General features: G+C 37.1%; 1 non-coding gene across 1 annotated transcript; it reads right to left on the reverse strand.

Moving 5' to 3' along the window:
- Nucleotides 1-44,100: 44,100 nt before the first annotated feature.
- LOC138173653 (U6 spliceosomal RNA) lies at nucleotides 44,101-44,203 on the reverse strand. Its single transcript, XR_011171477.1, has one exon. It is a non-coding gene; the product is annotated as a U6 spliceosomal RNA (small nuclear RNA).
- Between the last annotated feature and the right edge of the window lie 27,886 nt (nucleotides 44,204-72,089).

The raw sequence follows: 72,089 nt of genomic DNA on the forward strand, positions 1-72,089 counted from the left end.
CTAATCCTCAAATGAGACCTTTATTACAGAAACTTACTGTAAATATTTTTCCTACTTTATTTTCTTTAATATTAGCTGCATTGATTTTGTTTCTGCAGAAACTTTTCAACTTTATGTAATACAAATGAACATTTTACCTCCTGTGAATTTTCCTCTCTATTGCAAGGTCATGAACTCTTCAGCTAGCCATTGATTTGAAAGGTAATTTCTTCCTTGCTCCATTAATTTGCTTATGGTGTCACCTTTTATGTCTATATCATGTGCTCATTTGGAGTTTATTTTGGCATATGTCATAAGCTGTTGGTCTGTGCCTAATTTGTGCCAGTCCACTTTCTAGTTTTCTCAGCATTTTTTTTCCTCAAATAGTAAGTGCTTGCCTCAATAGCTTGGATCTTTGGACTTACCAAACATGAGGTTACTGTGTTCATTTGTTTCTGTATACTGTAAACCTAAACTGTTCTACTTATCAATCATTCTGTTTATTATCCAGTACCAAAACATTTTAATGATTATAGTTCTATAGTATAAATTGAGATCTGACACTTCTAGTCCCTCTTCATTCCACTTTTTTTCATTTATTCTCTTGATATTCTCGAACTTTTGTTCCTCCAAGTGGATTTTGTTGCTATTTTTCTTAGCCCTATAAAGTAATTCATTGGTAGTTTGATTAATATGACCCTGAATAAGTAAATTAATTTAGGTAGCATAGTAATTTTTATTATATTACCCCAGTCTACCCATGAGTAATTAATATTTCTCTATTTAGATCTATCTTTATATGTATGAAGCATATCATAATTCCTGTGTGTGATTGGCAGGTAGGTTCCCTAGTATTTTGTACTGTATGTATTATCTTAAATGGAATTTCTCCTTCTATCTCTTCCTGCTTTGTTTTATTGTTAATATATGAAGGTGTTAATAGTTTATGTGGGATTGTTTTATGTTCTACCACTTTGATAGAGTTGTTAATTGTTTCAACTAGTCTTTTAGTTGATTCTTTAGGGTTCTAGAAGTAAACAAAATCATGTCATCTGCAAAAATTGAGTTTTCTTTCCTCACTGGCTTTGTTTATTCCTACAATTTCTTTTTCTTGTATTATAGTTATAGCTAGCATTTCTAGTACAATATTGAATAATGATGATGATAGTGGACATCCTTGCTTCACATCTGGTATATCCCCATTTAAGATACTGCTTGCTCTTGGTTTAGGTAAATACAAAATGTCATTTCAATAAAAGCTCCGTTTATTCCTATGCTTTCTAGTGTTTTTGAAAGGGATGGGTGCTGTATTCTATCAAAAGCTTTTTCTGCATCTATGGAAATAATCGCAAGATTTTTGTCTTTTTGTTCTTGGTGATGTCTATAATGTTTATAGTTTTCCTAATACTGAATCAAGCCTGTATTTGTGGTGTGAATTCCATTTTATCATAAAGTGTGATCTTTGTGATACAGTGCTATAGTCTCCTTCCTAGCATTTTATTTTAAATTTTTCCATCAATATTCACTCCAGAGATTCATCTACAATTTTCTTTCTCTATTTGACTCTCTCTGGTTTAGATATCAAGCGCATTTTGAAAGGAATTTTATAGTGTTTTTTAACCTATTTTTAAAAAGCAGTTTATATAGTATGAAAATTAAATGTTCTTTAAATGTCTGATAGAATAAATTTGCAAATTCATCTGATCTGGGTTTGTTTGTTTTCCTTTGGGAAGTCATTTATGACTTGTTCAATTTCTTCTCTTAAGATAGAATTAAGTAAGTATTGTATTTTCTGTTCTGGTGATCTGAATAAGTTATATTTTGTAAATATTCATTGATTTTTGTCAGGTTTATTGGAATATGATTGAGTGAAATAGAGATTAACAATTGCCTTTATTTCACCCTCATTGGTTGTGAATTCACTTTTTGATATTTTTGATACGGATAATTTTTTTTAAATCAAATTTGTCAATGGTTCATCTATTAAATTGTTCTTTTAAATAGTTCTTAGTTTTATTTATCAGTTGATTTTTAAATTTTTATTAATTGCTCCTTTAATTTTCAGAAGTTTTGTTTTGGTGTTTAATGGATGGAGTGTTAGTATTTTCTGTTTTTTTTAAGTTGTATTCCAATTTAGTTGCATGTTAATTTCCTTTTCCTCTCTTTTATTAATATGAGCATTTAGAAATATAGGTTTTCCCCTAATTACTGCTTTGGCTCTATACCACAAAATATATTATGTTATCACATTGTTATCATTATCTTTGATGATATTATCAATTGCTTCTATGATTTGTTCTTTGACCTATTCATTCTTGAGGATTAATTTATTTAGCTCTTAATTAATTTTTAATATACACTTCAAAGTCTTTTTATTGAATTTAATATTTCATTTCATTATGGTCATAAAAATGAATTTAATATTTCTGCCATTTTGTAATAGTTCTAAAGGTTTTTATAAATTGATAGACCACCAATCTTTTGAAGGTGCTTTGCACAGTTGAAAAATATGTATACTCTTTTCTATTCTCTTTTAATATTCTCCAGAAGTCTAGCAGATCTAACTTTTCTAAAATTCTGTTATTCTTACTGTCTTCTTGTTTCTTTTATGTTTACATTTATCTAGGTCTGAGAGAAGTAAAAGGAGAGATATTATATTCCTAGCATAATTTCATTATTTTACATATTTAATATAAATATATTGAGTTAAATTTGTTATTAAGTCACTATATTAAATATGCATATATTTAAATGTAAAATATAGTTTAACTCTTTCCTCCTGAAATTAATTTAAACTTTCCTTTAAGAATTTAAGTGATATGCTTTTTGGTACACATATATTCAGTATTGATATTATTTAATTCTCCATATTGTCTTTTGGCAAAATTCAGTTTCTTTGTTCAGTTTCTTTTTAAAAAATATTGTCTCTTTTAATTAGAATTATTTTGACTTTTGCTTTGTCTGAGATTGTTGATGTTACCCCCCCATCTTTTTTACTTCAGCTAAAACAATAGATTTTGTTCCTGGCCCTTCTTTTAACTCTATGTGTATATTTCCATCTTGGGTGTGTCTTATAAACAACATATTGTTGGATTCTGGTTTCCAAACCATTTTCTTATCATCTTCTGTGTTAGGAGTGAATTCATCCATTTACAATTACAGTTATCAAATATATATTTCTCTCTATCCTATTCTCTTTATTTATCTTCTTTTTTTTCACCATGTCCCCTCCTCATGAGACTGTTTTGTTTCTGATCATTACATTTCTTAATCTACTCTTTTTCTTATCTCCTTCCCCCTTTTTCTTAACTCCTTTCCCTCCTGCTTTCCTTATGAGTAAGATGAAATTCTGTTTTCGTGTTTATAACTATTTTCCTCCCTTGAACCAATTCATATGAGTGAGGTACAATTGTTGCTCACTCTTTCCTTCTGTCCTCCTCTTCATAATGTAAATACCTTGACTATATCATTTATGTGAAATAATTTTCCCCATTCCTCCTCTTTTTCCCTCCTTTCACTACATTCCTCTTTCTTGCTCTTTCATTCTTCTTTTGAGATCATTCTAACATAATAGGATTATATTCATGTCCTCCAAATTGACTTCCTCTAGCAGCCTTAATGATAATAAAATTTTGAGTGGTTATAAACCCCATCTTCCCATATAGGGATATAAACAATTTAAGCTTGTTAAGTCCCTTATGATTTCTCACTCATTTTCACCTTTTTCTGCCTGAAGCTTGTGTTTGAATGTCAAATTTTCCATTAAACTCTGGTCTTTTCATCAGGAATGCTGGAAAGTTTCTCTGTTTCATTAAATGCCCATTCTTCCCCAGTAGGATTATACTTAGTTTTACTGGGTAGGTTATTCTTGGATGTAATCCTAGCTCTTTTGCCTTACAGAATATCTTTTTCTAAACCCTCCATTTCTTTCAAGTGGTAGCTGTTAAGCCTTGTGTGGTCCTGACCATGGCTCCATGGTATCTTAATCTTCCTTTCTGGCCACTTGCAGCATTTTCTCCTTAACATGATAGTTAAAGACTTTGTTAATAATATTCCTCAGTATTTTCCTTTTGGAATTTCTTTCAGAAAGTGACCAGTGGATTCCTTCAAATTCCACTTCATCTTATGGTTTTAAAATATCTGAGCAACTTTTCCTTATAATTTCTTAATATATTATGTCTAAGATTTTTTTTTCTTACTTATGGTTTTCAGGGAGCCCAGTGATGGTTAAATTATCTCTCCTAAATCCATTTTCCAGGTCATTTTTTTTCACATAGCTATGAAATATTTCACTTTTTTCCTATTCTTAAAGTCTTTTCACTTTGTTATATTGTTTCTTGATATCTCATGAACTCATTCATTTTCACTTTGTCAATTCTATTTTTTTAAGCAGAAATTGATTGAAAATCCATTTATGGTGGGTTTTTTTTTCTTTTTCAGAGAAATGTATAGAATACTTAACATTCAGGCAGTAGAGCACTTAAAAGTGCTTTATGGGAGACACTTAGCATAGTACTTGGCACGTAGTAGGCACTTAATAAATGTTGATTGATTGTTTCTATTGCTTGGTTGATTTCTATTACTGATTGATTTCATAGCTCTCTCTGGGAATCTGTAAGTTTTGAGGTCTTCAAAAGTGATGAGATCTGAGGAAAAATCTATTCATTGCCCTCCTGGTATGCAAATTCCTGACCCCCTTATCTGTTGTCTTGGTGTTTGGTTCAGTTCCCTTAAACTACTGCTGGACTCAGTCACACTTAGCCAAGTAGGAGGTTCTGTAGGTTCAGAACAACAGAACTTCTAGTATGCCCTTGGTTTTGGTTTCCTGCCCTTGTTAATTCTAACCAGGCTTATGTGTGAGTTCTCCCTCTGTTCTTAGGTTCAGAGACACATAGCTAGGATTTTGGAACCTGTACCTTGCTCTTTATGCATATAAGGTATCTCCTTCCTCATTACCTCACTCACTCCTCTCCTCCCTGAAACTGGGACCTAGAAATGGGTAATAGAACTGCTATATGTCACTGATTTCTGCCTTCATTAATAGTACAGGGTTCCTCCATAACTTTTTCCTGCTATGATATTTACTCCCTCTACCATCTCTGAGCACTGGACTGTGCTTTGTGGTTGCTGCCATCACCACAGCCCACCACCACTTCAGCCTTTTTTGACCTCAATCCTGCTACTTTCCTGGCTAGCCCCCACTCCAATGTCCAAATATTGCTTTTTCTATCTTGCTAAGCTGACTTGGGCTGGAAAAAGGACTCATTGTGATTTTTTTCTCGGCTTCCCAATCAGAATTCTGTCTGGAGCTCTATCAACCATTATAAGGGAGAAGGTAAAGGTAAAATAGCTAACTCTTACTCTCATCTTGACTTTACCTCAACTAATTATCTATCTATCTATTTAACTATCTATCCACTATTACATATAATTAAATATTATGTATAATTATACTGTACATATAATTATATATTATAAATACATGCAAATATATGTATTTGCTCAAAAGAGAGCTTTTTCTTCCCTTTTTATGGGCAGTGGGGAGAGGCAGGGAGTGTTACTTTGGAGATATAGGAGGTAATGATAGTGATCACCACAACCCCTAAAAAAGCATGTCAATGAAAACTTTAAAAATATACACCACATAGAGCAGATGGAGGGAAAAAGTAAATAAATAATTATTAAGTGCCTACTATGTGACAGGACTGTGTACTTTATAATGTCATGTCATTTGATCCCCATAACAATCTCAGGAAGAAGATTCTACTATTATCCCCATTTTATAGTTGAGAAAACTGAGGTAGACAGACGTCAAGTGACTAGTTTAGGGTTACACAATCAGCAAATGAGATCCGATATGAATTCTGGCCTTTTCAACTCCAAGCCCAGTCTTCTATCTCTTAGGCACTTCCTTTAAGTAAAAGAGAGTTCAGGAGGGTCACAGAAAAGCAGATCAATATAAGTATTACTATGTTAAATTCATCATACTGGTGAATCATTGCATTCCTCTAATAGTCTCTGATAGTTCCCTTTATTTCTTTAGTATTCATTATTATTTCCCCCCTCTTAATTTTTTACTTAGGCTAAAGGTTTCCTTTCTTTTCTTCCTGGTTCAATTAGCTAATGGTTTAGCATTTCTATCAGTGTTTTCAGATGCATAGTTCTTTATTTCTTGATTCTTTTTTCTTGCAATTTTGATAATCTCTCATTGTAATTTAGTGATTTCTTTTGCTCTTCAAGTATATTAATATGCTGATTTTTAAATTTTTTAACTGCAAAATCAACTCATTAATTTTCTTTGTCTGTTTTGTTAATATAAGAATTCATGGATATAAATTTACCTCAGAAATCTGCTTAACTTAATCCCATTGATTACATATTATATCATTATTATATAATCTTTAATAAAGTTCTTAGTGTTTTCATAAGTTTATCTTTCACTCAAAAATTATATTAATTTTTAATCTCTGTGCCTATATCATTGGCCATAATTATCTTATCAATTACTATTTAAATGATATTTTCTTCATATGTTTATGAGTTTTTTTTATGTTCAAGAGCTGAGGTTTTATTTGTTTTTTTGGTGTAATGACCTCTTCAGCAGTATGTTGAAACCTCAAAAAGATGTATTTAAGTGCATAAAATAAAATACATAACATTCCAAAAGAAGTCGATAATATAACAAAGTTATCAAAAACACTAAAAGAAGAAATTCACAAACTTAAGTTTAACAACTTTTTCTCTAGAGGGTAAAACTTCTAAATATATTTCATAACAATTGAATAATTAGTATACTTCCAATTTCTCTTTCTGTTTTCTCTGTTCTTGAACATATAATTGAATATATCAAGGGATCTATGATTACACTGATTCCTTCTGTCAGTGAAGATATACAGGTTTTCTCTTTCTGTGTGGATCTTGCCCACATTTCCATATGTATTATCATCTGCAAAGGATTTCCCCCATTCTTCCTGATATTGTCATATGGATGTAGCGCTCAGTTTATCTTTTTTCCTCAGTCCTGCCACATGACTAGTCTGCCTCCTTTTATAATCACACGCTCTATGAGTGATCTCTTTTTCCACTTCTTGTGAGAAAGTCAAGTTTGGAAACAAGCTGCTGCTTTCTAATTTGGAGAATTAATCACTGTTGATTTTTTAGAGATTGTGATATTCTAAGATTTGCAACCACACAACATTAATGAGAGAATACTGGTGTTAAAACTATGAGTCTTGGAGCAGAGCCAAGATGGTGGAGAAAATGCAGGGACTTTCTTGAACTCTCCCCCACACCCCTCCAAAAGCCTGTAAAAAAATGAGTGTAAACAAATTCTAGAACAGAACTCACAAAAAAATAGCATGAAAGAAATTTCAGTCCAAGACAACCTGAAAAATCAACAGGAAAGATCTATTACCCCAGGGTGGGAGAAAAGCACAATCCTATATGGGTTGCATCAGCACAGATCTGGCCCCAGCAATCCTGGAGCAGGCTTCAAAGGACCATATCACTGGGAGTTGTGCATGCTTCCAAACTCCTCAACCCACAAATGCCATAGACAACTTAGAAGGTCAGTAGAAAAGACCTTTCAGACATGGATGAGAGAGGAGCATGGTCTGGTCCCAGTCTCAGGGTAATGACAACATAGCAGTGGCAGCAGCAGCTGCTTCTGGAGCTCTCACTCCAGGTCTTGACTAGGGGGGTGGGGGGCACAGGTCCAGTGGCTGATCAGAGGGGGACATTAGGGATCTCTTTGCTGGCACTGGCACTGAGGCAAGATTCTCTTGCTTTGTCTGTGCTTAGACATGGGTTGAAGTCCTGGGGCAAGGAAGAGTACTGTCATGGCAGAGCTTGTGGCAATGGCATAGAGGGAAACCTCCTCACAATTCCAAGGCAGAAAAGAGTGCTTGTGGTCACTCACAGACCAAAGAATGGAACAGGACAGGAGCAAACACTTCTCCTTTAATCATATCACCTTGGAAGAACTAAAATTTTACAGGTCCCTAGAAATACTTCTGAAAACAGCTGCCAAAACACCCTGAAACTTAGGATATTGCACCCTCCACAATGGAAGCAGAAGCTAACCTTAACAAAGGGTTTAAAAGTCAAGTAATTGGTTGGGAAAATGAGCAAACAGTGGAAAAACACTCAGACGATAGAATCTTACTTTGGTGACAAAGAAAATCAAAACATACAACCAGAAGACAGCAAAGTCAAAGCTCCTGCATCAAAATCCTCCAAGAAAAATATGAATTGGTCACAGGCCATTGAAGAACCCAAAAAGGATTTTGAAAATCAAGTAAGAGAAGTAGAAGAAAAATTGAGAAAAGAAATGAGAGTGATGAAAGAAAATCATGGGAAAAAATAAGTCAATAGCTTGGTAAAGGAGACCTCCCAAAAATATTGAAGAAAATTACACCTTAAAAAATAGACTAACCCAAATGACAAAAGAGGTCCAAAAAATCAATGAGGAGAAGAATACCTTAAAAAGCAGATTCAGTCAAACAGAAAAGGAGTTCCAAAAACTCACTGAAGAAAATAATTCCTTAAAAAGTAGAATGGAGCAAATAGAAGCTAATGACTTTGTGATGAATCAAGAAATTATAAAACAAAACAAAAAGAATGAAAAAATAGAGGACGAAGTGAAATATCTCATTGGAAAAACAACTGTCCTAGAAACTAGACCTAGGAGAGATATTTAAAATTATTCAACTGCCTAAAAGCCATGATCACAAATAAAGTCCAGACATCACCTTCCAAGAAATTATGGTGGAAAATTGTCCTTATATTCTAGAACCAGAGGATAAAATAGAAATTTAAAAAAATCCACTGATCACCTCCTACAAGAGATCCCAAAAGGAAAACTCCTAGGAATATTGTAGTAAAATTCCAGAGTTCCCTGGTCAAGGAGAAAATATTGCAATCAGCCAGAAAGAAACAATTCAGGTATCGTGGAAACATAGTCAGGATAGCACAAAATTTAGCATTTTCTACATTAAGGAATTAGTGGGATTGGAATATGATATTCCAGAAGTCAAAGGAGCTAGGATTAAAACCAAGAATCACCTACCCAGCAAAACTGACTATAATCCTTCAGGGGGGAAATGTATATGCAATGAAATAAAAAACCAGATGAAAAGATCAGAGCTGAATAGAAATTTTGACTTTCAAACAGAAGCATGAAAAGGTAAACAGAAAGATAAATCATAAGACACTTATTAAAGCTGTTTACATTCCTACATGGAAAGATGATATTTGTAACATGAGATCTTTCTCAATATTAGGGTATTTTGAGGGAATATGCATACATAGTTGAATATGAAGGGATGTTACCTTAAAAAATAAAATTGAGGGGTGAGAGAAGAATGTATTAAGAGAAGGAGAAAGGGAGAGGTGGAATGGGGTAAATTTTCTCACATAAAAGAGACAAGCAAAAGCTTTTACAAAGGAGGGGAAGAGGGACGAGGTGAGAGGGAATGAGTGAACCATACTTTCATCAGATTTGGTTTAAGGAGGGAATAACATACACATTCAGTTGGGTATGGAAATCTATCTTACCCTACAGGAAAGTAGGGGAGAAGGGGATAAAAGGAAGGGGATGATAGAAAAGAGGGTAAATGGGGGGGGGGTAATCAGAAGCAAACATTTTTGAAGAAGGACAGGTTCAAAGGACGTAATGGAATAAATGGGGTGGGATAGAATGAAGGGAAATATAGTTAGTCTTCCACAACATGACATTATGGAAATATTTTGCATGACTACACATGTATAACCTATTGAGTAGCTTGCCTTCTCAATAGGTGTAGGGAGGGAGGGAGGGAGGAAGAGAATGTAGAACTTAGAGTTTTAAAAATGAAAGTAAAAATTGTTTTTGCATGCAACTGGGAAGTAAGATATATAGACAGTGGGGTATAGAAATCTATCTTGCCCTACAGGAAAATAGAAGGGAAAGAGATAATAGAAGGGTGGAGGGTGATAAAACGAAGGGCAGATTGGGGTAAGGGGTAATCAGAATGCACACCTTGGGTGGGGGGAGGGTAGAGCTGGGGAGAAAATTTGGTTCTCAAAATCTTATGAAAATCAATATTGAAAACTAAAAATATATTAATTGATAATCATAAAAAATCATTTTAAAAAGTCTTTACAATGGAGTACAATTTGACATCATCTTTTTCAAATACTGGAGGGTTAACCAAATGCTATCCAACTTACTCTTTATTCTGTTCTGAGCAGATATCCATCTGTAATATCTATTTCTAGTATATGTACTAATGTATGAACTCAGTGGTCTAGACAGCTAGCCTCATGTCCTAGCCAGTTAGTCAATAAGCCTTTATCAAGGACTTGCTATGTGTCAAACTATGTGCTAAGCACTGGAAATATGAAGAAAGGCAAACATCAGTCCCTATTCTCAAGAAGTTCATAGTCAAATGAGGAAGACAATATAAAAACAACATGTACAAACAAGATATATATGGGATAAAATAGAAATAATCAATGGAAGGAAGGCAATATTATTATGTTGGATAGGGAAAGGCTTCTCCTAAGAGGTAGGAATTTAACTGGGAACTGAAAGAAGCCCAGGAAACCAGGAAGCAGAAATAAGGACAGAGAGTATGATACTTTTCAATCGTACAAATTTTCCTGTATGAATTGTTAGGTCATCCTCTTTTGAGCAATAATAGATTTAATTGAAGAGGTCTTATAATGTTCTAGGATTCACATAATCAACATGGCCTCTGCGAGCAAGAGCATCTGGAAGACCTCACCATCTTCAAGGAATCTCTCTTCCACTTGGACCCTGTGCAAGACAATCTGCATAATCATAGTGAACACCAAAGGTGAACAGGTAGCTCCATTTTACATTTCCTTGATGATCTGCAATAATCAGAGAATCACTGAAAAGAGTTAAATCTGTGCATACATTTACCAGGGAGACTTATGTGATTTTAGCATATGCAGGAAGACTTCCTGTTTGAGGAGAATAAGAATCATTTTGTTCCACTGAGTCAAATGCTTTTTCATCTACAATAGTAAATAGTAGGATCTTGGATTTTCTGCACCTTGGTGTATTTTACTCTTGGAAAATATAATTTTGAAAAGTCTACCTTTTCCCTTCATACATCTTCAACAAGGATAACCTTGATATGAATTCTTAATCTCATAAAGAACTTTAATAAAGAGGAGGAAGTAGGGGTGACCAGGTAGTACAAAGAGTAAGAGCACTGGCTCCAGTGTCAGGATGACCTGGGGATCAAATCCAGGCTCAGACACTTAGCACTCACCCAGAAACACCTGGCCGTGTAACCTTGAGCAAGTTACTTAACCCCAATTGCTTAGGGGCAGCCAGGTGGCTCAGCGAGTAAGAGCACCGTCTCCAGTGTCAGGATGACCTGGGGATCAAATCCAGGCTCAGATACTTAGCACCACACCCAGAAATAATTGGCCATGTAACCTTGAGCAAGTTACTTAACCCCCTATTGCTTTCAAAAAGAAAAAGAGGAGGAAGTAGGTATTTGTATTGTTATTACTGCTGGACTCACAGATGCCATCTGGGAATAGTTATATTAGGGTTTTTTTCCATTCTTTTTGGTGTCTTCTCCTCTGTGAGATAATACATTAACTCATCACTCTATGCTTTTTAGACCTTATCTCATTTAGCACAGATTTTTTTTTCTGTTCATACTTAATTTTCTCTAGTCATTCTACTCAGCTTTGTCTTATGTCAGTTGGTCTACATACATCACACATAAATAACTGAGATGCTAGAGTTGAAATATGTTGCTTCCATAGATGCTGGTGATAGAAATAGATTGTTGCTGAGACAATAATGAAATTTATATTTTCCATGCCCCATTCTTACCTTTCTCCCAGTTTCATCTATGAATTGTCTTGAAATTAAATGTTGGATCTCATGTCAACGTTTTTGCACATTTGTTTAAGTTTTTGCTGTCTTCCATCATTTTATGAGGCAATCTTGTTCATAATCTTTTTTAAAGTTTTTTTAATTTCTTTTGTTTCTTACATCATCATCATCATTATCCCAACTATTTCTAACTCTCCACCTCCCAGAAAGTCATTCCATGTAACAAATAGCATTTTTAGAGTAGAATAAAATCAGTACAACTAACTGAGACTTTGAAAAGTCCAAAACCATATGGAACGTGTAATATCTATGGATCTCTCACCTCCAGGAAGGAGTGGGTTGAGGATGTCCCCTCATATCTCTTCTTTTGAGTTATGCTTCCTTTTATAAATTTGTTATATTCATTTTTTATTATGCAGTTCTCTCTGTTTACACTGTTGAAGTTCTTATGTATATTATTTTTGTTTTTTGGTTCTGCTTACTTCACACTGTATCAGTTCATATAGATCTTTACACATTTCTCTATATTTATCACATACATAATTTCTTACAGCACAGTAAAATTCTACTAAATTTATGTACTACAGTTTGTTTAACCATTCCCCAGTCGATGGGCATCTGCTTTGTTTCAAATTCTTTGCTATCACAAAAAGTGCTGCTATGTATATATTGGTGTCTATGACAACTTTCTGCTTATTGATAGCTTCCTTGGGAAATAAGCCCAGAAATGGAGTCTCTGGTTCAAATAGTGTAGACATTTAAGTTACTTTATTTTGCCAATACCAGTTCTGCTCTTGTTTTGCTAACACTACTCTGACACTTCAGCAGGGTGTAGAAATAACTGTATTCTCAAAGACTATGTCAGTGGAGCACAAGTTTTGGTGTATGGTATGGTCCAGTAAAAGAGACTGTGTGTCTGCCATTGAAGGGTCATTCTAATTAGGTTTGGAGAGACTCATCACCAGGATGGGTGCAGAGCAATGATCTTTTCAGATATAGTAATTCTTAAACTCCATCTGCTATGTCAGTTACAGGGAAGTTATGACCTTCATTAGGGAAGGGAGAAGCCAGAATTGGTCAAATTACAGACCTTTGAAGTATTGGAGGAAGTATAAAATTTACATTGAATCTCTGAATAATTTTAAAGTTTGTCCAGACTTTATTTCTGTTGACTGTTCATAGGTGATTTGCATATCAAAAGTCTTTGGCCAGGCCTGGTTTTCTATACCTTGAAGTTCTGCTTGTGGGTTGATTTACATATCAAAGTTTGCTTTCTTCTGCAGAAATTATTAAAAGAGATACTGAGTTTAAAATGTACATTTTCTACCTTTAAATGTCATGCTTAGTTTAGCTGAGTAGTAGATCTTGGAATGCAGCCCAATTTCCCTTGTTTTTCCATACATTTCATTCTGGTATTTCCTATTTATTTCTCATTTCAAATGAATAATTCTGAGGTATTTGAATTGATGTCCTTTGATAAATGGTGTTTTTCTTCTCAACTGCTTTTAAAATCATCTTTTTCTTGGCAGAGCCCTGAAGTTTAATGACAATATGTCTGGAGGAGTTGAATCTGACATTCATTCCTATTGTCATGTAGTAGATTGGATTAATCAGTAGTTTGTTCCTTAATCGCCACAATTCTGGGAAATATTGTTGAAATACAATATGCAGACACTTTCTTTCTTCACATTTCTCAAGAAATCTGGTGACTCAAATAATCTCCTTGTACTCTGTCCTCTCCTTCCATCACCTGTAGTTGTAAAATTATCAACTTTCTTCCAGTTCAATTAACCTTTGATCTTGTTTTACTGATTTTTCTTCAACTTCCCCCATTTTACCTTTTAATAAAACAACTCTACTTATTATTATTTGTATTTTTTGTTTAAATTTTCCACAGTTATCTCCATGATGTTTGTTTTCATTATCATTTTATCTTGTTATTAGTAAAAAAAAAAACTAAGGTAAGAATTACATTTATCAATGTCAAATCATGTTTTGCCAATACCAGTTCCTCTTTTATTTATTTCCCCTAGGGTATTCATTATATAATTTTATGTTTTGATCAATTATAATTTAAATTAATGATTTGATTCTGCTTATGAAAATTGCTAATTCATTTTGGCAGTTATTGTTACACTACTTTTCTGTCTGGTCTTTTCTTTTCAAATCCTTTTAGTCTGTAAGATATAACTATGATATTAGAATGTGTTTCACCCCATTTGTTCTTTTAGCAGAAAGTTTTTGGGAAGATCTCTGGTTTTTCAAAGTGGAATACTTTCCACAGAGCACTTAACTTCTTATTGAGAGACGCAAACACTGCTGGAATGACAGTGCAATTACTGATTTGTGCCCAGTCCTGATGGAGGTTGGGTGGAGAGGGAGGAGTATTGTTGATAACTGGCATGGGGGAATAGCTACCCATTCTGTAGCCCATCTTAAGAGTAAAAATGAACAGTTCTATGTCTTTTAGAACCCTCTCCCACTGGTTATACTTTTCCTCTCTACCCCCAAAGTAAATGGCAGGTAAAGACATATGGTAGCAGAAACATGTGTTTGTCTGGGTGAACTTGAGTCCCTAGATGTTTTCTTCTATTTTCTCTGAAAATGTGTCACTGGTTCTTTATTCTGAGAAATGGTATTTCCAGCCTCAGAAGCTACCCTCTGAATTGGTGTGTTTTTGAACTAGGTGCTACTTATTTAGCAGGTGATGATTTCTATAATAGCACTACTTTGCAGAGAACAACACCATTATAAGTATTACACAACCAAAAGACTAAAGACAACACCATGTCTAATTGGCTAAAGATCTTGAATATCACAAATATAAAATGTTAGTGAAATATCTATACTGCAGTCTCACAAAGTTTTCTGTGTCTTCCTGAGAAGAATATTGAGAGTGTAATGGGCTATTTGAGATGTCTCGTGCATTCTATATTGATTAATGCATGCCAGTGAGTCATTTGCTTCTTAAGCATTTTCTGTGGTGGAAGAAATAAATAATTGTCCTGTATCTGATACCCATATTAAACGCTGAGCACCTTCTTAAGAAGATACTTTATTAGACACATTTTGAGGATATATTAGACATTTGTTAGGTGTTTCCCAGGAGTTTGACTCTGGAGTAAGGCAATGGGCCAGAATGAGAGAGAAACCTGAATCCAGAGATACATATGCTATAGAGTCAGGTCTTCCCCAAATGAATCAGGGTCTGTATGAGCCCAGAGTCAGAATTTCTAGGATAAGTTTTCCATTCCTTTTTTTCTTTTGAGAAACTCTTCGGGTTTCTAGTTTATTTCTCTTCTCTTCATATACATTTTTTTTTCTTTGGGGGGTAATTTTTCCTTCCATTCTCATAAAGAATCTGGAAAATCAGACTTTCTTATGACTTCTCACTCTGTAGTCTTGCCAGAAATCCTAACTCTTCTTTCTCATCTTCCTATATAATAATTGCCTCTATCATGTACAATTAAAGTACAATTATCTCACCTACTATATTTTTAAAAATTCAAATAAATTTTGAATTCAAACAAAACTAAAATTGCAAGAAATGTTTAATTTCTGCTTATTCCTACAATGTTCCAAATGATGTTTTAATGCATATGTGTGAATATTAATTATTTTTCATTTTTTTCTCACACTCCAAATCTCTCATGCACACACACACACACCTGAGGGGAATTTTGAGTAGATATTTTCATGGAAGAGAACATATCTAACAAAAGTTGGAAAGAATAAAGTGCTTAGATTTAACATGCCACAGTCAAGCATTGATCTTGTCATTTGCTCATTGTGTTGTTAAAGTCAGATAGTTTAGTTCAATTCAATAAACATTAATCACCTAATAGAAGCAAAGCACTGTGCTAGGTGCTGAGAATAAGGCAAAAATGAAACAGTTCCTGTTTCAAGCAGCTTAACACTCCAATAGGGGAATATAACATATGCATAAGTAAATTCACGTAAAGTGTACTGTGTAACAAAAAAAAAATTCAAAAGGGAGAGACTGCAAATAACTGGGGAAAGTAGAGGTTAGGAAAGGCTCCAAAAAGAAAGTGAATTCTGAGCTGGACTTTGAAGGAAGCTATGAACTCTATAAGAAAGAAGTGAGGATGGCATATAATCTAGACATAAAGAACCACTTTTGCCAAATACCAGAGATGGAAAATATATGTGGGAAACATATGCCAATTTGACTATAACAGTATATAAGTGAAATTATGTTCTGTTATTGTGATGGCTAAGACTGTCACCAAAAAAACATGAGAACTTCCTAAAAGAGGTGGAGAGGTCATCGTGGGAATGGAATATTGCATATAATGGCAGACTCAGCTGATATGTTGGTTGGTTTTGCTGAATTACTTCCTTTCTTCCCTTTTTCTTTTTTTTCTTGTTATGAGGGATAACTCTGGGAGAAGGAATGGAAAGGAATCTATAGAGAAATGAAGCTTATATAAAAACCAATGTGGGATGGAACCAAGATGGCAGAGTAAAGGCAGGGAATCTTACCTGAAACCCACCCCCCCAATTCTCCTCTAAAGAATATTAAAATAATACTTAAAAATGAATTCTGGAGTGGCAAAACCAACAAAAGAACAGGGTAAAACAATGTTCTGGCCCAAAACAACTTAGAAGGTCAGCAGGAAAGATTTCTCTCAGTGCAATGACAGTAGAACATATTCTAGACCAGGTTAATCCAAGAAAGCTAAGAGCAAGGCCCTAAACTGTAGCTCAAGCCAGGAGTTAATCCAGAACCCTTGTACAGTCAAGCAGTTAAGCCATGAGAGCCTCAGGGCAAGCCAGTAGTGGGTTCCTGGGCCATTGCACCAGGCACTCAGTTGGGAGTCATGCTTGGTGCAAGTCAGTAGCAGACCTTGGGGGTAACTGAATCTGTAACAGTGGCTTTTGGAGCTCTTAGTATACAGACAATAAGGGGGTCAGATAACTGATCAGAAGGAAATTACAGGAAACCCTTTGCTGACACTGGGTGGAGGATGCTCTTACATTGCCCATATGAGGTTCTGGGTCATACTCCCTGGCCTAGCAGAAGCAGGAATCTTAGTCACAGTTCCAGGTATAAAAGAGTGCTTGTGATCATTCACAAACCAGAGCAGAGGCCAGAAGAACAATGGCCATGACTCTCCTTAGATCATACCACCTTGGAAAAACTAAAACTTACTGACTCCCAGAACTAGTCTTGAAGATAGCAGCATGGAAAACTTGGAGCTTGGGAGCTCAAAGATTAAAAAGCTAGAAAATTAGAAAATAGCAACAACAACAAAAAAGAACCTGACCACAGAAAGTTACTATGGTAACAGGGAAGATCAAAACACTAACTCAGAAGAAGACAATGCACTCAAAGTAGCTATGTGCAAAGCCTCAAAGGAAAATGTAAATTGGTCTCACACTCTAGAAGAGCTCAAGAAGCAATTTTAAAATCCAAAAAGAGAGGCAGAGGGAAAATGAGGAAAGGAAATTAAAGTCATTGAAGAAAGAATTGAGAGTTTGCTAAAAGATGCACAAAAAGAATATTAAAAATAACATTTGAAAAAAAAGAATAGGCCAAATGGCAAAAGAGGCACAAAAATTCACTGGAGAGAAGAACATCTTAAAAAGAAGTATTGGTAAGAAATAAAAGATATACAAAAATTCACTAAAGAGCTCCTTTAAACAGTATAATTGTTCAAATGGAAAAGGAGGTACAAAAGTTCACTGGAGAAAATAATTCCTTAAAATTTAGAATTGGGCAAATTGAAACCAGTGATTCCATGAGACATCAAAAAACAATAAAATAAAATCAAAGCAGTGAAAAAAAATAGAAGACTATACTCTAAGCGCTATAAATCTGCATATCCTTTGATACAGCAATACAGCTATTAATTCTATGTTCCAAGTAAACATTTTTAAAAGGAAAAGGACATGTTTGTACAAAAATATTTATAATAACTCTTTTAGTAGTGGCAATGAGTTGGAAATTGAGGGGATGCCCATCACTTAGGGAATGGCTGATCAAGTTGTGGTATATAATTTTGATGGAATGCTATTTTGCTATAAGAAATGACAAGCAGGTTGCCTCTAAAAAAACCTGGAAAAACTTACACAAACTGATGAAAGGTAAAGTGAGCAGAACCAGGAGGACATTGTGTATAGTAATAGCAACAATATAACATGATTGGCTATGAATGACAGCTATTGTCAGAAATACAATTACCTAAGACAGTTCCAAAGGACCTATGATGAAAAATGCCATCTACCTCCAGAGAAAAAACTGGGAGTATGAATGCAGATCAAAGTATACTATTTTTCACTTTCTTTATTTTGTGTGTGGTTTTTTGGCATGGTGTTATGTTTTCTTTCACAAAATGACCAATATGGAAATGTGTTTTGCATGAGGCACACATATAACCTATATCAAATTACTTGCCATCTTAGACAGGGAAGTGGAGATGGAGGAAGGGAGAGAATTTGGAACTTAATTTTTTTTTAAGTTAAAAACTGTTTTTACATATAATTGGGAAAAATTCAATTAAAAGGACAAGATCAATAATTTTTTAAAAGTTACTAGAAGGATAACAATATGAAATAAGACTAAAATGGTAGGTAGGAACTAGGTTATGAAAGACTTTAAGCGTCAGGCTGAGGACCTGATATTTTATCCTGTAGGAAATAGTGAGCCAATGAGGACTTTTGAATAGGAATAGTGACATAATCATAGCTATGTTCTAGGAATGTCAACTGGACGACTTTAAAAAGACTGGATTAGAAAGAGATAAGACTTTCAGCAAGGAGGCCAAATAGGAGACAATTGCAACAGAGCATTTTATATGACTCACAAGTGGGGGAAAGATTTGAGAAATATGGAAGTAGAACCAAGAATTGGCAGCTAATTAGATATAGAAGCATACAAAGACTACAAGAAAAAAAAGTCAACAGTAAATCCAAGAGTGCAAAGTTGAGTGGCTAGAGGAATGGTGGTGCCACCAATAGAAATGGAGAACTTTAAAAGAGGGATAACTTTGGGGGGCAACATAATGAATTTTTTTTTCGGGTATATTGAGTTTGAGATGCCAATAGGATGTTCACATGGGAGCTGTCCAGCAGACAGCTAATAAAATGAGACTAGAATTTGAGAGAGATTAGTGCTATGTAAACAGATTATGGAGTCATCTACATAGATGTGATAATTGAATAGAGGTAGTAAGTAAACTTGGGGTAGAAGAACAAGGTTCAAATATAATTAATATAAATAATAATACTTAGTACCTACGTGACCCTGATCAAGTCACTAAACCTTTCTCAGCTTTCAATTTCCTTAACTATAAAATGGTTATAATACTAGTATTATATTTAAGTTTTTTGCAGGATCAAATGAGACAGTATATCAAGAGTCCTTTGCAAAAACATCAAAATAATTGTTAGCTACCATTAATCCATGGAAACTGAATAGCTTATCAAAGGAGAGGCAGCAAAAAGAGAAAAGGACCAGGAAAGAACCTTTTGGTAATGCCCACACTCAGTCAGTGGAAAGAAGATGGTGTCAAAGCAAAGGAAAATGAGAAAACTCAGGAGATAACTTCAATTTCCCCCTCTACAAAATAGAGACACTGTCTAACTCACTGGGTTATTGCAAAGATCAATCAATTAATAATCATTTTTCAAGTGACTACTATGTGCTATGTACTATGTTAGATGGTAGAGATATAAAGACAAAAGTGACTCAAGGAGTTTTCATTCCAAGAGAGGAGACCTACACTTGTTTACGTACGGACAAAACATACAGAGCAGATATAGGATAACCTTGGAGTCAAGGCACTAGAAGCTGGGGGTGGGGAGGAACCAGGAAAGGTCTTTGTGCTAAATATGTCACTTGAGTTGAATATTGAAGGAAGCCAGGAATTCCAAGAGTACAAGGTGAGAGAGAAATGCATTCCAGGCACGAGGGAAGGTGAGTACAAAGAATTAGGGGATGAGGTATTGTTTGTGAGGAACAGCAGGTAAGCTAATGTGGCTGAACTGTGATTGTAGAGTGGGTGGTGGGAAGTTATATAGAATAAGGCTGGAAAAGTAGGATGGGGGGCAGCTAGGTGGTACAGTTAATAGAGCACTGACCCTGAAGTCAGGAGGACCTCAGTTCAAATGTGACCTCAGACACTTGACATTTACCTAAATGTGTGACCTTGGGCAAGTCACTTAACCCTAATTGCCTCGCCTTCCCCCCTCAAAAAAAGAAAAAAAGAAAGAAAAGTAGGACAGGGACAGATTATGAAGAGTTTTGAATATCAATAAAATAATGGGTATGAAGTTTTGGGGGTAATTATTGAAGATTTACCACTTTAATCTTTTTGTTGTATCAATGATTTATAATTTATTTGTTGTGATGATTTAATATTTACCATTAACTTCCATTAATGTACAAAACATTAATAACAGTCTTTTGTTCTTGCTCTTTTTCTGCTGTGTGATTTCATTGGTATAAGGGACTCCCAGCAAGGAAGCATCCTGTAACACAAAGAGGCCACTATTCTGTAATTATAATCTTATAGAGTTTCCTGAGGCACAGTGATGCTAAGTGACTTTCCCAGAGTCACAGAGCCAGTGTTTGTCAAAAACAGCCCTCGAAACCAGGTCTTCCCCACTCCAAGATCCGGTCTCTATCCATTGTGCCATATTGTCTTTAAGACTCCTTCATTCTTCTCTTCCTTCCCTTATCTCCGTAATTCACAATATTAGGTGAATAATAATGTCCAACCAACACCAGGGTAGCTCCTACAAATTCCCTCTTTCCCTCTGTTTTTCCATGTCCCCAGTGGACCTTGCTCTACTTGCAATGACTGTGAATATTCAGAAGTCTACTTCAAACATTGCAGAGGCTGGGCAGTGTCTTTCCTCTCACAGGTCCTGTAATGACTCATATCACTGGAAAAAACCCTTCGAATTATGGAATATTGGATAACAGAAGGGATCTTCATGAAATCACCACATTTTATAAATAAAGAGGCTCAGACAGAATGAGAGAACTGAGTATTGCTCTCGTAGTAATAGCTAATTTTTGAATTAGGATCAAAGTTTTTCCCCTCTTCTATTTCTACAACCAGAAATCGACGAGTGTAGGGAATCTTGGGCAAAGACTCAACCAAGATAAGATAGAATCAAAGACAGTAAAAGAAATTCTTAATTTAAGTGAATGGGTGGATTCCTGCTCATTGTTTACTTGGATAGGTCTGGGAAAATGTGGATTCTCCCTTTTGTCAGATGGGTGATATGAAAATTGACAAATCTTTTTGACAAAGATTTGGGTGCTGTGTCACATGCTCCAAGATTCTCATTGGAATATAGCCCAGCCCCTCATTATAATATTCATTTTCTCATTGTTAGCCAATGAGAGTTGATTGCCACCCTCAGGAATACCCACTCTTCCAAGAACATGTAAACTGTGAGTTCATTGCCACGAGGGGTCTTTGGCATTTGAGAGTGCCACTGACCTCCTTTATTAATAAAATGCTAGCAAGAACAATAAAATTATTAGTTATCCTGAAATTATGTCTCTCAAACTTCTTAAACATTACAAGGTTATAAGGATCATAGATTTAAAACTGGAAATGAGGGTAAACATTCGGTAACAAGTTCTCCAAGGGAAAAAATGTACACATGAAAAGCTCTTAAGTTTAATCTGAATTACTAACATTTTCTCCCTCACTTTCTTAAGTCTAGAAAATCAACAAAGGGCAGCTAGTTAGCACAGTGAATAGAGCACTGACCCTGGAGTCAGGAGGACCTGAGTTCAAATGTGACCTTACACACTTAATTCTTACTAGCCATGTGACCTTGGGCAAATCACTTAACCCCAATTACCTTGCCTTCCCCCATCCAAAAAAAAGGGGAAAAAAAAAGAAAAAGAAAATCAGTAAAACAATATATCATGCCCTGACTTCTGAGATATAAGTGCTCACAATGAAAATTTAACAATCATTTCTGATGAGCCAGTTGGACCTAGCTCCAGGACACCCCTAGTGGGAAGGGACATTAAAAGTGATCTAGGATACCAGTTCTGCCACTGCCTATTTTACTGATAAGGAAACAGAGGCTCTTATGTGATTTGCCCAAGGTCACAAAGCTAATAAAGTGAAGAATAAGGATTTGAACTCGGGTTTTTTTTTTTTTATTTTAAAACCAGGCATTTTACCATTATACTGTGTTGCTGACTCATCCAAGTTTGCACAACTCATAAGTGGTAAAGACTAGGTCACAACCCAAGTGGTGTTCATCATATCCTGCTGCCAATCTAAAGAACTACTGCCTTCAAGAAAGAGTTTTGTTTCATCCAATGTGAGAACAGCCCTTGTGTCCTACAGTACACCTATGGGTGGAAGATTCCATATAAACATGGGATTAAATTTGTATTATTGACTGGCCTCAGACAGGAATTGGGAAGATGATCAGGCTGAAAATTATGGGCAGCTGAAAGTCTATAGCCCACAGATTCTTTAGTAATGTGGAAAATATAACTCTAAAATCAACCTACTGGTCTTTCCTGTGGAGAGGATAAGCCAGTAACTCCCCTCCAAAATTAATCTCTGTCTCCGTCACTCTATCTCTCTGTGTCTCTCCTCTTTCCCTCCTGTCCTTTCTGGCTGTCTCTCTCTCCCTCCCTCCTCCCTCCATCTCTCTCTGTCTCTGCTTCTCAATCTCTATCTCACTCTGTCTCTCTCCTCTTTCCCTCCTTTCCTCTTTGGCTGTCTCCCTCCCTCCCTCCCTCCCTCCCTCCATCTCTCTCTGTCTCTCTGTCTGTCTGTGTCTGTCTGTCTGTCTGTCTCTCTCTCTCTCTCTCTCTCATATCCACACATACACACTGAAAAATTCAAATGTGACAAAATATGACACTGCAGCTTTGAAGAAAAAAACTGTCTTTCACAACAATGCCTTGTTATAGCCCATTTCTTCAGGTCTCTAGCTTGCTTTTAACTAATAAATAATTCTTTATAACCCCTCTTTTCCTTTCCAGTCTACTGGTGGCCTCTGTCCTTTCCTGAACTATCAGCAGTGATTAATGTGAATGATTTCATGAATGTGTTCTTTTCTATGTGTGTGTTTTTAAGGCTCGGATAAAGACCCAACCTCAACCTAGGAGCAAGGATTTGAGTCAATGCTGGGCTTCACTGCCTAAAAAGGTTTATAGCTGGGAAACAGCCTCCAAACAGTCTCATTGACTTAGGGTATTTTCAAAGCTACAGCACAACAAGAGGGAGTGTGGACCACTGTTTCTCACCCTCTCTCTCCCCACTTTCCCTTCCACACACACCAGGGGCTTCCTGAAATACACGACCTCCTAGGTGTTCCAAAACAGAGTAAGTGAGCCAAGACAAAACCTTCCATCAGTCTCTCCCAGCTCTCTGTGGTTCATTCCTTTGGTCCAAGGTACGAGAAAGGGAGAAGGCTCAGGCAATTAACCAGTAAGGACCTGAGCCTCTCTTCTCACCTCACCAGGCCACAAGAGGGCCTTTCACCCAAAGCCTCCTCCCTGCGCCCACCCAGAACATGGAGCAGATCACAGAAAAAAAGAAATACTGTGGTACCAGATCATAGCTTGAGCCTCTGCCAGGCTAAAACTCCCTGGCAAAGATGAAAAACATCACATCAATCATTTCTTGGGATGCAGTGGCTGAAAGTGGTATCTTAGAAAATATCAATCCCTGTTCCTTCTGTCACTAAAATCAAAGAGGCAGGATGGAGGGGGGGAGCATAGAATGGCACCAGCTGCTGCCAGTATTCCCAACAGGGGCGCCATCTTTCCCACTCTGAGGCCCTGCATGAAATCAGGTCTCTATTTTGGTATTTATCAAAGTAACTCATACTGTGGGGTTGTACTCACAGGAAGAAGAGTAAGGGGAAGCTTTTTGGTAACAGAGTGATACAGTTTAGATTCCTGGATGGGTTTTCCCTGTGGGTCTGTGTCCATGTCCTTGGGGAAATATTTCTGTGTAAGTTGTGCTGGGAGTTGCTCAAGCTCATAGACCCAGAAAATAAGAAAGAACTGGGCAGGGGTGATTTTGGACTATAAGGCCAGCAACAGCTGTGCCCTGGATACCACCTTCTGAGCCCTCTCTGTCCCCTAAGGTATGCTTGTACCCTTACAGGCTACACTGCACCTTTACAATCTGTGATCACTGGGCCCTTACTCCTTGATTAACAATTCAAGAGTATTATGAAAAGGTAACCTCTCATTTACTGGTTGATTAAGTAAATCTCACACTGAAAAGAAAGGTCTATCTTTCTGGATCAGTTAAAATAATCTAGAATAAAGACCTCTTTCCCACAACTCTTTTTGCCCCACTCCAACTCTCTCAAATCAAGCAAGATGTTGTCCAAACTGGAAAAGGCCTTAGAATCATAGAATATGGAATTTTAGAGCCAGAAGAGACTTCAAATCACAAAATTAGATAATGTTAGAGTTGGAAGGGACTTTAGAATCATAAAGCACAAAATCAGCATGATGTACTGCAAAGAACTCCAGAGTTGGAGCCAGAAGATTAATTTCCAAATTTAGTCTCTTACTTGCTATGAGACCATGGGCACATCATTTAACCTTTCTGCACCTTAATTTTCTCATATGTAAAATGGAAATCATACTCCTATTATTATTATTATTATTTCAAAGAAAACATGGCAAAACAAAACACTATAGATATTGAAATTATTGTTATTATCATTAACAATAATAATTATAGCTATGCCAGAGATTGAAGTTTCCAGACAATCATAGGGCATAAAATGTCAGAGGAAAAAAGAATGATATCAATCATTCAATCTAACCTATGGGTTTTACAGATGAGGAAACTAAGTCCCATTAAGAAGGGACCACTTGCTCGTGGTCATATTATAAGTCAACAGCAAAGTCATGATCTGAATCTGGGTTGCCTCCCTCCCAACTCAGTGCTGTGTTGCCTTGAACAAGAATATAATTTCTTCTTTCTGTGCTCAAAGCTAAGCATGGGCCCATACTATGAAATGGGATTAAGGGATTAAAGGACATTTATCTTCTGACATCTGGCAAATACTGGAATTGTCCCAAATCCTGTATTTCCTTGGCCAACTCAGGCCTTACAGGTCAATCGGGTTTGTATGTCAAACCGGGACAGAGAGAGCTGAGGGACTGGGGTGGAGTTGCAGGGAGGGGGGAGGAGAGGGTAAGGAAAGACAAATTGCTGATTCTACATTTTGTTGGAGTACCCTAAAGCCCTCAGCTCCCAGACAGCATCCTGAAGCTATCAGCTTGCTGACACAGGAGGAAAAATCTCCCCACTGGAGCACTTTGATCTGAAGGAAAGCTTAAGAAGGCACCCTGCATAGATAAAACACTAGTCGTCTGCTTAGGAGACTTTCCTGGCTCAGGTCTGCCTAGCCAAGACATATCAATGTGTGATTAAGCCTTTGCCTTAAACAAAGTGTCTCTTTGGGGGTCTGGGGGCTGGAGCAGAGAGAGGATATGGTTTTTATGGTGAGGAGTGGGTTGTTGGGTTTTTCTTTGTTTTTCTTTTTTATATAGGACTGGGTCTATAGCTTCACTGATAGACAGAAGCTCCCAGGTGAGGAGACTGCTTTTAAGAATCCAGGCCAAGGCTTTTTCTGCAACACAACATCTTAGTTAATAGAACAATGAGAAGTTATGGTTTGCCCAGTGTCACACAGCCAGTAAATGACAGAGGCAGGTCTTCTTGTTTCAAAACCAGATTGCTAACCATTATGCTACTCTGCTGCTCATTTTTAAAAGAACCAGATAAGAGTTATATATGCTTGGATAAATATAAGAGGCTTTACCCTGAGAAAGTAAGTGTTTATCTGAGAATCAGGATTTCAAAGCTGGAAGGGGCCTTAGAACTTCCAGAACACAGAGCATCAGAAATGGAATAGAATATTAAGGCAAGAAAGGACCCTCTGTGACCACTGTGGGAATTCTGAGTATGGAGTTATATATAATGATGGACTTAGATGATGTGTTGGTTATTTTTGCTGAACTTTTTTTCTCTCTTTTAAAAAATCCCATGTTATTAGGGATGGCTCTCTGGGAATGGAAGGGAAATATTTTGGGAAATGTAAGTGGTATAAAAGCAAAAGATATCAATAATATTTGAAAAGAAAAAGAAATTATCCATTCTTCTGATTTTACAGATAATGGCACAAAGTCCATTGAAGTCTCATCATTTTTGCAGAGATGGGGGACAATAGACATAGAACACATCATATACTATCAGACTGGATTGATGTCTTCATTGATTTTTCTAAACCACTTTTAAAAATAATTATTTACTATAAGAGATGGTTCTCTGGGAGAGGAGCAGGGAGGGATATATTGGGAAATATCTAAACAAATGATATCATTATTTAAAAAAAAATTAAGCCAAGGAAGGAGAAGTGATTAGTCTAAAATCAAACAGTGAGCAAGTAAGCTTGGAGTAGAAACCAGGCCTTATGAGGCCAGTCCAGGTTGAACTGATCCAAGTTCTTTCTGCCACATCAAGAATCACCCCAAACATTAAACAGGGAGAAATTGTCATGCAGATTGTTTCAGAGTCCAAATGTAAAAGGGATTCATGTAGTATATCAGAAAAAACAAAACAAAACACTGGCCTTGGAGCCAGAGGCCCTAGGTTCAAATTCTACCTCTAACACTTACTATGTGAGTTTGAAAAAAATCACTTAATTCTTCCAGGTCCTAGTTTCTTCATCTGGAAAATGAAAGATTTGGACTAAATGAGCTCTGAGGTCCCCTTCCGTTCTCGATCCATGGTTCTGTGGTGACATCTACTCTTCCTGTTAGATGATATTGTTTTATTCTATCAAACCCCAGAACATTGCAGAGCTTCCTAAATGAAGTCTATGAACACCTAAAAGAGGTAGACCTGACAAAACATAAAGTAAAACCCCATGAATGAGGAATGTTTATTGTCCAAACTATGGTTTGTCTTTGGATGAGAAGCGCAGAAAACTGACTCATTAACACAGATATCTTGGATAGACATTTAGATCGACGGTGAGCTGGCACTGAAGCTGAGCAGAGGGAAAAGGGAGGGCTGGCTTGCCTTTGGGAAATTGTATAGTGTTTTTCATGACTTTAAGTTTATCCCTAAAACAAACACCAAGCTTTTAAACAACATTCTTTCAGCAATGCTTGCATATATCAGTCCATCCAGGATGTCCTTTCTAGATTTGGATATATAAAATGATCCCAAAGGTTTTTCAGGATTCGGAGCTCAAGTTCCAACTTGTTCAAGTTATGTAAATTTAATCAATAAGTTTTTTTATCCTGTACATCCAATACTATACCAGGTTTTATTTATTTATTCATGCATTCATTCATTTGTTTGTCTATTTATGTATATGCTGTTTATTTTTTTATATGTTATGTATTTGTATACATAAATATATTTATATACTATAAATATATTATGTTTATATACTATAAAGAAAAAAATGAAACATATTAATCCATTTCTCTGAGATATTGAGGCCTTGCTGCAAGATGTGACCAATAAGCACTCTTCTCCTTGAAATAACTTCTCTGCCCTTTGGTGGGAGAGCTGCTGAGCCCTTCTCAGGACTGCTTATTCACATTTGGGGTCCACTTTTCACCCAGCTCTCACCTGTGACTCCAAGAAGCTATAGAATGGGCAGCAGCCATAACCGGGTAAAACCCTTTCAGCAGATAGGCTCAATCATGTTGAGGGTAACTGATAGACATTAAACCCTTCTGTGAGGTAGGGGAGTATCTATCCCTAGAATGTGAAGACTTCTTCTGGTAGAATGGAAAGATAAGAACAATTGTTCCAATGACAATGAAGGAAAATGAAGCAGGCTCTGTGAAGTGCTTAGAGCTTGGTCAGGCATCAAAGATGCCAAGGTCATCCACTGCATCCCAGGCCATCTCCAGTCATCATGACTTCTGTCTTGTCACTGGATTTTAATGCCTCAGGAGGAGAGAGTGAAGTGATGACTATGCAACTCTGCCTCACATAAATCCAATTCATGCAGAAGTCAAGAAATCCCCCTGTTATGTCACTGGTCCTCTTTGAAAACAAAAGACAAACAACAATATCCTATAACTAATATTGATAGTGTCATTACCTCACATTACCCCATATGGCCAATTTTTCAGGGCCCTGATGAATGAAATATTGGCTCATTAGGAAGCATTAAACTCATAAAACGTCAGAGATGAAGAGGAATTTAGAAATCAACTAGACCAACTCTCTCCCAGTCCCACCATTTTCTTCTCCTTGATATAGGGTATTCTTCCATACTATTGAGCCTGAAATTAATGACATAAGGTTCCTTTCCTCAGGGGCCACTGCTGCTCTATTTATCCCTGTGACTCTAAATTGTATACTACACAAGAAGAAAAGTCCCCTCGTTTGATGACTTCTCTCCATATTTACCTTCTCCTCCTCTGTTCTCCCTTTCTAATGTGACTTATGAAATGCCTACTTGGTCATTTTACCTTCATCTGAATTTACCAATTTACCTTCATCTGAAATCTCTTCTTTCCATCTTGAGTTTATAGAAATCTCTCCCGCACTGGAGGATGCTTCATTTCTGGTCACCCTCTCCAATTTTAGTTGCTCCTTTCTTGCTAGTCCTTAGATCCACTGAACCAGAGAAGGAAGAGTTGAAATACTCCTCCTTTGTCCCTACTATCACTTCCACATCTTCCCTCTATAATAATCACTCAAGTCACATATGGTTTAATCCTTGTTTCTTTTTCTCTTGGTGTCCAGATTACTCTCCCTTCTTCCTCAATGAGCTTAATGCCTGGCTCACCGTCCTTCCTCTAGATAGGGATTTTAATCCTGTTTTAGACAATTAATAGCTGTGTGACCCTGGGTAATATACTTATTCTTTCTCTTCATACTACTCCCCTTCACAAATGGTGTTTCAGACAAACTAAAACCCCAGCTATTCACCACACCAGACACTCATCTCTTTCCTCCATGTATTCACACAAGTCAAACCCAAAACCCCACTTCTCAGAATGCTATATTCCTTCAATGCTCATTTCAAATATCTCCATAAAGCCTTTCCTAGTTCTCCCTCAATGTTCTTCCATTCCTCAACTTACTTTGAATTAAACTAATTTGTGTATATGCTTGGAGTGGGAAGAGGGGGAGGAGAGGGAAGCTACTGGTGTAGTGGATAGAACACCTGAAATCAGGAAAATCTGAGTTCTAATCCAGGCTCAGAAACTTGTTAAATGACATAAATCATTTAATCCCTATTTTCCTCATCTCCTCATCTGTAAAATGGGAATACACTGGACAAGGAAATGACAAATAATTCCAGTATCTTTGCCAAGAAACAGAGACAGCCATGACTGAACAATAAGTCTATATGCCATATCTCCACCACAGAACATAAGCTTCTTGTTGTTCAGTCATTTTCCAGTCATGTCCAACCTTTTGTGACTCCATTTGGGGTTTTCTTTGCAAAAACACTGAAGTGGTTTGCTATTTCCTTCTCCAGTTCTTTACAGATGAGGAAACAGAAACAAACAGGGTTAAATGATTGGCCCAAGGTCACACAGTTAGTAAGTGCCTGAATCTGGATTTGAACTCAGGTCTTTCAGACTGCAGGCCCAGTATTCTATCTACTGTGCCACCTACCTGCCCCACATCATCAGCTCTTTAAGTTGCTTCATTTTAGTCTTTGTTCCACTACTACCTAATATATAGTAGTTTCTTACTAAGATTGATCTTGGGCTCATAGATCTGAGGTTGGAAGTTACCTTAGAGTTTGTCTAGTCCAATTCTCTCATTTAACAAATGAGGAAACTGAGACTCCAGAGAAGCTGAGTGACTTTCTCAAGGTTACTCAATGGAAGTGGTGAAGCTGGGATCTGAACTCCAGACCTCCACCACCAAAACCAGGTCTCTTTCCATTGTACCATGCTGCCTCTCAAATACACATTTGTTGAATTTGATTCAAATGAAATCGATTGAATTCAGTAATTCCAAGAGTGCTTCCAACTTTGGTACCTATGCTTTATGAATCTTAGGTCCCTGAAGGGTCAAAGTCTATGGTTCTGTGTTTAAAACTTGACATTCTGGGTTTCTATGGCATTCTGGTTTCTACCAGGACTCACATTAAATGCTCTCCTGCTATGGTTGTCAGAAAGCTAGTTGGTGTCATGGTAGCACAGCCCCCAGAGTCCTCTGGAAAAAATCCACCTCCATTTTCTCACAATTGCCTCTATTTCCAAGTCTTTCTAATTCAGCAGACAAAGTTTACTTTGGGCTGAAAGTTATTTATGAACGAGGTGTTTGGCCAGCATGATTTGCCTTTGATCAGGAAGGACACCAGCAGGATTATTTTCTGAGCTATAAAAGTATACAAATCATGGCACTTTTGATTGTCCTGGGCAGATTCCAGCTTAGGGCTGGAAGACATATTCTTTCCCCAGACCCTCTTTGCATTGCTTCATGCAGTCTGGAGACCAGATGTGTTAAAGATCATTTGAACCCCCTAGCCCCCCAGTAAGTAGGGATTTCCTGCTTTTGTGCTTTGCTAAGAAGGCTGAATCATAGAATTACAGGATCTAGGAGTTGAAAGAGACCTCAAGGGGGCATCCACTTCAATGTGTACCTAACCAGGAATTCCCTCAACAAATTCTGTGAAAGAAGTAATAGCACTGATATTATCCATTGTTACTGTGACTTTTCCTGCTATTTGACATTACATCCATGAGGCAGTTGTATTTATTTGAATGTATTTATTTTATATTTATCTTTTATATATGATAAATATAATGTGCATACTTGATATAAAGTATGCCCATATAAGCACATACATAACATAAATATAAAATTAATTAATTAATCCATCTAAGGTATAAAGTAGCTTGTCAAAGAACATCATTATACTATTAAGAAGTGAAAAATTTAAAAAATACAAACAAATCTAAAGCTTTTCAAATTTTGAATTATTTTATATATCCTTCCCATATTTCATATATACATATATGTATATACACATATATATACATACATAGATGTATATATACATATTTATGTATGTATATACTATATATGCTAGTTTATGCAAGCAAGGACCTTCTTTCATTCTTATATGTCTACTAGCACAATAACTGGAACACAAATATTTGTCAGTTGATTGATTCATGAACCACAATTGTTAAGCCATTCTCCAATCATTGAGCATATCATGGGTTTTTCCAATTTTCCACTTTTACAAAGAGTACTGGTATGAATATTTTGGGTTAGAAGCATGCAATGTTAATAGAACAGGAAGATCTTTCCCACCCATTAATAGGCCTATCACACGGAGCCTGTGGTCACATGCATTCTATGGTCACATGCATTCTATGGTCACATGCATTCTATGGTCACATGGAGCCTGGATCACATGGAGCCCAGTGCAGGAGGATCTTGACCAAGGAGGAGACAGAGAGAGAGAGCACTAGCAGAGAGCAAAGACTGAGGCAGAGCAGAGAGAGAGAAGCAAGTTGTGAATGGGAGGAGTTGGCCCAAGGAGCAGAGCAGAGAGAGAGAAGCAAAAGTCGGCAGAGGAAGAAATTTGTCTAGAGGAACTTGTTTTTGTGGAGAGGTCTGACAGAAAAAAGGCTTAGGGGTCAGCACTCTCTGGATCAGTGATGAGTACTTTATTAAATCCTAGTATCCTAATGATGTTCCAAATAAATATTTTGGTTTTCCCTTTGAGGAACAGAGCTTATTATATTTCGTGAATTTACCTGGAAATATACATGCATATTCATAAAGGCTGTTATGGGTATTGCATTAGCTTTACATTTGGCAACAAGGATGGAATTTCAAAATATAAAACCCCTATTTGGAGACAGGAAGGGTCTAGGGAAGGAAATGAGTATCCCAGGATGGGAGCATTTACCTTATTCCTCTTTGGTGAGAGAATGGGCTAAAAGCACAGGACTTTGTGAAAATTGGGAACCAAGGCTACAGAAGGGAGAACCCAGAGATTTAGAAAGATGTTTCCAAGGTATACCAATAGAACTGGAGAAAGAAATGGCAGGTGTATGTAGAAGAGGATGGGCATTATTAACAAGTTATCATATCATATGTAAAACTAGAGACAAATTGCTGGAGGTAAAAGTTGAACTGGAAAAGGAGTTAGGTGATTTGCATGAGAAGCTTTGTAAGCTATAGCATCAGAAATTTCCTTTAAAAGAGCAAGCTAGAAAGTATCAAGTGGTATCAGAATAGATAGCTGTGAGTATAGCTAAGAAAAAGAAGAGAAAAGTTAACAAAAGGAAGGTTCATGCAACTCTTGCATGTGTGGAACCTGATTGGGACTCAGACACCTGGAAGGAAGACATGGGAGGAAAATGAAACAAATGCCAATGAGGAGGCTTCTGGAAATGAGGGTGCTGGTCCAATACTACAAAGGAAGCAAGAAAACCAGGGGAACACACAGTGTCTAAGGAAGTATCTAAGGATTTTTCTCAGCAAAAAGTCATGATATTTTAAGTCAATTCACCCAAAACACAGGCGAATCATTAGTATCTTGCATGGTGAGAATAAGTGATGAAGGGGCTGGAAGAGTATGGATGGATAATATAGACTGTTTGAAATTTATAGCTATTAGACAGAATCCCTTTATACAAGTATCATTTAGGGATTACCATATTCGAGGAGGTAACAATGGAACTGATTTGTTAGTTTTAGCTGCCAAGCGATGCAATAAACAGTATCCGACTGACTATGTGGCCTAGTGGAGATAGACCCTGGTATTCACTTAGAAACTCTATGAGAAAGTTAAAGGAAGAGATAATGAAAACCACAATAATGGTTGGAGACATAGACATGAATGTACTCCCTTAACAGTTTCACATAGAAATATAATAGTGAAGACTGCTCCTCCCACTTATAAACACATAATTTTGACTTTACTAATTGGGAAAATAGGGCACCCTATTTCAGAGGTGCTAGATAAGATTGCACAGGTAGGTGACTTAGGGGAATGGGGAAAAGATAAATTTCTCAAGAGAGAAGAGAAAATAGCCAGTGAATTCAAAGTCAGAATAGATTAACAAGGAGAGAAATGTTTACTGTTTTATTGAGATCAGGGATAGATTATGAAATAATATATGGCATTCAACTAACAAACTATATAAGATATACCAGGAAAAGGGAGTTAATATTAGACAGAATAGCGAAGTAAGAACTGCCCCTACAAATCCTCCTGAATCATTGTATACAAGTTTTTCACACTTGCAGTGAGAATAGGAAAGTGGCCAAGTCCCAGCTTGGATTAAATAAATATATAGATGGAATTACAGACCCCATATCAGTTTAAATATCAACCACTATAACTAAAGCATTAATATATACTGGGGTGGAGGTCTCCCTTATATATGGAAACATTGCTGAATTTAAACATGAAACCCATATTACTATTACCATAACAGGACTGGGAGGGGTTGAAATACCAGCCAGACAACTTAAACTAATAATGTAAATTGGGCATTACCTAAGAAAGAATATACAGTGGTAATTTTACTTCATCTTGAACACATCATTGGGATAGATATATCGAGAGGTATGAATTTAAATTTGCCTGAGGGGCAATACTCATTTGCAGTAAGGAAGATAAGAATTAATGCAGTTCTAGTGGTTTCGTGGGCTCCAGAAGCATGACTGACTATATTTACCCTGCTTCTGATTATTATCTCTTTATTCTTTTTGGCCTTTGTTTGTTTAAACTGCTAGATTTGTCTCCTATAGGCTTAGTGCCCTCCATTTGAAGATGACTGACTACTAAGCTGGATGTCACACTCTGTCCAAGACTATGATACATCACCCCTAGACCTGGCATTGACCAAGCTCCAAGTACTGGCTAAAGAACTGATCCCTTGAATGGGAACTTTTGAGGAAGGGACAGCTCTACGTCCAATCTCAGAAGGATGTAGTTCTAGAAGATGAGATCTTCTCCTCTTACCCCAAGGAATTTTGGTTCTCATTTGTTTGAGGGGGAAATGATGAGGTGCTTATGCTGAAGCCCCCACCATAAGATATTGTTTTATGTGTTTATTTTGTGTTATCCCTTTTATATTGTTATAGAAGTTATATTGATACAAGTTACACCTAAAGTCCCGTTGGCCTGTGTAAAAGACATGAAAGATCTTGGGGCTGAATGTAAATAGAACATGAAGATCTTCCCTGCCCATTAATAAGCCTAACACATGGAGCCTGTGGTCACATGGAGCCTGGGTTACATGGAGCCCAGTGTGGGAGGAGCTTGCACAAGGAGACAGAGAGAAAACACAAGCAGAGAACAGAGAGTGAGACAGAGCAGAGAGAGAGAAGCAAGCTATGAGTGGATGGAGGGAGGAATTTGTCTAAGGGAACTTGGTTTTGTGGGGAGGTCTGACAGAAAGAAGGCTTGGGAGGTTAGCACTCTCTGGATTAGTGATGAGTACCTTCTTAAATCTTACCTCCTGGTATCTTAATGATGTTCCAAATAAATATTTTGGTTTTCCCTTTGAGGAATAGAGTTTATTATATTTGTGAGTTTACCTTGGAAAAAGCATGCATATTCATAGTGACTGCTATGGGTATTGCATCTATGTTACAAGGCACCATCTCTTTCTTGAGCTAACCCTCTAAAAGCAGAAATCTGGTAATATATTTGTTGGGTCAATGTATGCATGAGAAAAAGCATGATATAGTAGGAGTCATTGAACATAGAATCAGCAAAAGCTGCATTACATCTGGAATAGGTACCTACTTTGTGACCTGGGAAACTCACATATCCTCGCTGTGCCTCAGTTTCCTATCTACAAAATGAATTTGAATGAATGAAATGAATGACATTTGTGGTCCCTTCCAGCTCTAAATTGATGAGCCTATGAATATTACTTTTGTTTTATTATTTCATATTGTTTTCCAAATCGGTCATATTATTTCATAGATCTATTAACATTGAATTATTCTTTGATATCCCTGTCAACAATGAAGTTTACCATCTTTTGACATTTCTTTCACATTAATTATGAAAGGGGTACCTCGAAGTTGATGTAATTTGAATTTCTCCTGTTACCAGTCATTTTGAATACTTTAAAGTCATTGTGTGTATATGTGTGTGTAAACATGTGTGTGTGTGTGTGTGTGTAAAAGTATGGATAGATAGATGTGTAGTCTTTTATTCTGAAAATTGCTTGTTCCTATTCTTTGACCACTTGGAGGATGACTCTTATTCTTATAAATTTGTATTAAGTCCCGATAGATTTTAGATATTAATCTGAGATTTTCAATGTACAGGTTTCCCCCCAGTTTGTACCTTTCCTTTACATTCGAAATATGCTGCCTTCCTTTTCTTCTATCCCTCTTTTCTTCTTTTCTTTCCTTCCTTCTCTTTTTTCCTTCTTTTCTTTTTTCTTTCTTGCCTTGCTCCCTCTTTTCTCTCTTTTCCTGCCTCTTTCTCTCCTCTTTTTCTACTTTTCTGCTTCATTCTATCCTTTCCTCCTTCTTTCTTTCCTTCTTTCTTCCCTCCTTTTCCCTCCCTCTTCCTCCTATTCCACCTTTCTCTCCCCTTCTCTCTCTCCTAATTCTCCCTATTTCACTCAGACTAGAAATGCACTATTCACTTATAGGTCCTACCACACTGCTTATCAGCATGAAAGCTTTGACACATTCTGGCTCTGATCTGGGTCAGTTCACCCCTCCTTTGCTGGCCTGACCACAATGGCTCCCCATATATTGGTACCAGACCTGGTATGGTTTAAACCTTATCTAAACCTATTGTTTTAAACCTTATTATAGATCAGGAGCTACTGAACTCAAGGGATCCATTAGCCTCAACTTCAAACTCCCCTCGTAGCTGGGATCACAGGTATGTGTCACTGTTTAGACATGCTTTTATTTTCTGTAAAAATTTTCTCTTTGCACATAATAAAAATCATTTACTTGATTTGATTATTTCATTCATTAGTGGTTGAGATCTTTACACTTAAATACCATTGTGAAATATACAATTCTGTAGTCTTCTATTTTAAAAAAATAATATTTATTTTTAATATTCACTTTTTAAAATTTTGACTTCAAAGTTCTCTTCTTCCTCCAGTATCTCTCCTACCCATTGAAAAGGCAAGCAATATGGTATCAATTATACATGTGAAATCATGTAAAATATATTTCCTTATTAACTGGGCTGCAAAAAAGAAAAAAAAAGATAGTGGGGGGGAAATATACTTCAATCCACACTCAGAGTTCATAATTTCTCTATCTGGAGTTGGAGAGTATTTTTCATCATGAGTCCTTCCTTCCAATTTTTTAAAGGTATACCTTTATAATCATAGCATTCTAGAATTAGAAGGGACATCATAAGCTATTTAGGAACATACACATCAAAATCAATTCCCAACATAATATGCATGATAAGTAGTCATCCAGTCTCTGTTTGTGTTAACAATAAATGCTTATTGAATATTTGATGAAATACCTCCCTTTAGAGACCCAATATTACTTGAAACAGCCCATTATACTTTTGTACAAACTCATCATTAGGAAGTTGTTGGAGGTATTGGTGTGGTTTTTTTTTAAATTGGTGTCAGGTAAATTTTTCTCTTCGTAGGTATGAGTTATGTTGATCCTGGTTTTGTCCTTGAAGACAAAACAGAATAAATCTGCATGACTCTTCTGCATGAGAGTCTTTAATAAACATACAGGCAGTTCTCTTGTTCCCACTGAGTCTTCACTACGATCTTTCTAGGATCCTTACATTTGACATCATATTTGCTTTTCTCTGGACATATGCCAGAATGTTCTTTCTAAACTCTGGTGTCCAAAATTGGATCCAATACTCTAAGATGTGGTCTGACTAGGGCAGAGTACAGAGGGACTAGCACGATATTCCTGGAAGGCATGCTTTGTTAATGAAGACCAAGACTGCATCTGCTTTTTCAGCTGCCACATCATACTACTGACTCATATGAACTTACACTTTACTAAAAACCTCAGGTTTTTTTTCCAAACAAACTGCTGCCTAACCATGCCTCCCCCATCTTGTCCTTGTGGGACTAATGTTTAAAAATCAAGCATAACATGTTACATTTATCACTATGAAATTTTATTTTATTCAATTTAGTCCAATGCTGTAGCCTATGGACTTTTGCTTTTAGATCCTGACTCCATCATCTAGTAAATTTACTATCCCTCCAGGCTGTGCAAGAGCTATACATTTGATCTATTCCATATATCTATTTATCAAGGTCACTAACAAAAATGTTAAACAGCACAGAGAGAAGCACAGATCCCTTGGGCATTCCACTCAAAACCTCCTGCCAAGTGACATTGATCCACTAATGACTTATTTTCAAATCTAACCATCCAATCAGTTCCACATAACTATATATTGCCCCATCCCTCCACATTTTCCTCAAGAATTGTATGAGAAATTTTATCAAATGTCTTGATAAAACCCAGATGAACTATCTACACTAGTTAAATAATCTAGTTAAATATAGAAAAATTCTCAACTGCCCCTTGGACTAGCAGTTCCCTTTAAGCCAGAGAACTGCAAAGCTCAAAGTCTGGCCATCTGTGAGCACTACACATCATCTAAATCAGTTATATATCAGAACAGAGCTCACAGCAAAACAGTTCAGATTGACTCTCTAGGACAGGTAAATCACCCTGACTGGATTTTCACTGACTGGGATTATGCATCTCCAAATTAGCTTGAAGGGTCTCTTCCAATTCAGCAAAGCAGCAGTAAGACCTGTCTTTCCCCTTTCTGCTCTTCCCTCTCAGACCAGAGGGGCATAACCACGTAACAAGTACTTCTTAGATGCCTCACCTCCCTTTACCTCTAGGGGGCAATGAAAGGCAATAGCTGGAAAAGAAACTTTTCCTATTCAGCATAGCAACTACAGTATTCAATCAGGAACTAGTAACCAACGCCTTCTTATCCATTGAAATTTTATTAACAACCGATGACTCCTCCTGCTGATCTCTTCAAATAGCTCAGACAGAGCTGCTTTTTGATCCTCTGCTGCTGCTTCTCTTCCATGTTCTTTATCACTCCAACTTCAGCCTCAGCCTCCAATCAAACAATAAACATTTATCAAGTGCGCCCCCATGTTCCCGGCCCTGTGCCAAGCACTGGGGATACAAAAAGAGATAAAAAGCAGTCCCTGCTCCTTTGATTAGATTGTAATTTGATGGATGAGACAACATGCAAGCAAATATATACAAAAACAATTTAACAGAGAGAAAATACCAGAATTAAGAGAGGTCAATCACTTAAAAAAATGCTAGTAATCAATGATTGACTCATTGTTTACTTATGAACCAGCATCTAGGCGAATTTCACCTAGGAAATCCCCATTTTTTGTTTCATCATCTCTCATATTCTAAATAGTTATGTCTTCATTTTTGAGTTGTACCCTAAAATGGTATGCACATGAGCCCAGGGACCCAAAATGCTATGTACTTTGTGTGTATTTCACACAATTTGAAATATTGTGTATTTCAAAATCATCTTCCATCTCATTTTGTACACTTGAAAATGTGTCTTTATACTCACGTATTACCAGTTTTCTCTGCTTTCTTTAAACAATAAAATTGATCACATATAAACAAAAGCCTTACCCTTTACAAAATAAGTCAAACTTTTGTAATTATGCCACAGTTCATTTTCTATCCCAAATGGTCCCATCCAAAAACTATGTTCCTTTATACAACTATTTTAAGATATTAGTAGAACAAAATTCTTTTCCTATTCCTTTCAGACATCAAACTGTTCACCAATTAACACTTTTTCTTTACATGAAAGTACTTTTTCTGTCCCTTTCAGCACTAAAAACTACTCTATAGGAAAGAATTTACATTAACTGCCTTATATACACATGAAAATATCAAGACCCTAAGAAGTACAGGAATACCTTTAAATAAATTAAGCAATAATCAAATATATGGCCTCTTGTCTCTGTCAGAACTTCATCTGCTAAACCAAAAGACCATAGGTGCTACTATTTACAGGAAAAAAGAGGAAGACTTCCTTTACCATCACTCTGTCCTTGTGTCAGAGATCTGGCCTCTTGAAATGTTGACTCTTTAAAACATTTAAATAGATTTGAGGAAGGGTTTCAAAATCAAAAGGTACTTGTTAAACTTCTATCCATTCTCCATACTGCTCGGACATTTCTCTCTCATCAAATTTTCCCTAAAATATTTTGTTTCAATATCTCATTTGTCCCCATAACATTGTACTTTGTTTCATACTTCTGTGTATATTACATGTTCTTCCTATTAAATTTCAAGCATAGGGAAGGCAGGTATTGTATCATTTATCATGATTGTTCAGTGGGTGCTCCCTGGCTCCCTCTCCCAGAGGCAGGCCTACTATATTTGCCCCTCTGGGTTCAAGGGTACCCTGAGAGATTAAAAGACTGTCTCTATACTATAATCACCTTGAGCCTGGACCGGCCATGTTCCCTCCATCGGTTAAGGGTCCATGACTAGTACCTCAGTTTCATCTCATCCCCTAACATAAGGTAGCTTTTTACAAATTTATTTCAAAGATAAAGTGAGAATAATTTTCTCCCATTGCTTCAGAGGCATATTCTCCCCTCCACTAACTTGATCTCTAGGAACAATAGGCTCAATTTAGCTCAGTGCCTGGAGAGTATTGATCCCAGTATGTGCACATACAAAGGCAACATCTCTCCTCAATTAGTCAGTAAGCATTTATTAAGTACCTACTATGTGTCAGCTATTGTGCTAAGCACTAGAGATATAAAGATAGTCCCTGTTCTCAAGGAACTCATAGTCTGATGGGAGAGATAACATGAGAACAGCCATAGTCAAACAACCTATAAACTATCAGATAAATTTGGATGTGTTCTTGTCTCATCTGCCACTGGGCTGGGCTCTGAGAGGTCTCTCCTGAAGGAAGGTAGCTCCTTGTTTCTCAGAACATCAATGCTATGCTGATCTCAAATACAATATACCTGGAAACTTGACTGGATCCTTCCCTTCCTCCTGACCACATTCAAAGCATAAACGTACCAAATTATCGAAATGTATATTTTACAACAAAGAAGGTGTTGAGTAAGTTTTGAGATGAACACTTCCTGGATGACACTGAATAAACTAAACATACTTTGAGACTCATAGAGACAGCAGGATGCTGAGGAGCCCTCCAGACCTTTAGAATTCACACAGGGTCATAGGTCTCACTCCCTTCACAGTTCTCCAAGGTCCTGAAAAACTGAGATAAAGAAGAGATGAATGAAGCTGATAGGCCTTTTTTTAAAACGTCCACTGCCAGTCAAAAACCTCCTCTTAATTATATAGTTGGCCAACTGGAACCAGGTGCAAAATGTCTACAGATTCTTGACAGTCTCTCCAAGGGACTTCCATTCCACATCATCTAATCTTCCCTAGAAGCAGGACCCAGGATCCCCAGCAAATCCACATGGAGGAGAGGCCATTAGAGGCACTCTATGCATGAGTCAAACACCTGTTTCAATTGGATTCCCAGAATCCAACTTAGGACTTTAACAAACAAAAGATGCTTTAAAAATGTTGAGTTGAATTCAATTTTTAAAAATGTAATTAATTAATTTTCTTCTGTAGTCTTCTGAAGGCTTTCAAACTGATTTCATAGGAATTGGGGGAGGGGAGGAGATAACCAAAGGAGAAAGGGCACACATACAAAAAGACAAACCAAGTAAAGATTAAACATACCTAGGTCACTTGAGGTATGTGAGGGGCAAGGGAGAGCTCACCCTTCTCCCAGGGAGAAAATAACAACTCTTATTTATAAAGTACTTTAAAGTTTATAAAGCACTCCATCTTAGGGAAAGAGAAGGGAAGGGGGGGGGAATTTAAAACTCAAAAGTTTGTGGAACTGAATGTTGTAAACTAAAAATAAATAAATATTTTTTAAAAGAAAAATTTATAAACCTATATTATCTGCTTTTATCCTCACAACAGTCCTGGGAAGGAGGTACTTGTCTAGCTATGAGGAGCAACCCAATTTTTATTTTCTAAGTTTGCACAACAACATTTTTGGTGATCAGTTTCCCTTCAATTATTCTTAAGCATGGGGCAATGTGGACCATGGAAAGATGGATCTTTTCATGTGGAAGGAGTTGGTAAGAAATTGTTCCAGATGTTTCCATTCAGTATAATACAGGCATGTCATTTTTCTGCAGTATGTGAACATGTCACTTTTTGATGTATAACAAACTGCTCAAAACCTCAGTCTTGTGTTGAGTGTGTATGTATGTGTATGTGTTATAAAGGCAAATAATTGAAATGTTATACTTCTCAACAGTATAATTTTGTTTTAACATTTTACTAAAAGTAGCTGTTTCCTATAAATTCTTAATTAATGGATAAATGAATTACATACTTCAACTTCCTAAAAGGACCAAGTTCAAGCATATAAAAAATTATTTGGATTTTTTACATGGATATTTACCAAATAAATCTTTGGATTTTCATTCCCCCTTAATTTATTTTGTAATTAGTTGTATTTATTTATTTTTAATACAACACATATGAAAATTTGCTTTGTTAACAGATTGACTTCTGAAAGGGAAGGCCAGAATGTATTACATATCTGCAAATAAAATAACACTCCAGAGAACTAGTTCAGTCCTTTCATTTGACCCATAAAGAACTAAGTCCCAGAAAGGAAAAGTAACTTGACCAAGGTCTCATAGCTAAAATACAGATCTCAAATCCAGAGTTTCTTCCTATCTACCATTTCCCTTCATGTCTCTTCATACCCCTGCCTAGCTCAGCCATAGCAATGATGATGAGGAAGCACAGTGCCTTGAATGTAACAAGAATTTAACAAATATTTGTCAAATTGTATTAAATGTAATTGAATTTAAAGAGCAATTGAATAACTCTTCAAGAAACATAACTGGATCGTTCCCCTCCTTCTGACCACATCTGAAATATAAATGTACTAAACTGTCAAAATGTATATTTTATAATACAGCAGACATTAAGCAAGGTTCAACACGAACTTCCTGGACAGTACTGAAAAACTAAATGTCTTGTAATATTCAAAGAAATGAAGAATTAAAGGTATTCTTTTCTTATCTGATGATAAAGATAATGGTGATAATAATTCAGAGCTTTGCTGCCTTATCATGATGTTTCATGGTCTAAATTCTTTAAGGAATGATAAACCAGTACACTGCTAGCTCTGGGTGGGTTTCATAAAATTGCAAAAGCTTCCAGTGTGGTCCCAGCACCTGGCAGGGTCTGCTCTCCAAGAACCTCCAGGGCTAAATATAGAAAGGTTCAGCTCCATTGGGGTGGCCTACTACATGATAAATTCTTCATCCACAACAACTCAATAATACAATTAACTTACATTTACAAAATACTTTCCTCCCAACAACCCATTTCCCATTTCACAGAACATGTTTGTTTTATCTTTCTCAGGGAGCTCATTTATAACTCATTCAATTCTTTTTCTAAGACAGGGTTGTTGAAGTATTCTATTTCCTCTTTTGTTAATCTGGGCAATTTATATTTTTGTGAATATTCATCCATCTCACTTAGATTTATTGGCACACAACTGGGAAACATAACTCCTAATAATTACTTTAATTTCATCTTCATTGGTGAATTCAGCCATTTTATTTTTATACTGATAATTTGTTTTTCTTTTTTTTAAGTAAAATCAACAAATGATTTATACTTTGTTGATTTTTTTAATAAAACCAGCTCCTATTTTACTTTATTAGTTTAATGGTTTTCTTACTTTCAGTTTTACTAATCTCTCCTTTGATTTTCAGGATTTCCAATTTGGTGTTTACTTATGGATTTTTAATTTGTTCTTTTTCCAGTTTTTCTTAGTTGCAAGCAGATTTATTGATATAAGCATTAAAAATATAAATTTTCCCCTAAGTATTGTTTTGGTTGCATATCATAAATTTTGGTATGTTGTCTCGTTGTCATTCTACTTAATATTATTGATCTTGTGATTTGTTCTATTACTCACTCGTTCTGTACAATTAGGTTGTTTAGTTTCCAATTAATTTTTAATCTATGTTTCCACACCATTCCATTGAATGTGTTTTTATTGCATTGTGGATTAAAAAGAATGCATTATAAAAGAATGCAGAATTAATAATTCTGCTTTTCTACATTTGGTTGTGAGGTTTTTATGCCCCCAATGCATGGTTAATTTTTGTGAAAGTGCCATGTAAAGCTGAGAATAAAAATTCTTTCTATTCCCATTCAGTTTTCTCCAAAGGTCTAACATATCTAACTTCTAAAATTCTATTATTGTTCTTGATTTCTTTCTAATTTATTTTGTTGCTTGATTTATCTAGTTCTAAAAGGAGAAAGTTGAGGTCCCCCATTGGTAAAGTTTTACTGTGCATTTCCTCCTCTGCTTCATTTAATTTTCCTTTAAAAATCTAGATGCTATTCCATCTTGTGCATACATGTTTAGTATCAACATTATTTCATTGTCTATGAATGTCTTTTAGCAAAATGCAGTTTCCCTGCTTATCTCTTTTAATTATATGTTCATATTTGCTTTTGCTGTGTTTGAGATCTTGATTACTAACCTGCTTTTCTTTTAACCTTAGTTGAAGCATAACAGATTCTGCACTAGCCCCTCATTTTTACTCTGCTGGGGCGGGGAGGGAAGGAGATATTTCAAGTGTATATCTTGCAAACAAAAATTGTTGAATTTTGGTTTTTTAATGCATTCTGCCATCCAACTTCTGTTTTATGAGTGAGTTCTTCCCATTCACAGTATAAGTACTCTCTGTGTATTTTCCTTCATCATATTTTTTTCCTGTTTATTCTTTTCATTCTCTCCTTTTAACTTGTCCCCCCACAAAAGTTTGTTTTGCTTCTGACAACTACCTCCCTTCTATCAGCCCCTTTCTCCTTCTCTTTTCCCCTTCCCCTACTGCTTCTCTATAGGGTAAGATAGACTTTTATACCCAATTAAGTGTGTTTGCTGTTATTCCCTCTTTGAGGCAATTATGATGGGAAGTAACTTCCAAATGTTGCTCACCGCCCCCATCTTCTCCATTATAAAAACTCTCCCTTTTGCACCTTTTTATATAATCCCCCTTTTTCCTCTTCCTTCTACCTTCTCCCAGTGCATCCCTCTTTTTCATCCCTTAATTTTATTCTTTTGGAATCATACCATTATGGAAAACTCATATCTGTGCCCTTTGTCTATGCATACTCCTTCAATTGCCCTAGTAATAATAAGGTTCCTTGGAGTTATGATAAAATATGGAATGCTTTATGAAGTTCTGTGTCATCCTTGTTCAGGAACCATGCTAATCTTCTCTATATCTTTCCAGTTTTAGTATATGTGCTGCCAAAGCAAGGACCCATTCCTGTTAAAAAAAAAAAAACACTAGAAAGCAAAAGAATAAATTTAGCTTTCCTTAAAATGATAAGTAAAATCCATTTAAAACCTGGAGCTAGCATTATCTATAATGGGGATGAGCTAGAAGCTTTCCAATAAAATTGAGAGTGGAATAAGGATATGTACTAGAAATGCTAGTAATAGTAATAAGACAATAAAAAGAAATTAAAGGAATAAGCACAGGCAAAGAAGAAATAAAATTACCACTCTTTGCAAATGATATAATGGTTCACTTAGAGAACCCTAGAGAGTCAACTAAAAAATAACTGAAACAATTAACAACTTAAGCAAAGTTACAGGATATAAAATAAATTCACACAAATCAATAGCATTTCTATATACTTCCAACAAAGTTCAGCAGGAAGAGATAGAAAAAGAATTTCCATGTAAAAATGATTTTATATGATATAAAATACCTAGGAGTGTACATGCAAAGATAAGCATAAGAACTATCTGAATACAATCATAAAACATTATTTGTACAATAAAAGAAAATCTACTTAATTGGAAAAATATTTGTTGTCCATGAGTAGACTGAGCTAATATAATAAAAATGACAAGACTACCTAAATTACTTTAATTATTCAAGGTTGTATTAATCAAATTACAAAATAATTATTTTATAGAGCTTGAAAAAATAGTAAGATTTATCTGGAGGAAAAAAGATCAAGAATATCAAAGGAATATTTTTACTGTTCAGTACTTTAATATTAAAAAGTTACTTTGTGTTTAGAAACAAAATATTAAATTTATTTATTTTTAGTTTTTCTCTACCCTTCTCCTTCCGCAAGATAGCATGCAATCTGATATAGGCTCTAGGTATGCATTTATATTGGGCATATTTTCACATTAATCATGTTGTAAAGAAAAATTAGAAACAAGAGGAGGAACCATGAGAAGGAAGAAACAAACAAAAAAAGAAAGAGCAAATAGTATACTTCAATCTACATTCAGACTCCATAGTTCTTTCTCTGGATGTGAATAGTATTTTCCATCATGAGTCTTTTGGAGTTGCTTTAGATCCTTGTATTGCTGAGAAGAGCTAAGTCTATCAAAGTTAGTCATAACATAATGTTGCTATTACTGTGTATAAATCTTTTTTTTCTCCTGATTCTGCTCCCTTCACTCAGCATTAGTTCATGTAAGTCTTTTCAGGTGCCTTTCCACCTCCAGGTAAGCAGAGCTCAACTTTAACATAAAGGTCAAAGTCAAGAAAAATGAACAAACAGAAAAAAAGGAATTTGACCATTAAAAAACTACCACAGTGTGAGGGAAAACTAAATAAACTCAAAAGAAGACAGCAACATGAAAACAGCTACAAAGCCTCAAAGAAAAATACTAACAGAATACAAGCCCAACAAGAATTATTGAAAGCCTTTTTTTAAAGAGATAAGAATGGTAGAGGGGAAAAATAGGCAAAGAAAGTAGAATGGAAGAAGAAAATTATAAAAGAAAAGAATCAACAGCTTGATAAAAGAGTCACAAAAATGAAGAAAATAATGCCTTAAAAACAGAATTAGCCTAATGGTAAAAGAGGCATGAAAATTCACTAAAGAAAATAACTCCTTAAAAAGCAGAATTGGCTAATTGGAAAAGGAGGTACAAAAGCTCATTAACAAAATAATTTCTTAAAAATTAGAATTGAGCAAGTGGAAGCAAATAACTCCATGAGACACCAAGGAACAGTAAAACAAAGTGAAAAGAATGAAAAAATAGAAGAAAATGTGAAATATTTCACTGGAATACAGCTGACTTAAAAAAATAGATTAAAGAAAGATTTGAAAGCCATGATCAAATAAGGAGCCTAGACAGCATATTTCAAGAAATTATCAAGTAAAACTTCTCACTATCTTAGATTCAGAGAATAACATAGAAATTGAAAGAATCCCCCAATCACCTCCTGAAAAAGATACCAAAATGAAAACTCCTAAGAATATTATAAGCAAATTTCAGAGTTCCCAGGTAAAAAAGAAAATACTTCAAGCAGCCAGAAAGAAACAACTTAAATATCATGGAGCCACCATCTTGATCACACAATATTATAGTGGCTTCCACATTAAAGGATCAGAGAGCATAAAATATGATATTCCAGGAGGCAAAGAAACTAGGATTACAACCAAGAATAATCTACCCAGCCAAAGTGAGTTTAATCTTTCAAGGGGAAAATAGATAATTAATGAAATAGAGTACGTTCAAGCATTCCTGATGAAAAGTTCAGAGCTGCATAGAAAATTTGACATGCAAACAAAAGACTACAGAGAAGTATAAAATGGTAAACATGAAAGAAAAATCATAAGGGAATCAATAAAGTTAGACTGTTTACATTCCTATGGAAAGATGATACATGTAACAACTAAGAGTTTATCACTATTAGGGCAGTTAGAAGCAGTTTATACAAACAGAAGGCATGGGTGTGAGTTGATTATGTTGGAATGATTTCAAAAAGAAAAAACAAAGATGTAGGAGAAAGAGGGATGAACTGGGAGAAAGAAGAAGGAACAGGTAGAATGGGGTAAATTTTCTCACATCAATGAGGCATGCAAGGAAGAGCTTTTACAGTGAAGGAAAAAATGGTGTGGGGGAGGTGGCAGGCAATGTTTAAACTTCACTCTCACTGGAATTGGTTCACAGGAAGAAATATATATATATATATGCATGTGTGTGTGTGTGTGTGTGTGCCCCTCTCGGTTGTTTATAGAAATATTACTTACTCAATAGAGAAATAGGAAGGGAAATGGAAAAAGAGAAATAAGGAATAATAAAGGGGAAGGCAGAGTAAGAGAGGTATGGATTAGAAGCAAAATAAACTTTTGAGGAGGGACAGGGTAATGAGACAGAGAGAGAGAGAGAGACAGAGAGAGAGACAGAGAGACAGAGAGAGAGACAGAGAGAGAGAGAGAGAGAGAGAGAGAGAGAGAGAGAAACAGAAGATGATGGGATTGCAAGGAATAAATAGCAAACATAATTGTGAATGTGAATGGAATGACATCACCCATAAAACAGAAACAGATAACAGAGTGGATTAGAAACCATAATCCAACAATATGTTATTTACAAGAGACATCCTTGAAACAGAAAGATATATGCATTAAAATAAAGCCCTGGAGAGCTGAAGCAGAATCTAATGTGCTTCAATTGAAGTGAAAAAAAAAAGTCAGGGGTAAGAATCATGATCTCAAATAAAACAAAAGCAAAAACAGAGGTAATTAAAAGATAAATCAGGGAAACTGCATTTTGCTAACAGGTATCATAGATAATGAAGTAATAGCAAAAAATTTGCAGCAAGTTTTTCTGATAAAGACTCCATTTCTCAAATATATACTAAGTATAGAACTGAGTCAAATTTATAAAAATAAGAGCTATTCTCCAATTGATAAAAGGGTAAAGGATCTGAACAGGCAGTCTTTAGAAGAAAAAATCAAAGATAGCTATAGTCATATAAAAAATGCTCTAAATCATTATTGACTAGAGAAATTTCTATTAAAACTCTGGGGTACTGTAATGGTAATGTAATTTTGAATTTGAAGATCCCTTTGTTTTGGCAAAAGTAGCAGATACTTAGCACTTAGTAACTGATCAAGCCTCTGTTGGGGAAACAGAAGGTATGAACTCCTGTCTAATGTAACAGGAAGGGCTTGGCTGAAGGAAGTAGCTAATGCTGTATATATAAAAAAAAAGCCCCAGAGAAGCAGTCAGAATTTTCTTGAGACCAAGACCTGGTGGCAGAACAGCTGCAGAAGAAAGGAGAACTGAGTCCTGAGAACTTGTGGTGGTGGTGGAGCTTCTTCTGAACAGGAGCCCAGAGCCAGGAGCCCAGGTGACTGAATCATGACTTGGATGCTGAGACTTGTTTGTTTGCGGCTTGGTTGAGCCTTGAATTCCCTGGAGCAGAAATAGTGAAGGATCTGACATGGACCAGACCCTGTGAACTTCAGTGTGGAGCAATATCTGACCAGCCCAGAGAGCTGTTCAAGGAACCAGGAGCTGTCTGCCATTGAACACAGGTGACAGTCTGGTGAACCCAGGTAGAATCTGGGACCATGGAAGGAGATCCAGGGAATGTGAGAACAGGCTCCAAGTCAAGATGAAAAGACCTCTCCTTGGGTACTGAGTAATTATGGAATTATAGTTTACTAGTGACTTAAGGGATGGAGGGTTTTGTATATGATACTTAGTAAGACTTTGCTGAATTGAATTTGACTGATTGTACTTTGAGTACTTTGAGATATTGTTACTGATAAGTGACTGATTGAGTTAATCAAGACTTTGCCCCATGAGTGGAAGACTTTGACTGTGTACTTTAAAACTACTGATAAGTGACTGATTGAGTTAACTTAAGAGTGAATATTTTACTTTGAGACTATGTCTATGTTGTGAATATTATTTTGTGATTTTCTGTGATAAGTTGTAATACTGTGAATGCTGTACCTTGATATTCTGTGGATGTTTTGCTTTTGTTATGGAATAAATAGAGTGATCATGATACTGTGAAATCAGAACCTTAAAAGCTGTTCACAGTAGCATTCTTCTGGAAAGCTTCTGGGCGTGGTATTACAGGTACCACCTCACATCTATCAGAAATGACAAGTGCTAGAGGGCAGGAGGGAAAAATAGGTACACTAATAAACTTTTGGTTGGTGAAGTTGTGAACTGGTCTGACCATTCTGGAAAGCAATTTGGAACTATGCCCAAAGGGTTATATAAAACTGTCCATACCCTTTGACCCAGTGTGCCACTACTAGTTCTGTATCCCAAAGATATCAAAGAAAAAGGACTATATGTACAAAAATATTTATAGTAGCTCTTTTGCAGGGGCAAAGAATTGGAAATCAAGGGATGTCCATCAATTGGGGAACGACTGAACACTTTGCGGCATACAATTGCAAAGGAAAACTACTGTGCTATAAGAAATGACAAGGATGATGGTTTTGGAAAATCATGGCAAGACCAATATGAACTGATAAAAGTGAAGTAAAAAGAACTGGGAGAGAATTATGCACAGTAACAGCAATGTTATTAATGATAACCAACTGTGACAGACTTGGCTGCTCTAATCAATACAATGATCCAAGACAATTCCAAAGGACTCATGATTAAAAGGGATATCCACCTCCAGAGAGAGAACTGACCAACTCTGAATGCAACTTGAAACATAAATCCCTCACTTTATTTTGCTTATTTTTGAAATATGGCTAATATGGAAATATGCATTACACGATTTCACATCTATAATTGATATCATATTGCTTGCCTTCTCGGTGGGTGGGGGGAAAGGGGAGAATTTGGAACTCTAAATTTTAAAGGAAAATAATTAAATAAACAATGAATTAGAAAATTTTAAAGAGAAAAAAAGTAGACGAGGGTTCCAAGTGTTGTGAGGTTCAAAGGAGTTTGGGTAAATTAAATGTTTTTCAGGCTTTAAAGAATTACTTATATATCAATTGCTATTATTATTATTTACTCTTTTTATTTCTAGTGAGGCTGGATGATTTCATCATACTTTGAAATACATTGGAGATGCATGAGGAAAGACTTTTCAACATATTAGATCCACTAGAAACTTCTGGTCTAAAGCTGTCAGTTGATGGATCACAGTCGTACAGATCCTCTGTCAAGTACATGGGTCATACGGTATATCACCAGGGAGTCTACTGACCCTGAGAAGACAGCAGCACTCATCACCTAGACATGTCAGAAAAATTATGGGGCTACTGGCATTCCTGGCTACTTCAGACATTTTGTCACGTCATAACACCCTTCAAAAACAACATCAATAAAAACAACTATAGCATTTCTATTGGGCTTCAAGGTTTGTGAAGCACTCAGACCTTTAAGGATTTGTGTATCTGCCTCTCTCACATGTTTGTCAGGTTAGCTTTTGCAGATCCCAGTGAGCCCTGGGTATGTTACACACTAATTTCAGCATGGCTTGAACACAGTTTTATGCTAGGAGAGTGATGGTTGCCAGAAGAGGGCTACATTTGCTAGTAGAGAACTCATTGACAGCAAGACTCATCATTCCATCAACAAATTATAGTTCTTGGCTCTGAAGTGAGCTTGTCACTGAAAAAATTTTGAGACTATGTGAATGGAGTATAGATGACAAATTGGCTTGTATTCTGACAAGCACAAAGTTGGATGCCACCAAGAGGTGGGGGCTGACCAATGATGAATTCAGTGTGTAACCAGCCAGTGAAGACTAACGTAAATGGAGGTGCATCACTCTCCTAGGTCTACAGTATACTAAGCCAAGGTGACCACCATACAATTAGTGAATGTGATAAGTAAAATTCAGGAAGCAGTCTCTAGAGAGTAGAACTCCCTCCCAAGAGGGGGATATCCATAGAAATAAGGGTTGTAGTACTCACCCAGTCCCCTCTGCAATAATTTTCCATTGAGAGAAGCTGAAGGTTGAATGTCTAAGAGAAGATATACAGATGAGAGACACAAAGACAGAGACAGACATATATAAAGAGACCTAGAGAAAGAGACAGACAGAAATAGACAGACAGAAAGAGACAGACGGAGACAGAGAAACAGAGAGAGACAGAGAGAAAGAGAGAGAGAGACAGAGAGAGATAGAGCAGCAAGCACCCCAGTGTCCCCAGGGTGGCTGCCAACACAGGTTCTTAGATCTACTTTTCTAAAGGAAAGCAACTCAAAATGGGTTAACAAGCTTACTTTAATCAATCAAACATATATCGTTTACCTAGTTCAGGGGGGAAAGGTCAGAACCCCAAACTTCAGAGTATAAACACAGAAGTTACAAGACAGAGAAACAGATCAAGCAGACAGGCTTCCAAACTGTCCAGCCATTATATCCATACCAAATCACAGGTACCAGAGAGGGAAGCATCAACATCTGGGTTTTTCAAAGCCAGGGGGCTTTCAACAGCTGCCCAGAGTCTCATCTGGTCAAATCACACAACACTTCTCAAAGTGAGCCCCCAAAGCAAAGCCTCCCATCAGAGCTTATATAGCCTTCTCCTGGCTCAGAGAATGTAACAAACCTTTGACCCACTGCCCAATCACAAAGCACCAAGGTGTGGGAGTTCCCGAAAAACAAGCCTCCCACCACAGGCTCCAAGTGCACTTAACCTAGGAGCAAGGAAGATCTTAAAAATTTACATTCCTATTACAAGAGGTGACTCTCAGGTACACAAGTTTAGTTCTTCAGAGGGTACCCTGCTATGAGAGTAATAGAAACTGGCATTATAGAATGTTGTATAGCAGTATTATAAGATCTACATGAGGGTGAGACTACATTAAGTGACTTATGTTTGCCAAACACTGTACTAAGCACTGGAGAAACAGATACAAAAAATGAGACATCCACTGTCTTCAATAAGCTTACATCCTACTAGATGGAGAAAACTTGTTATCAGATAAAGAACATATACAAAGTAAATACGTGTTGATGGGGGTGAAGTGTACTGACAACTGGAGGATTCAGGAAAACCTCTCTGACAGAGATGGTACCTGAGCTAAGAAAGACTTGAAGGGAACAAGTCATTCCAAGAGATGGAGGTGAAGAGAGAAAGCATTCCAGGCTTCAGAGACAGACTGTGAAAAGGGAGAGAGGCAGAAGATGGAACCTCATGGCAGGAAACACACATTGAAGTCAACACAACTTCCACTCAGGAAATGTTTTCCATAATATTTTAGCTCTCTAATTCTGTATTATTTATCATTATGGATATGATTGTCTTACTTAGAATTTTATAACTACAAGTGCAATCCCTCCTCACTCTGAGGAATATAAATGAATATTGTTCGTTATAGAATACACAAGGTGTATTCTCCAAATTCTAAGTGCAGTTTTAAGCTACTAACATTTATTTTCATTGTCTTGTTTTTCTGTTTTGTTTTTTGGAGGCAATTGGGATTAAGTGCCTTTCCCAGGGTCACATAGCTAGTAAGTATCTGAGAATGCATTTGAACTCAGGTCCTCCTATTTCCAGGGCTAGTGCTCTATCCACATATACTGCCTAGCTGCCCCTAAAGTTTAAAACTCCACTAAGAATTTTGGGACACCCTGCATGCACACCTAAGTAAGGGCTTTATGTCTTTATTGCAATCTTTCTGTGTGGGAAGTTTATTGCTTCTCTTCGATGGCATCTGAGTTAGTATTTCACGTATAGAATCCCAAAGGGGGAAAAATGTAATTGTCTCTATAAGAACTTTCTAGAACAACTCAGTTCTGCTGTTGGCATTTGTTAGATGACTTCTCCTTACCATTTAAGTGTTAATTATCTGCTGCTTTTTGCTTTCATCTCTAAAACCCACTGGGAATGTCTCCGATCTTTGACAAATAATAGGGAAGGAAATAAACATTTATATAGCTCCTATAATGTGCCAAGCATTGTGCTGAGTGCTTTGCAAGTATTATCTCATTTAATGTCACAAACCTGGGAGGTAGGTGCTATTATTATCTCCATTTTAAAAAGGAAGAAATGGAGACAGAGTGGCTTGTCCAAGGTCCCATTGTTAGTGTCTAAAGCCAGATTTGAAGCTGCCTCACATAGGCTCAGAGACAATGTATAGATCTGGGTCAAGGCAGCTCCATAGCACCTGGCAGCATAGCTAAGACCCTTAAGTCCCACTTTTTGGATTGCCTAGAATAAACTAAAGCAAATTCCACTGCCATACTCTCATTTCCTTTAGTCAATCACTATGCTCAAAGATCCCAGAGAGCCACTTTGAAAGGACAGGTAATAGATAGCACTTTGCTCCCCCACCCTTAGCCATCCTGAGAACCCACCCAACTCCTACCTCCAATCAATGGAGCATCTCTAACACAATCAGAGATAAAACTTTTCCTGTACAGAAAAGGGAAAATTGAGACACCATCTTCAAGCTGCCCCACTATGACCCCAATCTGGATAAAGATTTGGAGGCATACTCACTTCCAGTTACTTTAAAGACTGTAACAAACCTCTTTTGGATGCTAACATTCATGGGTTTCCTTTTTCCCCTCCTAGTGTGGGCACTTGGGTTACCACACATTTACTCACTTGGAAAGTCATTTGCCTTGAAAGGAAGGAATTGAAATTGGTAAAAGAACCCAATCAAGTCTCCTCATTTTCAAATTCCTCAAAGTGAAGAAACTCTTCAATTGCTACAGTGAGTCACTCTAATTTAGAACAGCAAGGAAGCTAGTTTGGCTGGAGGGTATAGCTTCTAATTGGAAGTAATGCATAAATAGGCAGGACCCATAAGCAGGAGTCATATTGAGAAAGTTTTTGAAAGCTAAACAAAATTTATGTTTTATTCTCAAGGCAAAGGGGAGCCCTTAAAGCTTCTGGAGCAGAGATATTATACAATGAAGCCTGTACCATAAGAATTTGAATTTGGAAGCTATGCTGCATATGGATTATAAAGAAAAGATTTTTCATTCTAGGATTCCATGAGAATTTTGGAAACTTGAACCAAGAAGAAGCTTTAAAGAGATTTGTTCTGTGAAGTTTAGATTCAGTCAAAGGGCTATACTTGAGGACCTAGAGGGCCACATGTGGCCTTGAGGCTGAAGGCTCCCCTCCCCCCTTGCATCTAGGAAAATGTGACCCAAGATGTGGTACTTAGATTCAAGAAACACAAAACCTGTGCTCAATGTTTTTAAAGAGAGAGGAAGTGTTGGCCTCAAAGTCAAGGAAACCTAGGTTCATATCCTGTCTCTGACATGGCCAGGCAAGTCATTTAACCTCTTTTTGCCTCAGTTTCCTCAACTGCAAAGTGGGGATAATAGCAGCACATAACCTCATTGGGCTGTTACAAGAATCAAATAAGATGTCAGAGGCAGGCCAGGACAGCACAGCACAGAGGCAGGTCAGGAGGAAGACTGATCAATGAGGGGAGCAACTCGTCCCACCAACCACAAGGGCCACTACCAGGTCTATCACCAAAAGGCTGGGACTGGAAAGAGCAAGGTAAGAATCAAATGCGGGGCCCTTGGCAGGGGCAGCAAATACTCCTGGGACTACGAATCCATAGCCCAGAAATTTTTAAAAAGCCCCTATCAGGACCTCCAAGACCAGATGGCAGAATGAACCCCGCCTGCTCCAACCCCCCCCCCCAAAAAACGTAGTAATTATTGCCCCAGGGCAAAACCCTAAACTGTAAAGGCTAGGGAACCCTAGAGGAAGGGCGTGGCTAGGGCCCTGACTAAAAATGGGTAGAAAGCAGACTACAAAGACTCTGGAGTCTTACTATCATCAGAGAGAGGAACCAAACTCAGAGGGAGACAATGTTGACCACACACCCACAGCTGAAACATCAACAGGGAACTGGTCCCAAGCACAGAAAGCTCTCCTAGATGAACTCAAAAGGAACTTTGAAAACCAAATGAGAGAAATAGAAGACAAAATGAATAATTCATTTAAAATCAAAATTAGAAAAACATTTTAATGAAGAAAACAGCTACTTAAAAAGAAAAGTGTGTAATATGGAAAAGGAGCTCCAAAAACTAACTGAGGAAAATAATTGGCTAAAAACTAGAATCAACCAAATTGAAGCAAATAACTCTATGAGGAACCAAGAATTAGGCAAACAAAACAACAAGAATGAAAAATTAGGAAAAGAGGTAAATATCTCAATGGAAAAATAACTGACCTGGAAAACAGATCCAGGAGAGATAATCTGAGAATCATAGGCCTACCAGAAAATCATGATGAAAAAATGAGCCTGGACAATATTCTCCAGGAGCTCATCAAGGAAAACTGCCCTGAAATACTAGAACCTGAGGGTAAAATAGAAATCGAGAGAGTCCACAGGACACCTTCTGAAAGAGATCCCAAACTGAAAAGTCCTCGGAATGTAGTGACCAAACTCCAAAACGACCAGATAAAGGAGAAAATACTTCAAGTGGCCAGAAAGAAACAATTCAAATATCGAGGAACCACAGTGAGGATCGCACAGGATTCTGCAGCCTCTACACTGAAAGATTGGGGGAAGTGGAATGGAATACAATTATCGCAAGGCAAAAGAGCTCGGGTTACAACCAAGGATCACCTGTACCCAACAAGACTGAGCATATTCTTCCAGGCAAAGAGATGATCATTCAATGATATAACAGATTTCCAGACCTTCCTGATGAAAAAAACAGAGGACAATGGAAAATTCAACCTCCAATTACAAGATGCAAGAGTGACATAAAAAGGTGAACAAGGAAAACACACACACACACACACATACACACACACACACACCCTATTATTTAATAAGAGCAAACTGTTTATAGACATGTAGAGGATATGAGTATAAATTATACAAAATGATGATTAAAAAATCTCATTAAGGGCTACAAAGGGACTGCAATGGAAGAAGAGGAATGAACGAAGTGGAAAAGGGTAAATTATGCCACACAAAGAGGCATAAAAACAATATGGCAGAGGAAAAGAAGGGAGGGAGATGATATATGAGCTTTTCCCTCATTGGTTCTGGTGCAAGGAGGGAATAACACAACCAGTTAAGCATGGGACTCTATGGAGAAAAGACACAAAATGTATCATAATGGAGGGAAAGAGGGGAGGGAAAAGAGCTTTGCATGAGATTTGTTCCTGTCACTCTTGGTGCGAAGAAGAAATAACATACTTCATTAAGTATAAAAACATCCTACAAGCAGTAGGAGGGGGAAAGGGCTCTGAAGGGGGGGCAGTTAGAAGGGAGGAAAGAAGTAAGGAGGAAGGGGAAGAAAAAAAAGGGGGGCCTGATAAGAAGGGAATACTGAGGGAGGCAGTAGTCAAAAGGAAAACTATTAAGGAGGGGAAGGGAGAAGGGGAGAAAAAAATATAAGCACTAACAGGGAAGGGAATAGAATGGAGGGAAAGACACAGATAATAATCATAACTGTGAATGTGAATGGAATGAACTGTCCCATAAAACGGAGGCAGACAGCAGAATGGATTAAAAATCATAATCCTACAATATGTTGTTTACAAGAAACACATCTGAAACAGAGGGATACACACAGGGTAAAAGTAAAAGGCTGGAGTAAAATATATCATGCCTCAGCTAAAGTAAAAAAAAGCAGGGGTAGCAATCTTTATCTCAGATAAAGCAAAAGCAAAAATTGATCTAATTAAAAGAGATGAGGAAGGAAACTATATCCTGCTAAAAGGCACCATCAAGATTGAAGCAATATCTTTACTTAACATAAATGCACGAAGTGGTATATTCCTAGTAGAGAAGGTAAGGGAATTAGAGGAAGAAATGAATAGCAAAATTTTACTAGTGGGGGACCTTAATCTCCCCTCTCTGAACTTGATAAATCCAACCTCAAAATAAACAAGAAAGAAGTTAAGGAGGTGAATAGAAATTTAGAGAGGGTAGGTATGATAGATCTCTGGAGAAAACAGAATGGGGATAAAAAGGAATATGCCTTCTTCTCAGCAGTACATGGCACATACACAAAATTTGACCATGTACTAGAACATAAAAACCTCACAGTTCAGTGCAGAAAGGCAGAAATAATAAATGCATCATTCTCAGATCATGATGCAATAAAAATCATATGCAATAAAGGGCCATGGAAAGACAGACTAAAAACTAATTGGAAACAAAACAATTTAATCCTAAAGAATGAGTGGGTCAAACAAGAAATCATAGAAACAATCAGTAACTTCATTCAAGAAAATGACAACAATGAGACAACATACCAAAATTTGTGGGATGAAGTAAAGGCAGTTCTTAGGGGAAGCTTTATATCCCTGAGTGCATACATGAACAAATTAGAGAAAAGGGAGGTCAATGAATTGAGCATGGAATTGAAAAGACTAGAAAAAAGCAAATTGAAAATCCCCAATTAAATACTAAATTAGAAATACTGAAAACCAAAGGAGAGATTAATAAAATTGAAATTAAGAAAACTATTGAATTAATAAAAAAATTAAGAGCTGGTTTTATGAAAAAAACAATAAAATTGATAGACCCTTAGTCAATATGATAAAAAAAAGAAAGAAGAAAACCAAATTATAAGTATCAGAAATGTAAAGAGTGAACCTAAAACCAATGAAGAGGAAAATAAAACAATAATTAGCAATTATTTTGCCCAGTTGTATGCACATAAATTTGACAATCTTAGGGAAATGGATGAATATTTACAAAAATATAAGTTGCCCAGATTAACTGAATTGGAAGTAAATTATTTAAATAACCCCATTTCAGAAAAAGAAATTGAACAAGTCATCAGTGAACTCCCTAGGAAAAAATCTCAAGGCCGAGATGGATTTACTAGTGGATTCTATCGAATATTTAAAGAACAATTGATTCCAATACTCTGCAAACTATTTGAGAAAAATAGTGGAGTCCTACCAAATTCTTTCTATGACACAAATATGGTACTGATGCCTAAATCAGGAAGAGATAAAACAGAGAAAGAAAATTATAGACCAATCTCCCTCATGAATATAGATGCAAAAATTTTAAATAAAATATTAGCAAAAAGACTACAGCAACTTATCTCAAGAATAATACACTTTGATCAGGTAGGATTTATTCCAGGAATGCAAGGATGGTTTAATATTAGGAAAACCATCAGTATAATTGATCATATCTAGCAGAAACCACATGATTATCTCAATAGATGCAGAAAAGGCCTTTGACAAAATAAAACATCCATTCCTATTAAAAACGCTAGAAAGTAGAGGAATAAATAGAGCCTTCCTTGAAATAATAGGTAGCATCTATTTAAATCCATCAGCAAGTATTATATGTAATGGAAAGAAGCTAGAAGCATTTCCAATAAGATCAGGGTAAAACAAGGATGTCCACTATGGCTCCTCTTATTCAATCTGGTACTAGAAATGTTAGCAGTAGCAATTAGAGAAGAAAAAGAAATCAAAGGAATCAAATTTGGCAAAGAAGAGACCATGCTATCACTCTTTGCAGATGATATACTTAGAGAATCTTAGAGAATCAAGTAAAAGACTAAATGAGACAATAAATAAATTTGGCAAAGTTGCAGGATATAAAATAAACCCACATAAATGCTCAGCATTCCTCTATATTTCTTTTTTTTTTTAAAGCAATTGGGGTTAAGTAATTTGCTAAAGGTTACACGGCCAGTTATTATTTCTGGGTGTGGTGCTGAGTATCTGAGCCCGGATTTGATCCAGATCATCCCACCACTGGAGCCGGTGCTCTTACTCGCTGAGCCACCTGGCCGCCCCTAAGCAATTGGGGTTAAGTAACTTGCTCAAGGTTACACGGCCAGGTGTTTCTGGGTGGATGCTAAGTGTCTGAGCCAGGGATTCGATCTCCAGGTCTTCTCAACACTGGAGCCGGTGCTCTTAGTTGCTGTGCTTCCTGGCCGCCCCATTCCTCTATATTTGATGAAATTTAATAGCAAGAGATAGGAAGAGAAATCCCATTTAAAGTTACTGTAGACATTATAAAATATTTGGGCATCTACCTGCCAAACAAACCCAAGACCTATATGAGCACAACTACAAAACACTTTTCACACAAATAAAGTCAGATCTAACTAATTGGAAAGACATCAATTGCTCATGGCTGTGTTGAGCTAATATAATAAAAATGACAATTTTACCTAAATTAAACTATCTATTTAGTGCCATGCCAATCAGTTTACCAAAAAACGACCTTATAGATCTAGAAAAAAATGGTAACAAAATTCATTTGGAAGAACAAAAGTCCAGAATATCAAAGGAATTAATGAAAAGAAATGTTAGGTATGGTGGACTAGCTATAACAAATTTTAATCTGTACTATAAAGCAGCAGTCCTCAAAACTACTTGGTACTGGCTAAGGAATAGAATAGTGGATCAATGGAATAGATTGGGTACACGAGACTCAGCAGTCAATGACTATAGTATTCTACTGTTTGATAAACCCAAAGACCACAGTTTTGGGGATGAGAACTCACTATTTCAAAAAAACTGCTGGGAAAACTGGAATATAGTATGGCATAAACTGGGCATAGACCATTATCTAACACCATATACCAAAATCATGTCTAAATGAGTGCATGATCTAGGTATAAAGGCTGATACTGTAAGCAATCTGGGAAAGCAAGGAATAGTTTACCTGTCAGATTTGTGGAGAGGGGAAGACTTTATGACCAAACAAGAATTAGAAAATGCGAAATGGATAATTTTGATCACATTAAATTTAAAAGCTTCTGTATGAACAAAGCCAATGTAACCAGGATTAGGAGGTTATTGGAAAATTGGGAAAGAATTTTTACAAACTATGTCACTGATAAACGACTCATTTCTAAAATATACAGAGAACTGAGTCAAATCTATAAGAATACAAGTCATTTCCCAATTGATAAATGGTCAAAGAATATGAATAGACAGTTTTAAGAGGAAGAAATTAAAGATATTTATATGAAAAAATGCTCTAAGTCACTATTGATTAGAGAAATGCAAATCAAAACAACTCTGAGTTACCACATCTCACCAGTCAGATTGGCTAAAATGGCAAAACAGGAAAATAACAAATGCTGAACAGGAAGTGGAGAAATTGGAACACTAATGCATTGCTGGTGGAGTTGTGAACTGATCCAACCATTCTGGAGAGCAATCTGGAATTATGGCCAAAGAGCTATAAATAATTCCATACCCTTTGACCTAGCAATACCATCCCAAAGAGATCATAGAAGTGGAGAAAAGACCCATATGTACAAAAATATTTATAGCAGCTCTTTTTGTGGTAGCAAAAAATTAGAAATTAAGGGGGTGCTCATCAATTGGGGAATGGCTGAAAAAGTTTTGGTATATGCATGTTATGGAATATTACTGTGCTATAAGAAACGAGGAGCAGATGGACTTTATATTTACCTGGAGAGGCTTATACGAACTGATGTTGAGTGAGAAGTGTAGAGCCAGGAGGAATTTGTACACAATTACAGACACAACGTATATGTGACAACCAACTTTGATAAACGGGACTCTTCTCAGCAATCCAGAGTCATAAGTCAACCCCAAAAGACTCTTGATAGAGAGAGAAGTTTAATATCAAGAGAAAGAACTGAGTTTGAACCCAGATTGAAGCAAACTATCTGCTTTTTATTATTTGGTTTTGTTTCATCTTTCCCATTCTTCATTCCATCTGATACAATACTTCTTTATAACCTAATACCTAATGTGAAAGTATTTGCAGATAATATACTTGATTGTATGCCGCCAGCCGTGGGGTGGGGGGGAAGGGAGAGAAAATTTGAAACTCAAGGAATTGTGGTAATGAATCTTGTAAACTAATAGCAAACAAATTAATAAAGACAAAAAAAAATAAAAAATAAAAAGAATCAAATAAGATATTTTAAAGGACTTAGCATAGTACCTGGCACATAGTAGGTATTTGATAAATGCTTGTTTTTCCCCTCTCCTCTTAGTGTCCCAGGCAACTCTCTAAATCTTTATGTTGCAGAACAGGTTCTGACTTGCACTGGTAGAAGAAGTCCCTTTCTGGAGGGATTCCTTCTACTAATGAAGTCTCAAATCTAGGGGGAAGAAATCAATAAACTGTTTACTTATAAAACATGAGTAGCAGTGAAATTTTGGAACTGGTCTATGGAAAGAGGTAGAAAGAACAAAAGCCATAGCCTTGTAGCAACAAACCCCTTAACCCAGAATTAACAGGTGCATACAACAATTAATCAAGCAAGCAATCAATAAAAATTTATCAAGAAAGCTTTGAGAGTAGCTAATGCATTGTGGGAAAAGTATTTTTTGTTGTATGGATTCCATACCAGGATATAAATGTGATCAGAATTGATCAAAGTCATATTGTTAAGGGCAAACTACTCATGGAGGTGGTAGTCATGGCAGACATCTCTCATATCATCCTCACAGAGGCCTAGATCTAGAACCTTCAAAAACCCATGCTATTTAACAAGCTGGGGGTTCTAACAGCTGAGCAGCAGGTTTGGTTGAGTGAGCTTTCTCAATTATCATCCTTCTTGACCTCTCTAGAAGCATGGGGTTCTTTCCTAGAAACTCTTCTGGGGCTTTTTTTTAAATGACACTGCTTTCTTGGTTCTCCTCTGATCTGTGTGACTTCTTCTTTTGCTGGACTTTAATTGGTATCATTTCCACTGTGGGTGTCCTTGGCCCTCTTTTCTCTCTGTACTTTCTCTCCTGGTGACTTCATCGACTCTCTTAGATTTAATTATCATTTCTGTGCTGATGACTCACAGATGTATATATCCAGCACTAATCTGTCTCTCGAACTCCAGTCCTACATATCCAGCTGCCTACCACATATTTAGAACTAGATGTCCCATAGACATCTCAAATTTAACATCTCTAAAATTGAACATATTGTCTTTTTCCCAAAAACTTACCCTTCTTCTGTCCTTCCCTAGAAGGCTACCATCCTTCTGTTCAACCTGCCTGACAACCTTGCTATCATCCTCTACTCTTCGCTCTACTTGAAAGATCTTATTTTTTCTACCTTCACAGCATCTCCTGCATCTTTCTATTTCTCTCCAATCACAGTCATGACCCTAGTTCTTATCACTAATTACAATAGCTTCCTAATTGTTCTCTCTGCCTCACTTCTCTCCCTTCTCCAATTTGTGCCTTGCATAGCTATGGAAATAATTTTCTTAAATTGTAAAACTGTTAATGTCCCTCCCCTACTCATTAATCTCCAGAGATGTAACTTAATCAAACTGTGTTATAAGAAAACAAGTTTGGGGACGGCTAGGTGGTGCAGTAAATAGAGTACTGGCCCTGGATTCAGGAGGACCTGAGTTCAAATCCAGCCTCAGACACTTAACACAAATACTAGCCATGTGACCTTGGGCAAATCACTTAACCCCAATTGCCCTCCAAAAAGCAAAAAAGAAAAAAAAAACAAGTTTGAGAGTTATGTTGCATATGGAATGTAAAAAGAAGGCCTTTCAATTCAGGGTTCCATGAGGAGTCTGGAAACTTGGACCAAGAGGAAACTATAGCAATGTTACCCAAGATGGTGGTACTTGTACATAAGAAACACAAGATTTGTGCTTAGTGTTTTCAAAGGGAGAGCAAGAGTGGCTCCCTCTAGGATCAAATATAAACTCCTGTTTGTAACTATGAGTGTTATCCTCCTTCACAATGAGGAATGAAACTGAATTAATATTATTTGCTAAAGAAGAATATACATATACACATAAGGGCATTATTTCATTGTCAAATTTTTTCTATATTTTTATATTTAATGTTTGATATTTATTACATCAAACATGTATTACATTATATATTATAATATATTGTATTGTTTTGTGTCATATTGTATTATATATTATTATATATTTAAAGTTTGATATTTGAAACCCTACACAACCTTGCCCAAGTCTATCTTTCAATCAGTCAATCAACAAATAAATATTTACTATATGTGTGAAACACCATGTTTAGTGTTTTCAGTTTTATTATGCACTACTCACTCTATGCACACTGGTCCAACCAAACTGGATTTCTTACTCCTCTGAAACGGAACTCCATTTTCCATTTTCTGCCTTCTTACTTCAGCACTGGCTGTCTCTTGTGCCTAGAATGCATTCTCCCCTCATGGCTCTCTCAAAATATCCAGTTTCCTTCCAAGATCAGTTCAAGAATGACGTTCTGCTACAGCAAGCCTTTCATGATATTCCTAGATGCTCACACCTTCTCAGAATCTCCTTGTATTTATTTTAGATATATCTGTAAATGTACATGTTGTCTCCCCAAGCTAGACCATAAGATTTTTAAGGACAAAATGGTTTTTGCCTTTATCTTTCATTCCCAGAACCCAACACAGTGTTTGGCACATAGTAAGTATTTTTTAACTGTTTATTGATTGACTGATAAATGTGGTAAGACCAGGGGACTCTCTGAGAGGCAATCTAGACAATGTTCAAGTGAAATTGGCCAGCCTCAGCCCAGCTACGTGAGAGACATCACCATTCTCCCCATAACAGAGCCTAAGAGAAACCAGCTGAAATCTGAGCATATATAGAATGTACATAGTATGCCCATGACTAAAAAATAAGCATTTTTCTTAAGAAAAAAGATGCTTAATTTAAATTTGTCTCTTTTCTAATGATTCCATCAATATGAACAGAATAGATAGGGTTCTTATTTTTTCTAAGAATTTGCAGGAGTTTTTTAATATCCCCAAGTTGGTCAAAATTCAACTAGTGGTGGGTGCATGATATGGTAGACTCCTCCCTGGTTTGGGGAGTCAGAGGATCTGAGTTTGAATTTTAATTCTGTTACTGTTAAGTCCCTTCATCTCTCTAAGACTCAGTTCCTTCATCTGTAAGATGAGAGAATTGGACTAAATGACACAAAATTCCATCTCCCAACTAAGCATTTTTCATTGGTTGTGCGCCATGCTTTCCTTCCCAACCTCTGCCTCTCAGCTTCCCTGACTCCCTTCAAGTCTCAGTTAAAATCCCACCTTCTGCAAGAAAGCCTTTCCCAATCCTCCTTAGTCTTTGTGTTTCCTTCTAAGATTACTCCCAATTTATCCTGTCGATATCCTGTTTACACACTTGTCTCCAACATTAGACTGTGAACTTCATGAGGACAGACACTATATTTTGCCTTTCTTTGTAGCCCTAGCATGAGCACAGCAACTAGCACATAGTAGATAATAAATTGTAGTTTCTAATGCTTCTTCTGGACTTAAATCTATGATCTTATGATCATGCACTCCTTATAGATCACTGTATACCCTCCCTTTTCACAAGAAGTGAAATCTCCATTCCTCATTCCTCAGCTATTCACATAGACAGTTTTTGTAGCCAGCTTTTGTGGGGATAGAAGCAGTTGGATAGTACAGCAAATAGAGCACTGGTCTTGGAATCCAGGAAGACTCATCTTCATAAATTCAAACTTACTAGCTGTGTGGCCCTGGGCAAATTACTTAACCCTGTTTGCCTCAGTTTCCTCATTTGTAAAATGAGCTGGAGACTGAAGTAGCAAACCACTCCAGTATCTTTAACAAAAAACTCCAAATAGGAGTGGCTAGGTGGCGCAGCAAATAGAGCACTGGCCCTGGAATCAGGAGGACCTGAGTTCAAATTCGTCCTCAGACACTTAACATTTACTAGCTGTGTGACCTTGGACAAGTCACTTAACCCTAATTGCCCTACCTTCCCCCCTCCAAAAAAAGGAAAACTCCAAATGGAGTTGTGAAGAGTTGGACACAACTGAAATAATTCAAAATGACAAATTGTGGGAATAGTGCTACAATAACTAAGTTTTTGACAAATGCTTCTTGTATTTGGAAGAGATAACTGAGGCTTGGAGAGGTGAAGCAACTTGCCCATTGCTAATAAGTGTGAAAACTGGGGTTTGAATTTAGGTTTGAATCACAAACAAAGAATAAACAGAATTCTATATGAAACACCAAATGATTTGAGTTCTAGACCTTCCCTCAGTAAAACCATCAGTCTTCTGAATGCTGCTGGCCTGTACAAGGCACGCCATAACCAAACTCAACCTGTCTGTCTTCTGACTATCTGAAGGCTGCACCCCCTTTGACAAATATAAAGTGGACTGTTTTCCCCAAATTTTCCATGCAAACTGTTTGTTTTCAATAGAGTCAACACAGTTGTCCCTGTTAATGTAAGGACAGTGGGATCAATTGGGTCCACAGGAACAGATTACAAAGCAGGTGGCTTCAGGCTAAAGATAAAGTGTGTCCTCATGTAACTTGCACGAGTGGGATGGAGATAGCTCCTAATGCAATGAAGAGATTGTATAGTTACTTATTTCTACTGTAGAAATCTCAGCAAGGGCCTTATTACTATCAGAATGCCCCTAAGGGCCTCTGCTGGGGCCCTGCTCTAATCACAGTCCACAGACATTTGCAAAGCTTTGACTCTCAACAAATGCCAAAGCATATCTAAAAGTCATTGCAGGTCACAGGAGGAAAGAGCTTTAGAATCATAAGACATAGAATGTAAGAGCTGGGAGGAATCTGAGAGACCTTCCAGACTAGCTCAGTCTAGACCTGTCTCGGTTAGCCTAATCATTTAAAAGAAGGAAGAAACTGGGGCCCCAAGAGGGAAAAGGGTTTACCCAGGGTGATACCCAGAGATAATTTAGAGCAGAGCCAAGACTGGACCCTTGACCTCATATGACTCTCCCTCCAGGGCTTTTTCCATTTTGTCCCTATAAGCCTTTGCCCATTCATACCTCGCAAGTAATGAAAAACCAGGACAGAGGGCAAATTGTTTCTGCCCTAGAATCAGCGGCCATGGTTCCATGTTCTCAATAGAAAGGGCCCTAGGCCTGAAATTAGAAAGACTTGAGTTCAAATCTCATCTAGAGTGTGACTCTAGAATGTGACTCACCTCACCTCAACTCTGTCTGCCTCAGTTTTCTCACTTATAAATGAGGATGATAATAGCACCTACCTGCCAGGGTTATTGTGAGGACCAAATGAATAATGAATGGTATTTGTAAATTGTCTAGAAGTACCTAAAACACATTAGGTGCTTAATAAATGTTCGATTCCCCCCTTCCCCCCATGTACTTCTCCTGTTGCGTTGGTCCAGGGGTGCAGCCTCTAGGACACATGCGGCCCTCTAAGTCCTCAAATATAATCCTTTGACTGATCCCACAGAACTTAGTCCCTTCTAAGATTTTTAAGCCTCCTGGAATCCAGATTCTGTTCCACTGCCTACTTGTGTGGCATTACTTTCTTCATCTGTACTATTCTCAGCATTTGTCTTCCTATCTGCCCTAACTTATATATGAATCCAGATATCCATCATACTTAGACTTCTGCCTCTGATGTCTACTAGTCTGCCCACTGAGAGCTTGCTATTTTCACCCATGCTCCAGAAGAGTGTGACCAGGGTGGCAAAGAGACTTGTAACCATGCTATCTGAAGACTGATTCGTAGGATAAGAACATAGCTTTGGAGCTAGACAGGACCTCAGGATCTATCTATTCTGATTCCCTCATTTTACCGAGGAGGAAACTGATACCCAGAAAAGCTAAGTGACTTGACCAAGATCACACAGATGGTAGGCATCAGCTAAACTATATTATAGAATGGTGAATATCAAAAAATAGAATGATAGAACAATAGAACAGATTATGTAAACACTGTTTGTGGCTCAATCATTTCAATCATATACAACTCTTCAGGATCCTATTTTAGAGTTTTCAGGGTAAAGATAACTGGAATGATTTGCCATTTCCCTCCCCAGTTCATTTTGCAGATGAGGAAACTGAGGCAAGTAGGGTTAGTGCTTTGCCCAGGTCATACAGGTAGTAAATGTCTAAAGCCAGGTGTGAATTCAGGTTTTCTTGATTCCACATGGTGCTCCATCTACTGTAAGGTTTCACTTCTTATATGAACAATATTCAGAAGCAAATAAACCAAGTAGCCTAGTGTTCAAATACCAAGGACCCCAGTTAGTGAGGTAATGACAAATTCTTTAGCAAATAAAGCTGACCAAACTGGAAATCTAGCTGACAGAAATTAGGCTCAAACCAACATTTTATACCATGTACTAGGGTAAGCTCCCTACAGATGAATGGCCTTCATGTAAAAGCTTATATTATAAACAAATTAGTAGAGCAAGGATGGAAATATGTTTCTTCTGTCAATATAGCTAGGGGGAGAGTTAATAACCAAGTAAAGAACAGAGAGGACCCCAGCAGACTATGGGTCTATGGACTCTAAAACACACCCATGGGATGTAAATGGACAAATTTAAATGAGTTGAAATGGTTGGGGCCATCAGCTAGAATTCATAGATGTATTAGTTGTGCCAGACTTTCATTGTGATTATATTTAGAATCTTAAAATCACAGATCTAGAAGGAACCTCATTGTTGTTTAGTCATTTCATTCATATCTGACTCTTCATGACCCCATTTGGAGTTTTCTTGGCAAAGGTATTGGAGCGGTTTGCCATTTCCTTCTCCAGCTCATTTTACAAGTGAGGAAACTGAGGCAAACAGCATTAAGTAACTTGAACAAGGTCACACAGACAGTAAGTACCTAAGGCTGGATTTGAACTCAGGTCTTTCTGACTCCAAGTCCCATGCTCTATTCACTATAATCACCTAGCTTGCCCCCAGAAGGAACCTCAGAAATCATCTATTCTGACAATGACCTGAAATATGAATCTCTCTAAGAAAATCTCTAAGTGGTCATTCAATCTCTGCTTGACAATATATAGCTTTAGAGAATAACCAACTGACCCCCTGCAGTAACCTTCCATTTTTTTTTACAACTTTAATTTTTATATTCCTCCTTATTCTGAACAGAAATCTGCCTCTCTTCCATATACTCTGGGTCCAAGCAGAACAAGATTACTCACTGTTGTCCCACAAAACAGTCCTTAAAATATTGCAAGATAACATTCACATTCCATGTAAGTCTTCTTTTTTCTAGGATAAACATGCCCAGTTCTTTCTATCGAGCCTTGTACAGCATGGCTTTCCGTGCCCTCACCATTCTGATCCCTCTCCAATGCACGCTTAGCTTGCTAATATCCTTCCCCAAATATGGAGCCCAGAACTAAACAACACAAGATTTAAGATGGGGTCTGACTAGTTCCACCTCAGGGTTCTGTGGCTGGATCAGGATCAGAGCTGTGTTGCTCTGTAATGGTCTGCCATAAAGCAATCCACTAAGCCTGATATGCCCAGTAAAGAATGGGGGAATTTCAAATTTCAATTGATAAATGGTCAAAGGAAATGAATAGGCAGTTTTCATAGGAAGAAATTAAAGCTATCTATAGTCATATGAAAAAATGCTCTAAATGACTATTGATTTGGGAAATGCAATTCAAAACAATTTTTAGGTACCATATCACACCTATCAGATTGGCTAATATGACAAAACAGGAAAATTATAAATGCTGGAGAAGATATGGGAAAATTAGAACACTAATTCATTGTTGGTGGAATTGTAAACTGATCCAATAATTCTGAAAAGCAATTTGGAACTATGCCCAAAGGGTATAAAGATGTGCATGCCCTTTGACTCTGAATACCACTTCTAGGACTGTTCCCAGAGAGGTAATAAAGATGGAAAAAGGACCCATATGTGCAAAAATATTTATAGCAGGTCTTTTGACCCAATCCCGGAACTTACTCCACTATTTCCAAGGGAAGATGTTGTTCTGGGCATAAATTCATAAATTCCTCCTCCTTTCTCCTTAGATAAATAGGCCTTTCCTAATCCCTACCCCTTTCCTGAAGCTTGCTATTACCTCATATTTATATAACACATTAACAGAAAATTGAGGGGATGCCCATCAGTTGGGGAATGACTGAACTAGTTGTAGTATATGAATGTAATGGAATACAATTGTGCTATAAGAAATGATAAGCAGACTTCATAAAAGCCTTCTATGACTTATATGAACTGAGGCTGAATGAAGTGAGCAGAACCAGAAGAACATTATACACAGTAGCAGTCACATTGTATGATGACTGACTTCGATAGACTTAGCTCTTCTCAGCAATGCAAGGACCTAAAACAATTCCAAAAGACTCATGATGCAAAATGCCATCCACATCCAGAGAAAGAACTATGGAGTCTGAATGCAAATCCAAGCATACTATTTGCTCTCTTTTTTGTTTTCTTTTGTTTTTTTTCTTTCTCATGGTTCTTCCCACTTATTTTAATTCTTCTATACAACATGACTAATGTGAAAATAGGTTTAATAAGAATGTATATGTAGAGCCTATATCAGATTACATGCCGTCTTGGGGAGTGTATCAGCAATGCAATATTCACAATGCCTACGAAAATTACAGATATGCTGATGAAGTTATCAGTCACAAAATATATCAGGCTTTCTATATGGGGGAATAAGCTGGAACATTTATTAAAATACCAAAAGACTGAGTCCCAAAACCAGAAAGTCAAAGCCATCAGAGTAGTTAAGAAATTGGCACAGGCAGATAAAGTAGAAAGCACCCACATTCTCAAGCCTTTAAAACAGAACAGGCTACCTCAGGCAAAGGTCCTATTCTCCCCACTCACAGCAACCACCCAGCATCCAGGAAGCACGCTCCCAGCAGCTCCGGCCCCTGGTAGTCCTCAGCAGGAGTCCTAAGCAAAAGTTCTGGCTGACTCAAAAAGGGGTTCGTGCTTCCGCTGCCGCTGCCTCTGCTGCTGCTGCTGCTGCTGCTGCTGCTGCTGCTATCGCCACCACTGCTAGCCACCGCAGGAACTCTAGCTTGGCTTCCGCTTCCTCTTGCTCTGCCCCTTCCTGCTACGTCAGCAAGTCCAATGGGGCATGGAAGATCTTTAAATCCCATAACCCTTACAGGGAGGGAGCATGGGAGGGTGGTGAGGAAAATTTAAAACTTATGGAAGTGAATGTTGAAAACTAAAAATTAATGAATTGATGTATTAAAAATAAAGAATAGGGGGGATTGGGGTAAATTTTACTGTTTGGATATGTAAAGGGCCAAGTTTTCCCCATAGCACAAATAAAGAACAAGTTGGGATCTGGGACTCGGAAGCACATGGGCTGAAGGATGAAAGGCTGGAAGGGTTGTGAGGAACATAAGGAAGGAGAAAGGAGTATATACCAGACAGAGGACATTGGGAATTGGGGAGGGTCACCTACATATATCCCTTCAGGTCAGTTTTCACTGCTGATTTCCAAAGCTGACAAGCACATGGATAGAAATACCCCCAGAATTGGCCTGGCTAGGTGGGGAGCAACTCCTTCACTCTGGCATTTTGGGTCCTTCAACTCACAACTTAGAGGGGACCCTTTCTATACATCTTTTGACCCAACCCCAAAACTTACTCCATTATTTCTCAGGGAAGATGTTGTTCCGGGCATAAATTCATAAATTCCTCCTCCTCTCTTCTTAGCTCAATAGACCTTTCCTACTCCCTACCCCTTCCCTATTACCTCATATTTATAGAACACATTAAGAGTCACAAAAAGTAAGTTCTCACCAATAACCCTGTGAGGCAGAGGGCATAACTGTTATTTTCTCTATTTCAGAGGTGAGTAAACTGAGGCTCAGAAAAAAATTAATTTTCTTTCTGTTGGACGTCCAGGCAGTCAGTGTCAGAGGTGTTATTAGAACTCAGGCTGCCCAGGTTCATGTCCAGCAATTTTTCCATAATGCCATGTTGCTTCTAAAATGAAATATTTAAGCATTTCACAAAACAGAGAATTATACATCTTACATATTCTAATTTAATTCCATGTAAGAAAAACACACAAATATTCCCTAATGGGAAAATCTTTGAGCTAGATAACTATCCATTTAGCCTGAGACCATGAAATATGGTGTTATTTCTAGTTCAGTATGTAAAGCTGGTAGTATAGTGGAGGGGAGAGGGATAGGGGAAGGATAGGTCTGGCAATCAAGAAGCCTAGCTTCTAATTCTTTTTTTTTTTTTTTTTGGTTTTTGGAAGGCAATTGGGGTTCCAAAGTGACTTGCCTAAGGTCACACAGCTCATAAGTGTTAGATGTCGGAGGTCGGATTTGAACTCAGGTCCTCCTGACTCCAGGGCTGGTGCTCTATTCACTGTGCCACCTAGCCACCCCACCTAGCTTCTAATTCTTGTAGCTGACAGTGAGACCCTGGAAAGTGACTTATCGTGGACTATGTTACCTTCTTTGTATTGTGAATTTGTTTGGGATCAGTGGCTCAATAAAATAAGAATTGAATTTGGAGTCCAGGGAAGGGAGAGAGGAAGGGAGTAAAGATTTATTAAATGTCTACTGTATGCCAGGTGCTGCACTAAGCGCTTTACAAATATTATCTCATTCAATCCTTACAAGAATCCTGGAAGGTGGATGCTATTATTATCCTCATTTTAAAATTGAAGAAACTGAGGCAGACAGAAGTGAGGTGAATAACCCAGGGTCACAGAGCCAAATATCTCAGGTTGGATTTGAACTCAGGTCTTCCTGTATTCAGACCCAACTCTGGGTACATATCACAGGAACTAGATTCAAATTCTGATTCTGCTACTTACCACCTGTGTGTCTATAAAATTTTGCCTGTAAAATGAGGGGGGTAGACTAAATCCCTAAGGGCCCTTTCAGTCATAATCTATGATCTATTAGCATGATATAGTACAAAGAGTACTGTATTTGGAGCCAGAAATCTTGTTTCAAATTCCAGATGATTTATGTGATCTTGAGCAAGTCTCTCCACTTTGTTTTTGTTTTTTTTTTATCTGTAAAATGAAGGGTTTGGACTAGATGACCCTTCCAGTTCTAAACCTATGATCTTCCCAGCTCTAACACTCTCAGTGCTGTGATCCCGAGGTCTCTTCCTGTGCTCTCATTCCACATCACTAAGGGATATTTACAGGTTTCCTCCATTTATTTTAGTAGGTCATTTGCAAATGGACTTGAACCCTCTGGGCTCCATCCAGTGTGAATGTATTATAGGCAATACTATTACAACAAGGTCCTTCTAATCTGCCCATCCTCTTGGTCAATGTCCGTGGCTGGCCCATGTTCTACTGTGCTATAACCAGGATACCATGGTTTTATTGGGCAAATAAAATGAACTGAAAATTAGCAAAAGATGCTTTAAATTAAAAGGATTAAATTTTTAAAGTTCCGTCGGGATAGAGGTTGGATCTGATTTCCTTAGTATAGGGAACAAACTCTCTCTACAAATACATGTTGTAACCTTCTTTATAACTTAGAGCACTGAAAAGTTAGACTTGTCCAAGGTCTTTCTAGAGGCATGACCTGGACCCCAGGTCTCTCTGGCTTCAAGGCCAGCTCTCTATTATCTTCACTATACTGCCTCGAAGGGGTTTCACTGAGGTTTGAACCTGACTGGATTCAGAGTCCAGGGTGCTACTGTGCTGTATTTGACCATGCTATAGCCAGCATCCTATAAAAAACACATGAGGCATCTTTTTTTCATGAAGGAGGCCA

This window comes from Petaurus breviceps, unplaced genomic scaffold, assembly GCF_028583685.1.
Source record: "Petaurus breviceps papuanus isolate PSGF00001 unplaced genomic scaffold, PetGlider_PUasm1.0 63, whole genome shotgun sequence".
Classification (NCBI taxonomy): Eukaryota; Metazoa; Chordata; class Mammalia; order Diprotodontia; family Petauridae; genus Petaurus; species Petaurus breviceps.